This window comes from Hakea prostrata, chromosome 1 (assembly GCF_041222555.1).
Source record: "Hakea prostrata isolate BN-2017 chromosome 1, UWA_Hpros_2, whole genome shotgun sequence".
In the NCBI taxonomy this organism is placed as follows: Eukaryota; Viridiplantae; Streptophyta; class Magnoliopsida; order Proteales; family Proteaceae; genus Hakea; species Hakea prostrata.
Genome location: NC_142600.1, coordinates 66,261,837 through 66,333,925, shown reverse-complemented (window position 1 = coordinate 66,333,925; position 72,089 = coordinate 66,261,837). Strand labels below are relative to the sequence as shown.

Here is a 72,089-nt window from a genome sequence, read left to right as displayed (position 1 = left end):
CCAAACATCATTAAATGATCGAATGTTTGGTAGTAAATCTATAGCAATGCTAACAATCCTTCCGATTGCGGCATCCTGCTCCAAGCAGCGAACGCCAGGATGAATGTTTAATGTTGATTAAACCACCGGGATTATCAGCAGTGCAACAAACAGCCAGTGGACGACTCGGTTAATGGCCGGACCGGGACAACCGCTTCAAACCAAAAAACCAAAAATTAAAACCTCGGTCCCCTCAACGAAGCGGGAAGACGAAAAGCACCCACAGCCGAATGGTAAAAACCTTGGAAGAACCCAGATTTGTACAGATTAAAAGCTACCGACACCTCCCATCAGCTCACGGGAGTAAATGCTGGTTCTAGCGAAATGTATTGGGTTATAGATGAGATTTGAGTTGTCCTAGAAATCTGTTTGGAATCATAATGGCGGAAGGATATAGCCATCCCACCATCACTTGAATGGAGTTGGACGTTCACAGTATGTTGACCCAAGTGCTGACCCATAATGGACGGGAACCACCACGATCCACGACCACCAGGAGATACTTGTCTATCTCTCCACCAGCTGACTGCTGCTCCTTACTCGCCAAGGATCCCATGAATTACGATTGAAAGGAAGAAGAAAGGGATGCTCAATTGGTCATGGTAAGATCTGAGTCTGAGGTAACGGAGAAGTTGAAATTCACAACATATCTCCTCGAATTATGATAGAGAGAAAGAACTCAAGGCCTTGATGATCCAAAGCTGGGCAAAGGGCTCATTGATGCCGGAGAAGCAAAGATTCCCCGATGTCATCAGACCCCTGATGAGCTTGATGAGCGATGAGCTCAGCCATAAGAGTGGGAACAAGTTGATTTCTGAATTCGCGGAAACTGGGGTCAGCAGGCCAGATTCTCAGATCGATTGAGATCCCTGCAACGGCAGGGAGAAGATGAACCCGCCGGAGACCTGGGGCTCAGGTTGTCAACATGGCACCCCCAAGGTCAGAGAAAATTTTGAAGCAACAAGGAGGTCAGAGCAACCAACGGAAGGAATATGAAAATTACCCCATGAGCGATGAGGAAGGCAAGACCGCATCCCTCCCGCTACACGATATTTGGTTTATTTGGTTTGAAACGAGTTGATACATGGTCCGAGTTAAAGCCATTAAACCGAGTCCGTACCACTTAAAAGGACTTTTGGTGCACATGCTGATAATCCACGGTGAGGATTTAATCAAACATTAAACATTCAATCCTGAACGTTCGCTACTTGGAGCAGTGCCACGTAGGCACTGCTCCCAAGCAAAATCCTCAGGGTATATGTTAGAATCAGAACTTAGAGGCACAATATGGACAAATCAATATCAAACAATGAGAAACAGAATACAAAGTAGTATAATCTTATGTCAGAATCACTTACCCAAATGAAATAGAAGCAGCGAAATTAAAACAGCATGAACTTGAACAGGGTGAGTTAAGGCATATGTACAACTTTTCCTTAAGGTGTTTAAATGCCCCCCTTAAGTACATTTTTGTGTTTGACCTCGGCATCCTCACCTCAAGATACAACAACTTTTAAAATTTGAAGGCTAAGTACTCCAACAGATTCTACTTGCAAAGGAAATACAAAGATAGTATACAGCATAGAAAGGAAGAAAGTAAAATTGAAATTTTCTAACTTTTCAGAACACCAATTTTTTCTTGCTAAAAACCAGAGAGAGAACTCTTTTCTTAATTTCTCATATATTTCTAAACTCGTATGGATACCTATATCAGTGAGTGACATCTGTATGTAAGATCACCTCTAAAAAAAAATTCCATCAGTGGGACCCACAGGTTTTTGTGGTCAAGAAGCCATGGGGGAGCACTCTGTGCTCCCTCGACGGGGAGAAGATCCGAATTCAGGGCCCGGAACCCATGTCCTGTGCCTTCAGACTGACTCAGTGGCAATTCCCTTGCCCATGGCTATATAACCTCCCTAGTCTAGACTAGGCACTAGGATGCTAGGCCTGTTGAATGAAAATTTAATTATACATGAATAATAAATAAATAAATATTTGATAGGTAATAGAACGTTAATTTTTTTTTTTTTTTTACCCTATTATTTCGTTTTTGATGGTAAAGAAACATATCTCTCTTAAAAAATTAATATTCTTATGTGACGTGTTGTGTCCTTTTTCTTTTTCCTGTGAGATGTCTTACATCCTTTTATGTCAATTCATAAATGGATTACTATGGTATAGGTGGATAATATTACGAATTGTTTTTGGTTAGGTGTTAATGATATTTATTGAAACTTATTACACAAGAAAAAAAGTACTGAAAATTTTAGTGAATGTTGGATTAAAAATTATTGTATTTTGTATTTTGTAAGAGGATATTTAATTTATGCAACCAGAAAAATTAATGTGACTAAACTAGATATATTGTATCAATTTGTAGAAGACAATGTCAATTTGTTTTTTCAATTAATTTTCTTTTTCAATGTAAAAAAAAAAAAAAAAGAAGGAATGGTTGATTTCAAACTCTCTTATACCTTACTCTAACATTTCACTAATTCATTTTATCCTTTGGAAAGAAAATTGCCTTTTAAGTTGGAATTTATTCCATAAAACCGAACCTTAAATTAAAAAATTAAAAAAATAAAGTATAAAACTTACCACAATTATAAAAATGGAATCCAACTACCTCTCAATTGGGTGTAAGTTCTCGGATTCACATCCTTTGTAATTCCCTGCAATTCCCTCATAGGATTATGCCATGTGGCATTTAAGTAATCCCAAAAGTTACCCAACTAACTAGAGTTTAAATAAAATTCAAATTTATGGGTGAGTTTAAATAAAATTCAAATTTAGTTTAAATTGGATAACCGTTGGATTACTTGAATGCCACATGGTACAATCTTATGAGGAAATTACAAGGAATTGTAGGAAAGGGAATTACAGAGGATGTGGAATCCAAGTCCCCAACTATCTCATCAAAAAACCTACCCTGGTTTTGATTTGAAAGACAGCTATGTTAATGAAATGATGCACAATAAATCATAATCAAACTAAAATGGTAAATTGAAGTAGTTTTTGGAGGAACCACCATTTATTTGTGTAGACAATATAAGTTCGCTCTGACAGGGCTAATACTATTCTTTGGCTTTCCAAAAGTTGTTAGATCATTTAGCCTCCATAGACCACTTGGATTGGTGCCTAATTTATTAAATTCTTACTTCACTTTAATTAAATTAGAAAAATCTTTCGGGTTAGGGCGAAGTCTCCCTATATTAATTATATAAAAATTCCCTTAATGATGTAATCAAGGTATGTAGAAACTGACTTAAGGGCCTATTTGGTTACATGAATCTAAGATTTATACCCGTTTAATTGTGAAAATCTCTGGATTCATGAAATCTAGAGATTCATCTTTTTACACTAAAAACGTGAATCTGTAGATTTATGGGTATTGGGTGAAATTTAAAGATTTCAGTAAAACTATAAAAATGCTAAACATTTGCGCATTTACAAAAATTACGTAGACCAAATAATTTTGAAGATGAATCCACATATTTTATTCCACAACCAAATAATTAATTTTATGAATTATTACTCCATTGATTTGAAATCTCTAGACTCATGTAACCAAACATACCTAAATGAACCTCACATCTCAAAAAAAAAAAAAACATTAAAAAAAAATTTAATCACTCACATCCCTTGAAATATAGCTTTCCTGTAAATTAAATATTTTGAAAAGCAACAACAAAAATAAAAATGAAGAAAAATCAAAAGAAAAAGATGTAGAGAAGTATCTCATGAAACACTGAGCGGAGATCTCAGAATTGGAAGGATTATTTATTAGAGACCAATCAGTTTCTGGGTTCCATTCAACTCTCTTGCTCTTCATATCATGTCCTACAATCACAACTGATAGTATTTTCAGATCCAACGGCTGTGATAATTCCCTACCTATGTAATTTTAGTCATTCCAAGAACTACGTGGGAAATACATGCACATAACAGTAACAAAGACTTGAACTTGATGAAGGAAAACTTTCTCCAACTGTGTTTGGAAACACAGAAAGCCAGCCTTGCACTATATCACAGAGTAAGGTGACGTCAGGATTAACATTGAAGCTTAATTGGTTTGTGGACCTTCTTTGGGCCTGGATCTTGTGAAGCCAAACCCACCCTGGCCCAGGCCCACCTATTGATTTTCTTAACAGGCTGCCCTCGTCTTTTGATAGTTGAAACTTGACAGGAACAACTAAAAATGTTTCATCTCTTTCCATCTTTGGGTGCAAATTTGGGCCCAAACCCCCTTCCATACTAAGCCCAAATAGGATCTCGGCTCAAACTTGAGTGTTTGATTTAGACTAGTCAAATCCATTCCCTTTAGCTCTCTTGTATTCTATGTAATTGGTATGGTGCAGAAGACCTAGATCACCTTTTCTTCACTTGGCCTTTCCCCTGTTCCCTTCCTTCGGCTGAAAGCCATGGTCTCTGTTGGCCCCGCTTCCGACATTCCTTTGGCATGGGATTGGTTGTACATCCTAAGTCCTTCCTAGGCACATCCATTTGTGGTTTGATAGGTAAGTTAGCCTTTGTCGCAAACATCCACCATCTTTGGTGGGAGAGGACCTTTAGAAGATGGAGTCCGGATTTACGACCCCGACACTTCCTGACCACAAAAACCAGTGGGGCCCACGGTGAAAAACACTTTTTGGAAAAAACAAAAACAAAAAAAACTTTTTCACAGTGGGACCCACTGGTTTTTGTGGTTAGGAAGCCATGGGGGAGTGCTCCGAATTCTAGAAGATGGCCCTCAAAATCTAAATCTTTAGATATAATTTATATAAGCTATCCGTTTTGATGTTTTTCCGTCAAACTGCAATTACTTCTCATCCCCCTGTTGTAGATATCCCAAGAAACAAATTGATTGTTGTTACTAGGACTTTAGGTTCTACTTTAGTGTTTTCTCCTTATAGATTTTTATTTTTATTTTTATTTTTGGTATCTGAGGTTCATCTGGGCCAGCTTGCACACACCTTGATTACATCCTCAAGGGGATGCTTGTCATCTGCAAGGGTCCAACCCATGACCTCTCCATTGAGAAGTATGGATCTTACCACTTTACCAACCCTAGATTGACAAAAATTTGAACTATTTCTCGATTTGTGCGTGTCATCCTTATACATTTGTTCTCTCCCTTTGTCTCTTGAGTTGTACATTCTCCATATTAAATTTTAAAAAAAATGAATAATAATAATTAAAAGACCATATTGGAGTTCACAAAAATGAAAGATACGTATTGAATTGCACCAAAATGTATTCACTACTAAAATATTACTCGATATGAGAGGATATCTCTTAGAATCTCCCAACAGATACAATCCCCGAGACTTATACCTATATCATCATTTTTTTTAAAAGCCACTCTCGAGATCTATACTTTAACCCCTCTTAATAAATTCAATTTACCAGTAAGAAAAAAGAAATTAAAATCTATTAATTAAGCAATAAAAGTATAACTAAATTTTAGACGTGGCGGAAAAGAACGAATCCGGATCTTCTCCCTGTCGAGGGAGCACAGAGTGCTCCCCCATGGCTTCCTTACCACAAATATCAGTGGGTCCCACTGGTGAAAAATTTTTTTTTTTTTTTTTCAAAAAATGTTTTTTACCGTGGGCCCCACTGATATTTGTGGTCACAAAGCGTAGGGGGAACACAGAGTGCTCCCCCGAGCCCGTCGGGGGAGCTGATCCGGACTCGAAAAGAATTTCGAACAAAGGGGTCGTATCGGTTCGTACGTTGAATTTATTATTTGTAATTTAATTCAGGAAAGGAGGGAGTTCTCCGTTTTTGGGTCCCAGGCGAAGGCTTACGTGGCAATCCGGCAGAAGAAAATAAGAAATACAAAAGGCTGACACAGATGTTGACAGCATCGTGCGGATTGTTTGCAGACAGTATTTAGTAGGAGAGAGACAGATGAACGTCAACGTGACCGTTGGTTCCACGTGGACCACTTTATAACCGATGTTTTGCAACACACTCATTCTCTCTCCTTTTTTCGCCTCCACTTTCACTTTTTCATTTTGGCGTGTTCTGGAAGAGCACAAAATAGATCCCACGGTCCCACCCAAGAAAAATTACAAAAATAAAAAGAAAGCGCAACATAGTAAATGGGGGAGTTTGGACTGATGCCAGTATAATAAGACCAAGGGCTTGAGACGTCAACCCTGACTCGACCAGACCAGGACCTCTGACCCAAAAAATGAAACTTTAATTTTCCTTAACATTGAAAAATCTAAGAGTGTTTTTTTGGGACGCCTACTTAATTGTAGACTTGTAAATAGACCGCTTTAATCCGCCCTAGGTACGGAATGTCGCCCGGTTCGGCGGATTGCTACCCAACGAATCGGGCAATATGGCAAAATCTCGTTGATATTTTTGCAAATAAAGTGAAAAGTATAGATCTTGAGGTGAAAAGTATTTTTCCATTGCAGATTAAGCGAATAACATCCGATTAGAAGAACCTTGAGAAGAATGAAAAAAAATAATTAATATTTACAAGTATACCCCTGTCATTTGGTTATCAACCGTTCGATCATATTATGTATACATGGCGCAATCATCATCGTCAGCAACAGCCAGCAGTGGCTGTTGCAAATAAAAATCCAAGATATCGGTATGCTGTCTCAAACATAGCAGTTGTCTCCGAGCCAAATGGAGGCATAAGTGGGACTATGATGATGATGACCCCAACCATTATAATCCCCATACGTCTTGCCATCCTACGAACCCAAGCTCATGGAAGATCCATCATTATACCCATGTTAGTGCGAACTCCTAAAAGACAGATATGTATCATCGTGTCCATAAGCGAAAGGGGCACCATAGCCATAAGCAGGTGTGGAGCCTACAAACTCCTTCAAGCTCATGGACCCCATCACTCTCGACAACCTGTCCATCGGATCAAAATGGCCTTATGGGCCATACGCTCAAGTATTGTCACTAGAACCATAGCCATACGTGTTAACAACCCCCGTAATTTTAACTCGGAATCCGTATTGCCGGTCAGATAACTCGAAGGTCAAACCGGATTAAGTCGTGGAGTGTTCGGATAAAAGTCCATGATCCATACCCTGAACCCATGGATCTTGATTCTCTTGATGAAGAACTTGCCTTACTGGGAAGTTGGACCTTTGGTGGAAGGCAAGTGGTGTTTGGAGATGTCCAGAATGAAGGTAAGACCTCCCCCATGTGTTGATTAGGGTTAGGTTGTGTTTGGGTTTCAACCCCTTAAGCAAAGTACCCTTGTATAGCAATATGCTAGGGGGCGGTTGATTGAACCAAGCGACCGCCCCAAGTGACCGCTTGGTCCTGGTTGCGGGGTTTTACCCTAATTTTGCCCCCAAACTTCTATAAATAGCAACCCTCACCCAATTAATGAATATTATATTTGGAATTGCTGTTTTTGGTGGTTAGGAGACAGTGGAGACATGTTGGAAAGTGGGCAAAGTGTTGTTGGTGATCTGGAACCTCTTCCCTCCTATTCTTACTGATTTGGTTAAGGTAAGTGAATCCCCATTCACTTAGTCTCTTTCTTCAGCTATTGAATAGTGTAGTGTAGTACCCTCTTTGGTTGTTCATGATCCTCTTATTGCGGTATCCCCTTTTTAATGTTCTTGATGAGATCATGTTCGAAAACGAAACCCTGCTTTCGTGAAAAGGATGGATCTAACCAAGGGGAGGATTTTGGGTGATAGATCTGCGTTAATTTTAGGGTTTCGTGTTACCCCTTGATTATGGATGTGTTAGGTTCGAAATTCGGATTGAGATCATCCCAAAATTGGGTTGAAATCGGATGATCAAAAGCCTAAGTTTCGGATTGAAAACACTATTTTTGGGGCGGTTGCTCAAGGCGGTCGCTTGAGCCAAGTGACCGGCTGGGTCATAGTGACTATGTAGGTTTGAGTATTGCTCTGATTTGACTCTTGACTCTTATATGATCTTGTAACCTTGTTTATAGGTGTCCTCTGTTTCTACTGAAAGTCTTATAATTATTTGTGGATTGCATTTTAAAGAGCTTTTACGTAATTCAGGTAAGGATATACATTCTTATCTTTATGCAATGACTTGAACATGCTAGATCAATGTCTTTCTTTACTATTCAATAATTGTATATATTGTTGTAACTGTAATAAGCATGTTGATCTTATTGTATAGTTGTTGTTTGTAATATTCTTGTATGTACTTTATCAATTGTGATTGTGGTATGATGATGATTGGTGTATTATGGTTCTGATGGAAAGGGTATTCCATTAGGAAATCTTGGCTTGAGATATCAGAGGGTTGTGGTATAGGACACATGCTCACTGATGCCTCCAGCACTATCATAACTACTGGATGACATTGCATGGCTAGGTACCCCACATGCTACTACCCTTTCGGTAGGAGAATTGAAACCGGATGACCCGTGACGATGGTGATTTGACTCTGTTTCATCCTATAGCAGTAACCAGTCCGTGTGAAGATTCAGTGGTCCACTATTGGTCATGCAATGGTAGGGTTGCATATGTTAGGGTTGGGCTCATGGACGTCCAAGGAGCGGACCGGGTGTCGTGAGGAGTCGTGAGAGCATCTGCCCCAATAATATGTGGATGACCATAGGGTTAAGGAATGGAGTCCAACAGCGCAGAGCCCGGTCCGTGAGGGTTATCATTCTTAGGTTACGAAGGATACTGAACTGAGTTGGTTGGTGCCATAGGGGAAGTATCTGGACTTCATATAGTATGTTACCAGTATGACTTGTATTGGATTAGAGACCCCGACATGCGCTAGTACTCATGCCAATGGTTGTGGTAAGAGAGTGTTGACCTAAAGCCCAGCCATGGTTTGAGAGCCAAGTGTGGACTTACCCCTTTACCCAGGATCCCATAGAGATAGCCAGTCCGTGAGGGATTAGAGTGATTGGACCTACCCAGAGGAGGGCTGGTGTATATCTTAAAGCATGTCAACTATTAGAGACTTGCATAGTTAGATCTTAGTAGCATTCATATTTCTGCATACCATCCATATCATTTCATATGTGCATTCGTGGATTGTATTGACATATATATGAGAATTGTCTGTTCCTTACTGAGTTCATCAGAACTCATTCCTTTCATTGTATATATTATATGAGCTGTACAGATGGTGGCACAACGTCGGAAGTTGGAGATGATTCGTATGAAAGAGCCTTCTCGTATGAAGCTGATGTGACATAGACAGTGGTACATGAACTTACAGAGCATGAAGCTTCCTGTGGATGCTTGGAGTGGGCTTATAGCACCCATTGACGGATGAAGGAGGTAGATTGCCAGGATATTTGAGGACCGCATTGATAAGGACTGAAGGACCCCCCCCTTCCTTATTATTCATGAGAAATATCATTTAGATATGGAGAAAGAAACCGAAAGAAACTTACTTAGTCTTTTTTTGAATTGCTTCCGCTGAACTCATTTTTCTTTTTTATCATTGATTCTTTCCATTATTATTTTATTGGAGTATTTGGACTTCTGTAATCTTTCTATTAATTATTGCACTTATTCTTGCTAATGATTATCTATTACTTGCATTTATTATTATTGATGGTAAGACTGTGGATCGTGTGACAGTTCACTCCCACGGGTTGTCGGGCGGGTAACCAAGACCGGCGGGTGGGGTGTGACAATACGGCCCATACCCATGCATGTGCTGCTGCTCCCCCCATGAGCCTCCCCCCTCCCTGGCCGAGTGTAGCTCATAGGACAACCACGATAAAGCTCACCACCATGATTGTCATCCTGGGTGGCATGCGTGTGCTGAGTCTCTTCAGTGTATCTCTTGGGGGATGATGTGTCTCTGATAATGCAACATGTAATCGCTCATGTACTCCTCCACCACCACCACTGAGTATGATTGGGATTGGGAGCAAGGGTATCATCTGGATCATCCTCGTGCGTGCCAAGCTACACCATCCAATCCTCATCTGCAGTGGCGGCAGCCCCCTGTACATGTACCTGCCCCTCTCAAGATGCCATGTACTCATCTACATCAACTCCCGCAGCTTGAGCAATGATTGGGTTTGGCCTACCTTTAGGTTGGTCTAACACTGGCTCACCCATGTCCAACAACCAATCAGTGAGGGGATGCTACTCATCTATAGTGACCTCAAAGATATCATCAAGTTGGATGTCCCTGTCCGTCTCACATTTACCATTTAAATTGGCATGCTCTAACTTCAGCCTCATGTTTTAGTGGCAATACACAAGGTCATTCAAAGCGTTGACTTCCCAAACTATTCCTCCTCTGGGAGTGAATCATGCCAAATGTACTCCAATTCCTCTCGCACCCAGAGGCAGAGCAAGTCTGGGAGAGGATCTTCACTACCACTCTCCGGAGGTTCTCTGCATCGCCCCCATACAGAATCCACCACTCAGCTGCATTATCACAAATAAATTAACTTAATACTTTAATGCTTAACAAAAATCCTACTTATATAATAATATACTTATATGTAAAATGTAATAATAATAGTAGTAATCATGCATCTAACCTAGATCATAATTTTTTCGGTTATGTGGAGTAGCAACTGAACCAAAGGCCCCTAGTGCATCCCTAAACAATTTTATCTGCAATAATTTGTATTTATGGTTAGCTAAATTCTTTCACAAATAAAAAGCATGTACTAAGTACTAACTTTTAGCATCCATGTGGCAATTTGACTGGACCACTGGGTTTGAACCTAACTTTGTGATAACCTCCATCACGATACCGAGCAGGTCTAATCGCAACCCCAAACTTTCACTGTATTGATATTTTGGATTGAGATAATAAGCTGCACAATTCACAAACTCAAAGTTAGAGACTTAATATTTACTACAATTTACAAATTAATAATAATAACCCACACTAATTACTTACTCCTATGCATCGGATGCATTAGATGAGCCGTCCATCTAGCATGCACAATGTTCAGGTAAGCAGTGCAACCTCTGGCGTTAGCTCTTTGGATTGATGCCTTCATTCACTCAAGGGCTACATAAATGTGGGGCATAGTGGGCCCCCTCAGGGAGGAATCAACCATTTGTAAGATCTTTATTATGGGATCTAAGGTCTCCAGCGCAATTGTTACATTCCTCCAAAACTCATCAGACAAGATTGTCATCTGTGCGGTGCACCCACTACTAGTACTAAATTATCACAAACACATTAAGTTAATAATAAATACTACATACTAGATATTCATAGTAAAAATGTATAAGAAGTTAAGAACTTGTTAAATCAAATAGTAGAGAGGAACAAAAATATTTACTTTGATCCAACCCATGAGAACCACTCCTTTGATGCAAACATGGATCTCAAGCCCGCCTTCCTTTCCTGAATACTGCTGAGGGCAACGAAATTCGTGGCGAATCTCATAGGACCAGGTCACACTAGCTCACCCTCGCATGCTCGCCTCATCATATCCAAAGCAGTAGTATGATTATAGATGAAATTTGTTAATTGCCTGGCCCTCTCCACTGTTCTCTAGATGATACTGATCGTATCGATATCCTTTAACATGACGTCGATACAGTGAGCTGCGCAGGGTGTCCAATATAGGTTATATCCAGGTGTATTCATCAGCACCTCACCTGCCTTCTTAAGTTGGAGACATTGTCGGTGACAATCTGCACCACATTATTCTTCATAATCTCATCAATAACATTCTACAGGAGTCCAAGAATATACCTGTGGTCTTTTGTATGCCCAATAGCATCCACTGATTTTAAAAAAAGGGTCCTCCGATCACAATACACCATAAAATTGATAATAGACTTTCTTGTCAGACCGGTCCATCCATCACACATAATGGTGCATCCATATGATCCCCACATCTGTCTCAAACCACTGATATACTGCTGCAGCTCTTTCTTCTCCTCAATCATTAAGGTGGTCATCACCTCTTTAGGGGTGGGACCACGATATCCAAGACCTACCTCTGCAATAGTCTCAACCATATTCTTGTAATATGGACCTTGTGTCGTATTTTCTAGAACCGAATTGTAGTACATCCACTTCGACACTGCCCTCTTCACTTTCTTAGCCATCCCTCTCCATGCACCTGTAATCTTAAGCTTCTTGCCCCCTTCTTTATGAAAATATTAGGAACCTGCTCTAGGATAGGATCCCTCCTCTGTGGATAGTCATGTGGTCCCCGTACATTGGCCATAGAAGTGACCCTCTGGACTCGTGATTAGCTAAACATACCATGTATACCACCCCCCCTGTCCCTTGTTCCAGATGCTCCAACCCCTGATCCAAATCCTCTAGCCCCTACAGGCTTAGAGGGACCAGCTCCTGTAAATCTAGCTTTGACCCTCTCCTCCTCCTAGTACTACATCTCCCTACTCTCAGCCATCGCCCGTCTAATGTCCCTCTCCTCCTGCTCTCTGATATCAATGGGATCAACATCCCGATCAGAATCTAAATCAACTCTGTAAGATGATGGAGCCCGCATTGCTTCATCCAATGCATCATTCACCCTCCTCTTCTTCCCCTTTTCTTTCTCCATCTCTCTAACTGCCTTCACGATATCAGCATTTGCCTTAGTGCACGTGGTCACATCCTTTGAACTACCAGTGCTGTGAACCTTAAACCTGGTTATGCCACATGAGTTCAACTCCTTAACACAAAAATTGCATTTTGTTTTACTTTTGTTGCCATCAATAGCAACACAATACTGCAATGCAAGATCAACCCTCCCCCTCGCTGCAGGCCCTGCTCCCTGTAGTTGTGGCTATGGCTTCCCTGGCCCTGTTGTACTCCCTGTGAACCTGCTCCTCTCCCATTGCTAGACATGACAACTGTTGCAACAAAAATGATTGCATACACAATTAAACAATACCAATATAATATTTTAAACAATATTTAAATTTTTTTGGACAAAAGAAAATGCTACCATATCAAAACAGACAATGAAATCACATGACGCAGCACTTGAAAATAATTGTATAGGTATTCCATAGTTTTCTCTTATTTTCAAAATCATTTCCCTTATTTGTTCCTAATTTTTCCTCTTTTTTTTTTTCATAATTATTTATATTTTAAATATTATAATAAATTTTTTAAAAATAAAATAATTATTTATTGGGTCAAAAAATATTCCAACTACATGATTCTGTAATCGGCCCATGAAGATCCACATATATTTTTTCAATCATGATACAACACATATATTATGCAAAAAACAAGCATTTGAAATGTAGAAAAATACAATTTTTGAGGCCCGAAAATAAATAAATAAATTACTTAGCGAAGAAAAATTTCGACTCCGTGAATTTGTAGATCAACCTACTGTATTTAACATATATTAATTTCATACCCATCCAACAACATTATGGCATGCATTTAAAAAAAAAATCAGTTTAGAGAAAAACAATTTACCTCTCAGATGAAAAACTCCACAAAACACTCAAATCTGTGTGAAATCTCGTTTGATCGTCACAAATAATGCTATACTTGTCAATAATGAAGTGAGAACTAAGGTTTTATGTTAAAAATCAGACTAAAATATGGCAAAAATGCCAAGAACTAGGAGAGAGAAGCTCGGGGGAGGAGAGAGAAAATCCAGGAAAATAATGAGGATAATTCACCAAAATTCAGTGAATTACCATATATATCGCCAAAATTCTTGCGCCTATATACAAGTTCATGTTTCTTTAACGTCGACCTCAATCAAATCCTAAAGCGCCTATAATAGGTAGACCAAAGTCAAAGTACATCCACTTCCAATCTTGCCTAAGCAGGTATATCCACTCAGTCTTATGCTTCGGATTCCTGGATTGTAGACCCTGGGGCATCTGACAATATGAGAAGTATTTCATCCTTATTTTCAAAATTTTTTCCAAGTTTCCTAACACTACTCCCATTGTTATGGTTAATGGTGAAAAGTCTACCACTGTCTGTAAGGTAGTGTGTTTCTTTTACCAAATTTGAACATATCCTCTGTCTTATTTGTTCCAAAATTTTCTAGTAAATCTTATTTTTGTCAGTCATATTTTTAAAACCTTACATTGTGTTGATATATTGTTATTTCCGTCTCTTCTCTCCCCCCCCCAATTTTAGGGTCTTCGGACAAAGAGGATTGGGGGAGGAATTTAGAAAGATGGATGGTACTATCTGATGGATTTTGATGTTTCTGCTGCGAAGGTGTACAGCGTGTTACCATTGGTTCCTGATTGCTAGGATGTTAAGCCAATAAAGTGTGAGGCATGTGAGTTAGGTAAACATCATAGGACAAGTTTTCTTGCTAAAACTGAACCTAGAAGCATAAGTTTATTTTCTTTAGTGCATTCTAATGTTTAGGGCCCTATCATTTACCTAATCATTTTGGTTTTTAGTACTTTATCAATTTTATAAATGACTTTTTCAGATTTACCTAGTTATTTTTAATGAAGAATTGGAATGCACTTTTAAAAATTACAGTTTTTTTTTTGCTGAAATTTCTTGTACTCAATTTAATACATCTATTAAAATTTTCTCATATGGATTTTTTTTGGAATAATTATTGTTGCCCCCTTGTACTCTGATTTTATTACCACTTTATCCCCTCTACTTTTTAAAATTGCTAATCCAACCTTTAACTTTGTCTAAAATTACTAATGCCCCCTTCCATTAAGCTCAGTTAGTTTACTGATGATGTGGCATCTATATATTTTTTCAAAAACCCAAAAATAACCCTACAATTGTCTCTTTACTTATTTACTCTTTTGCAAGTTATAATACTATCCTTAATTAACTATGGAGAGAAATTAACTTTAAATTAAATTTTCTTTTCTAAAAAGAAACTACCGAATAAGGAAAATACTTGATTTTTCTTCTCTAAAAAGAATTCGCCAAATAAAGGAAATATGTGATTAAATAAAACTTAAAATTGAAACTAAAATATTAGGAAATATTAAATGTAATTCAAAGTTGAAAATTGAAAATCTCCTAATATATGCTAACCATTGTACAAAGTGTGTGGTCCCACCAAAGCTAAAATTTATTGTAGAATATAAGATTTTAAGGATATAATTGACATTCAATATAGTTTCTAAAAATGAGGGTAATGTCATATTTTTTAACTTCTTAATTTTAATAAAGGGCAAAATAGACACATATTTGATGTTAACAACCACTTAACACCGTTAGAAGTGAGGGGGGCAACAGTAATTTCATAAAGAAAGATGTTAGATTAGTAATAAAACCAAAGTACAAGGGGGCAATAGTAATTATCCTTTTTTTTTTTTTTTTTTTTTTTGTTGAAAACAGATGATGCTTTGGAGTATATGCAAAATGTAATTTATGATCTATGTTCTACTAAAGGCATTCTTCATCAATCTAGTTGCTCATACACACCACAACAAAATGGTGTAGCTAAGTAGAAACATAAGCATTTGTTGGAAGTAGATGGGTCCCTTATGTTCCACATGAGAGTACCTAAGCTATATTGGTGTGATGCAATCCTTATAGTTTGTATCTTGATAAATCGAATGTCGTTCTTAGTCTTGCAAAATGAAATATCATATCGAATTATTTATCCAAACTCACCCCTGTTTTATGTCTCACATAAAGTTCTTGGCTATGTATCACGTTATGCACATTTTTACCTCAACCAAAAGATAAATTTTTAGTCAAGACTCATAAGTGCATTTTTTTAGGATATTATTAATACCAAAAGGGATACAAAGTTCTTGACCCTCTGACTAAACGTCAATTTATCACAATGGATATTATGTTATTTGAGGATACACCATATTGTGTTCCTAATAAGTTGTCTGAAGATTATAGGTTTGATCCCCCTTTACTTGTGGTTGTAGTGTATTTAGATTGGAGGAATGGCCTAAGGGAGAACCAGACTATGGAACTCCTAAAGAATCTCTTATACTTCCTGGTCTAGATGAGGTGCTAGTTCAATTTTCACCAATACAAGTCTATAATCATGGAAGAAATAAAAATAGTCAGATGATACAACAGTTGATATCACTTCTTCTATAAATCCTCCTCCAATGTCTTATAGTCCTAAAGATCTTACCATTGCCTTAGGAAAGCTTGTTCCCATTATTCCAATGTTATGTATCTTATTTCTAATTATGTTACTACCCTTCACTTGCCACCAATTCATTATGATACCCTTACAATGTCTCTTTCTTTTATCATTGTTCCATCTACATACTTTGAGGCGCTCTCTAAATTGAGTTGGAAAGCTGCTATGGAGTCTGAGATTAAGGATTTGCATTCTAGGAATGCTTGGACTCCATGGACTTCCTCCAAGGAAGGACCTTGTTAGATGTTGTCGGGTATTTGTAATTAAACATAAGTCTGATGGATCTATGGAGCACCTTAAAGCTCGACTGGTTGCAAAGGGATATACTCAGACTTACGATGTAGACTTTTTTTTTTTTTTTGAAACTTCTCCCAGAGCTTGTAGGAATTTTATGTGTATTTTATTGTCATTCTAGGCTAACTTAGATGGCCTCTTCATTAGTTAGATGTCAAAAAAAATGCTTTTTTATGGGGACTTGGCTGAAGAAGTGTATATGGAGCAACTTCCTGGATTTGTTACTCTAGGGGGGAGGGGAGGATTTACTAAAGTGTGTCAACTTCACAAGTCAATCTATGGATTGAAATAGTTGCCAAGAGCATGGTTTGAAAAGTTTAGTTCGATACTGTTTGAAGTGAGATTCTTCAAGTGTTATTTGAATCATCATGTCTTTGTAAGAAAGACAAAATCTAGAAATGTGATACTTAATTGGTTGTATGGAAGACATAATTGTTACTAGGAGTGATAATGTGGGCATTGATGAAGTAAATAATTTTTTGAGTACCTAGTTCTAAATAAAGGACTTGGGCATTTGTAGTATTTATTGGGATTGAAATTCTTCGAAGCATTCACGGGGTTAGCCTTTCTCAGCACAATTATGTGCTAGACTTGTTGATTGAAACTAGTATGCTTGGGTGTAAGCCTATTGGCACACTAATGGACCCTTATCTCAGACTCACCTAGGATGAAGGAGAATTGTCACATGTTGTAGGTGTTGTTAACCAATTCACGCACTCACCTAAGAAGCCTCACTAAGATGCCATGATGCATATTTTGTAGTATTTGAAGAAGGCTCCAAGAAAAGGTCTTGTGTACAAAAGAAATGCTCATCTAAAGTTGTGTGCTTATTCAAATGCAGATTAGGCAAGATCAAGAGATGATCAAAAGATCAACTTCTAGTAATTGTACTTTTCCTTGGAGGGAATTTAGTCACTTGGAATAGTAAATAGCAAATGATAGTGGCTTGGTCTAGTGCTAAGGTAGAGTATCATGATATGGCTCACACAATGTCTGAAAATTTTTGAGTCAAGTCCTTGAAAGAAGTTGGGATTGAAGTTGAAGAGTCAATTTAGATGTTTTGAGATAATCAGGCATCAATCATCATTGCCCATAATCCAACATTTCATAAGAGGATCAAACATATTGAGGTGGATTTGCATTTTGTGCAAGATGTAGTCATGAGAGGATTTATAGCTACAACATATGTTGCTTCTATTGAACAAGTTGGAGACATCTTCATTAAGTCCTTACACAGTCCAGCCTTTGTGGAAGGATGCCGCAAGCTGGGAGTTGATGATCAATACTCTTTGGCTTGAGGGGGGTGTTGTGATAGTTGGGTGGAGTCTTGGAGAGCAAGCTATTACATAATTAGAAAGTGCTGCCTCAGAGAACATGTTGTTTCAAAATTAGAAAGTCTGAGTGCTTTACAAAATTAGAAAGTTACTAATTTTCTAGTTGATTTAGTTTCATATTATCCTTCTTTTTCGGGGATAGTTTTAGAGTCTTATAAAGTTAGTAATTATTTCTTGGAATGTACTCATATTAGTAAGTTGGTTTTGGGACTGATGTAGTGTTGTACCTTTCAAAACAACTATAAATAAAAAGTCAAAGGGAAAAGACTATTGTTACTCTAGAATCGTCTCTACCCTTTCTTTCTTCTTCTTCTTCTTCTTCGTTAGCTCTCTAACTTCATCTTCTAACCTAGAGGTTTTTGTTTGTTATAAGGTTTTTAATTAAAAAAAGATTATTAAAGCTATATGTTGTTGATAAGAGACGAGTCACAACTAAAAGGAAAAAAAACTTTTTTTTTGGGGGTACAAATATGGCAATGGTTGGAGAATACATGCTTTTTAGAATGGCAATGAGGATGGGGGATTCTTTTCACATTTTTTTAATTTTGTCTTGAGATTGGTAAAAATGTTATGAATTACCCAAAGGAAGTATCAATATGATAGTTTTTTCAACTCAAAAAGAGGCTTGCTATTCTAGCACATTCTTATGTCTTCACTCTCTTATCTCTCCTATGACATATAGGGGTAGAGTCAAGATTTAACATGGGGAGGGGGGGGGGGGGGGAGGCAGAATAGTGGGAAATGATGCACCTTGATTTATATGGATTTGTCAAATACCCTAAAGCTAATTACTGACAATGACATTTCTACCCCTTATCTTTATCATTAAAGATATTCTCCAATAAAGGGAGCCATGTGCTACTATTTTGCACATGGGAAGAAGGCCAAAGGGTTTCTCTAGGGAAATTTCAAAAAATTGGGAGGGGCCAAGTGCTGGTATTTCACTCATGGAAAGAGGGTTAGAGGGGTATCTATAAAGAAATTTCAAAAAATTGGGTGGGGTGATGGCCTCCATGGCCTTGGGGAAGCTCCACCCCAAATGAAATATCTACCCCTTATTAAGGGATGAGGAAAATCTACCCTACTCTTTGCTTCTCCCTCCGCCATCCTACCTTCAACCTTTATTCCGATGAAGAATGCCCTCTTCTTTCACAATGTAACGCTATCTTTGCCTCTGTGACGTGAAAGTCCCCCATCTAATTCTTGTGTTTTCCTTGCCCTTGTGGAGTGTGTTTTTTTCCCTTTTATTTTTAGTGATTTCTAGGTCCTCACACAACCTCCATGATTTAGAACTTCGATCTGCCATGGGGTAGGTTTTTATACGGTTATATGCCTTTACCACTGCCATCCCCTTAATCCTCAACAATTTGACGCATGTGATCGAACTGCAACCCGTAAGAACAAGAATGCATCTTACCTAACTTGAACTGTTCTTGGTCCATATGTTCATTGTCTCTTCACACAACTCTTCACTTATCATTGGCCAAAAATGCCAAAAAAAGTTAGGTGATATGAAGGCTGCACAGAAGGCGTTTGATGAACTGGCTGAAGGAAGTTGTTTAACATATTTGGTGCATTGTGTTTTTGTCATTGGAAGTTGTATTTGTAGCCCTATGGTTGATATGGAATGCTATGTTTACAACAACGTCTATAGGGTCATCTTGGTTTTAGTCATCCCTTACTTTGGAAAGCATCATTCCCATTGACATGTAAGATAGTTTTACCATATTTTATTCCGTGGTATTTTGTATACTATATCCACCCATTTATAATCTATATCATCTATTTGAATGATAATTTTTTTCATAAGATAAAAAGACATATCTATCCCTTATCCTAGGAGGAATAAAATAGATAAGGGCACATATCAACAAGGTCAATTCCGATTGAAAATTTATTTTCTTCTTTGAATTAGGTAAAAATTGAAAACAAATAATTTTAAACAAAATAAACAAAATTCGTGTAAATTTGCAAGTATCCACTTCTCATAGCATCCCTAAGCACCCTTGTTTCTTCTACCAAATACAACTTCCACAAATAATCCCTCTAACCTGCTACCAAGTATACCCAATGACCTAGTGATGTGTCTCAGTTTTGATCTTGGTTCCAACTAAGCCGCACAAATACTTGAGTGTCTTCCTGTGCCTAGAGACGATAAATCCTGCAAGAAAGGTCAGATGCGGGCCGGCTAGGATGCCGAGTAACTGCCTCTGATGGCTAAGTCAGACAGTAATCAGGTTATCTCGTGCAAGAGCTACACAGGAGTTTGCTAAGAATGAGTTCATGTCTTTCTGAAGGGGTGAGTCTTTGTTTAAATAGTATGTGGGTTACCTTTTTCGATTGCAGGCAGGCTCCCATGACAGTGGCCGCCCAATCAGCCCAGGACAGGCTCCCCCGTCGGTTGTCCCGCCTAATCATCTCCGGAGTTGACCTTCCGCTTATGATGATGTTGCCATACAGGTCCAACGTAAATGGAACCTTCCATTAGTGTGATCGGCTAAGATCCTGACTGGATAACTGGTTTAGCCCCAGTCGGGTATACGTCCAGTCGGGTACAATTTTCTCGTATCAATGCCATTCGGTTAAAAGAACGCCGGCGCAACCCACTAGAGGGCCGTCAACAAAATTTTCAAAGATCAGATCGGGAAAAACATGGAGGTATACGTCGATGACATGCTCGTGAAAAGTTTGGTTCGGGCTAAACACTTGGCAGATTTGGAGGAAGCATTTGATGTGCTATGAATATAATGGATGCTTCTGAACCTAGAAAAATGTCTTTGGGGTATCATCAGAGAAGTTTCTCGAGTTCATGATATCTTAAAGAGGGATCGAGGCAAATCCCGAGAAGATTCATGCCATAATTGATATGCAACCTACTAGAACCATAAAGGATATCCAATGCTTAATCGGAAGAGTGGCCACACTAAATCGGTTTATTCTTGAGTGGGGGAAAATGCAACTCTTTTTTCAAAGTACTTAAGGCCACACCAAATTCGGGAGAGATCGCTTGGATAAAAGAATGCCAACAAGTGTTCGAGGAACTCAAAAAGTCACTCGAGACAACTCCTATGTTAGCACGGCCTATAACCGGGGAGAATTTATCCATCTATCTAGTTGTATCACCGATCGTGGTAAGCGTAGTACTGGTCAAGGGAGAAACCACACAGAATCCAGTATACTATGTGAGCCATGTGGTCATTGATGCAGAAACAAGGTACCCAGATGTTGACAAACAAGCACTGGCCCTGTTGGTAGCCTCACGAAAGTTAAGGCCCTAATTCCAGGCACATCCAATTACCATCCCGACTAACTTCTTGCTTACAAAAATCCTGCATAGACCAGATGTAGCCAGGAGAATGGTCGGATGGGGGGTCGAGCTCAATGAGTATCAGATCAAGTTTAAGCCAAGAACAACAATCAAAGCCCAAATTCTGGCTGACTTTATTGTGGAGAATGGTGTCCCACAGGTAGGAAATTTGGATTTTACTTTACCCAACAATGCCGAGGACCTCTGGCTATTGCATGTGGACGGATCGAGTAGTAGCACGAGTTCAGGAGCAGGCTTAACTCTTAAAATCCCGGGAGGTTTTCCAATAAGTTATGCGCTAAGTTTCAACTTCCCAGCCTCTAACAATGAGGCCGAGTACGAAGCTGTACTTGCTAGTTTACGAGTTGCCTGAGCCCTTAGAGCACGGGACTTAGAAGTCAGAAGTGATTCCCAATTGGTTGTCAATCAAATCAAAGGGGAGTGTAAGGCAAAGGATGATCGAATGGCAAAGTACCTTGCAGAGGTCAAGCAACTTCAGAAAGTTTTTGATCAGATAATTTTTAAACAAATACCCAAAAAAGAAAATGAAGAAGCAAACGAACTTTCACTACTCTCCATGGCCAACTACAAAAACTTAGATTCAGCAGTCTACATAGAGGAATTGGACTCCCCAAGCATACATGAGACCAAAATCACGGAGATCAGGCAAGAACCCGACTAGACGACCCCACTCATATCTTACCTAATGGATGATAAACTCCCGATTGATCCAAAGGAAGCCCAATAGGTCAGAAACCAGGCAGCAAGATTCATTATCTTGGATGGACAATTATATAAAAGGTCTTTCTTCGAGCCACTTTTGAGGTGTGTTGGACCATCCCGAGCAAAGTACGCACTAGTTGAAGTCCATGAAGGCATATGCGGCGCTCACATGGGCGCGAAGGCACTGGCACAAAAAATTATGCGGTTGGGAATTTACTGGCCGATCATGCAATAGAACACCATCGAGAACAAGGATGAACCTCTTGATCAGCTATCTTTACTTTGATGATGATGGCATCATCATGAGGTGCAACTATCCCATTCAAGTCCTCATCTGTGAATGTAATGGGTTCAAGGTAGGTAGTGTTTTTTTCTCTTTTTGCGTAGGTGCACTGCTCCCATGAACCGGGCCTTCTGTTTTGCTTTTATGATTGATTCCACGGTCGAGTTGCCCATAATCACGTAGATGGGAGACTCCTCCCTCTCCACCTGTTCTTTTCCTTTGTCGGCCTTCTTTGTGGCTTCTCCATAACTAAAGGATCGGGCCCTCTTCTTTGGTTCAGGCAACCTTTCTTGGGGACGTCCCATGCCCCAGACATATTGGCCAAACTTGTCATCTTGAATCAATTTTTCAAATTTTGATTTGAGACTACGGCAATTGTCAATGTTGTGGCCATAGTCTTTGTGGAAAAGGCAATACTTACTCATGTCCCAATCTTCAGGGTGGGAATGTATTTTTTTGGGCCACTTTAGAGACTTTTTATCCTATATTTGCATTAGGATTTCTGATGGTTTAGCATTGAGCAGGGTGTAACTCTCCCGACCTTGGTCCTGTTTGCACTTGCCGTTTGATCCTCTATCCCGATCATTAGGATGACTCCTTTCATTTTTTGGCCAACACTCCCAATCAGTCTTTACCTGAGCATTTATTACCTCGTATGCACTGGCTTGCTTTTGGCACTTGCGAACTTGCTAGTAAGGTCCCATAAGTTTTGGGATTATCTGACAGTAAGACCTCCAGAAGCCTATGGTGTGTGATGCCACTCCACAAAGTGTTGCATGCGACCTGGTCATCCAATTCCTCGATCTCAATGGCCACTTCATCAAAACATTTCAAATAATCCCAAATTGACTTGTCCAGCCTTGTCTGATAGCAAATAAGCTTTCGGATGTTTTCTTGCTCCCGATCGCACTCCGAAATCAGGCTATGAATTTTCAGGCAAGTTCTCTGAAATTGTGAATTGATCCCGATTGTAAACTGCTAAACCATTTTATGGCCGGTCCTTTCAAAGAAGCTGGGAATGTACAACAAAGCAACTCATCCTCCCGACTTAGAACAGTCATTACTGATTTGAAGTAGCTGATATGCTCCTTCGGGTTTGTTTTTCCTTCAAACGAGGTGAAGGTTGGCATGATGAAATTCAAAGGGAGAGGCATGTTCATGATTTCATCTGAGAATGGCTCTTGATCCACCACATTGAAATCTTTGTCATGATCTCGATCCTACAACCTTCGTTCTACTTCAACCACCCTCTTTGGAGTCAATTTTGCCTCAATCCACTGCCCGACTCTGCAGTGCTAGCTCGTCTTAATTACATTCGAGCGACTGATATTTAGAAACGAGTTCCTTAGGGTTGGCTTTCAACCTCCTAGTCGCTCTTGATCCGACGGCTTCTTTAAGGAAGATCTCCAGTCTGTGCTGGTTCTGAGATATGATTGAATGCAATGACTCTTGTTCCATTTTGTTGTCTTTGGTTGGCCTCAAGACCTAGCTGGGTTGTCCGATGACCATTGGTTCGACCTCTTCTAAGGTTCCCACCTTGTGGTCGGGTTCCTCTTACTGTTTGAGCAGCTCTGTGAAACTTTCCCGCTTGGGTATTGGGTGTGGGTCCTTGTTGGATTCCAACTAGATGGACCAAACCCCGCAATACCCCTTGCATCTTGAGCATCCCTCTCTCGATTTCATTTATATCAGCAATAGCGGCAGGCCCTTGGGGTCTTGCAGACGTGCCTTCTCCATGTGGGCCTTGAGGTATGCGATTTTCCTTGGGAAAATTTTCCTCAACACGCGTTGAATGATCAGCCCCATTATCCTGAAGAGTCTAATCATCCAAGTTCAGATCACTTGTTGCGATATCCTGCCGGGTTCATCTATTGTTACCCAGTCGCCTTCCCATGACTTAAAGATTGTTTTTGTTGTTCCCACAAATGGCGCCAAACTGATGTGTCTCAATTTTGATCTTGGTTCTAACTAAGCCGCACCAATACTTGAGTGTCTTCTCATGCCCAGAGATGATGAGTCCAACAAGAAAGGTCAGATGCGGGCCGGCTAGGATGCCGAGTAACCGCCTCCGATGGCTAAGTCAGACAGTGATCAGGTAAAGATCCCATGCAAAAGCTACACAGGAGTTTGCTAAGAATGAGTTTGTGTTTTACCGGAGGGGTGATTCTTTGTTTAAATAGTATGCGGGTTACCCTTTTCGATTGTAGGTAGGCTCCCATGACAGTGGCTGCCCAAGACAGGCTCCCCCGTTGGTTGTCCCGCCTAATCATCTTTGGAGTTGACCTTGCGCTTATGATGATGTTGCCATATAGGTCTAGTGTAAATGGAGCCTTCCATTAATGCGATCGGCTAAGATCCCGACTGGATAACTGGTTTAGCCCCAGTTGGTATAGGTTTAGTTAGGTACAATCTTCCCATATCACCTAGGTACCCACTCTCCATCCTACCAGCTTCTTAACCAAACCTAAGGCCTGAACTCGATCTTAGAGACTTCTATGAAAACTGGTCGACCTTCTTCTACCTCAAACCCTCTTGTCCCCATGTACCTTGTCAACTTGCATTAAGGAAAGCTGCAAAGAAATGGCCACCCTCTAGGAATAGGAAGCTGCTCACTATAGCTAAACCCTCTAGAAGAACTACTAAGGCTAAGAAACAAAAACTTTCAAAATAGAGGATGGAACTGTGATTGAAGCTAAAGATGGTCATTTTTTATTTGTTGGTCCCATGGGAACTAGGGTTCAATCCCACAAGAAGCCATGGAACTCTTTTGATTTTATTGTTGAGGGTTGGGGAGCCCTCAGGTAGTTTGAGCATTGAGCACTTCTCTTCAGAGAAAATCTAGACTTGTTCTTAATTAAGACCAAATTAGATAGGTAGAGAATGAAGCGGATTGGAAGAAAGTTAAAATATTAGAATGTGTTTGCTATTGGTGACAAGTGGCAATCATGGGGCTTGATGAGCACATTTATGTGTGAAATCTTAGGGCATAAAACATGCCTTTTACACATTTAGAGTGAAGCTACCTTGGGTTTTATTTGTTTTTTTGCAGATTTTAGGATTTTTCAGAATTTGAGCAAATATTTGGAGTTTTGGGTATGAAACTTGCAATTTTACATGTCAAGCAGTCCATTCAAATTCTCAAGTGCGAAAAAGACCTGATTTGGAGCATGATGGGCTAGAGATGTGATTATGGGCCAACTCCAAAATATTTTAGAAATAAACAAACCTTTAAACCACTAGGTTACCCCTAGAGGATGAGTTTAGTCTCCTGGATATTTGCAAAGAGTATACATCCAAAATTCCAATTCAGCTCAAAATAAAACATTGCAAATTCCAACTCTAACAATTGGTAAGTACTCTTACAGGATCAATAGCTATGACAATTTTCCTCATCATTGATTTAAGATCCCCACACTTGAACTTTATTACCCCATATTAATTCTTGAGACTAAGCATATATCTCAATCAAAGACTCACCTTATATCTTTCAAGTACACCTCTCCATTAAGCAAAACCACTCATAGAATAAGGGAACCAAGGACTAAGGTTTTGAAGTATTTTTGATCAGACATTTCTACCAAGGCATTGATGACACTTGCGTTTATTTATCTCTCTCTTTTTTTTTTTTTTTTCTTTTTAGTGAACTCTACTTTACTCCACTACGGTTGGCTTGAATGACATGGTGGAGCAAACACCAGAAACCCAAGTTACTTTTATAGCTATGCTTTGCATATGCCTAGATAGACAGTGATGTGAGAGTTCTTTTCAATAATCTCATTCCTAAGAGTTTCGATCAAGTCACCTTGATTCCTGCGAGCCGCCGGGTAGGGTCTCCCTAGGAGACCTACACCCACGAGTTGTTGGGATAGATTTGATACCTACAGGTAGGGTGTGACGAGATATCCCTCCAAAAACTTTGAACCTAATATGGAATGCAAAGTTAACCAACTTTGCGTAGTTCCCCTAACAGGAGAAAACTTTAGGAAGCTAATGATTTAGGTTGAACCGTACCATTATCTGTGTATAGAGGAGAGGAATCAATGTTGCACCAAGGTCGGGCAGCCGGGGGAGTAGGCATGTGGAAAGGGAATTTCCTGTATCGTCCGAGATTACGGTCTCAGGTGCTAGGTGAGGCTGCCGCTTCACCTTCACAAGGTGTTATCTGTGTATAGAGGAGAGAAATCAATGTTGCACATCATCCTTGACTGCTCCTTCACCAAAGCTGCTTGGTTCGACAGTAATCTCTCTCTCTCTACTCAATTCAAGGGGCAGATTCCAAAGTCTCCATGTTGTGATCGAGCATCTTAGCCAGCTCCCTAGTCTTTTGAAGATGGATAAGCAAGAGTCAATCAGTTTCATTCTCTATATAGTGTGGCTCCTATGGTTAGCTAGAAAAACCATAATCTTCACTCAATGGTTGAGTTCTCTAAAGGAGGTTATTCTCCAAGCACAACGAACTTCCTTGGAATTTATTTCAGCCCAAGGCGGTCCAACACTGGAGGTGACTCTTCCTAAGCAGTGGTCTCCTCTCCTCCACTTAGCCTTATAAACTGTATGTTTATTCTCTTGGTGAGTCTTTCTATGAGAATAATGCTTCCCTCCTTTAATAAAGGGATTAATTAAAATATTATTAATAAAATAATATAAATTTTATTTAATATAGTATTACTCAAGCACACCCCACATCCCAACAAAATTTGATATTTATTTTGATAATATAATTTATTATAAATCAGCCATTCTTACGGTTTTGGGGATTTGGACACTCTCCATTATGGTACATATGTATTATTATTGAAAGGAATTATTCTTCGGTTAGACTTTGTCGTCTATATCTTGAGCTGTATACAGTCAACGATCTAGATATGTATGATTCAGTCCGCCCAACGGTTGCCTCACAATTCTCCAATTAGTTAGAGAATATATGACATTGTATTTTTACATCAACAACACTATATCCAAAATAATACTGAATTTTATGTGAATAAGTGTGAATTTTGGAATTAGTCCATCTCAACTTTCTACTATACTAATACACTATCATTTTTTTGGGGTAAAGTACTAATACACTGTCATATTATCATATTATATGCTGTATTATACTATTTATTAAAAAAAAAATTATATATATATATATTATTATAAAGCACGAACTTAAGGAAGATTGTTCCATTTTTTTTTATTACAATTATTCAACCATTCACTAAAAGGATATAAACAATTACGTCCAAAATTATAATTACCATTTATCCTCTTCACTCACCCCAATGTAATCTTGATATTCATGCATAGATCTCAATTGTCTCAATTCTCATTAATTAAATAAAATTATTAAAAACAACCTCATTCAAGAAAAAAACCTTAAGGGAGAAAGAAAGGAAAAAAAACCCCAATAAATCCAATCTTTTATTTGCATTCAAAAAAAAACCTAACATTTACAATTTAAGTGCTTCTTCATATTCAATCGTCTCAATTCTGATTACAATTAATCTATTATAAATACCATCACCCAATAAAAGAACCCAAAAAAAAAGAAAAAAAACCTAATCGTTTTCAATTTAGTATTAATTATAATTATTCCATTCCAGTATAACGCAAATTCAATGGATTGTGGATCAGTTTTCAATTTAGTATTAATTATAATTATTCCATTCCAGTATAACGCAAATTCAATGGATTGTGGATCACTTTTTTTTTTTTTTTTTGGATCTGAGGTTCATTGGGCTAGCTTGTGCTAGCCACAATCAAGGTTTAAAGTATCGGTATCGAGTATCGTATCGGTCAGGTGATTTTAAGAGACGTATTGTCCTGTATCAAGTATTGTATCTGATGCGTCCAAAATCTGCTCAGCCCTTGGATCTCCACGTAGTGTCCTGCAAAACAAAAGCGTCAGATGTGGCCCGACCACTGGGGTCGGGAGTCCACCTCCGAAGGCTAAGTCAGTTGATGAACTTAATCACAAACTGCTCTGCTAGAAGCACAGAGCTAATGAATGAAGAAACGGGAAAGGTGATCTAGATAGCGGCGAAGTGACGCGGCGATAGTTGAGGTCTATCGCGAAGTTGAGGTGTATCGTGCCGAACCTGAGTCTCATATAGTATTCTCCTTGATCAATCGATCCGTCCCTCACCTTGTATGGTAGTGAGGTTTATATAGAGTGTACCTTCGAATCTCCTTCGTTGGATGCACTCGAGCCTTCTTCGGGTAGTCGTTGGATCTTATCAATAAGATCCGTTGAGTGATAGACTTCTACTAGTTTGGGCTAGTAGAGGACTCCTGAGATAACCGTTAGGTTATGCGATAGTTATCCCTTTGATGATGATTATCCGCAGCCGTCAGTTTGAGTCTGCTGTCATCAGGGTGATTACCCTAATCCATAAGTAAGATTAGGGCACGCTTGCAGCAGAATAATCTTTCTTCTTCAGCAAGCCATCTTCTGGATCCGGTTCGCTCGGGAGCGATTCGGTTTTCTCCATCTCGACTGGGGTCGGGGGTCGGACCATGTATGAACCCGGTCTGATCATAAACTCTCCATATCAGGATCGCTTTGGCTAATGTATTTTAATGTAATTCAATGGAGACACGTATCAAGATGTATCGTATCGGTTGGGTGAAATATGGATACGTATTGGCTAGTATCGTATGGTATCGTGGGATACTTTAAACCTTGGCCACGATTACATCCTCAGGGTAGCTTTTTATATATTAATGCAGAAATTAAAATGTTTACTTATATATGTCGCATTCCCTAGGTGTGCTCCATGATGTTACAACCACAAATTATATAAGCTCACAAAATAAAAAATAAATAAATTCACGACTCTAACCCCATGGGATCCAGACTAAATTAAATACCTTTTATGCCCAAAATTATATACTTAAATTAACATTAATTGTAAACAATTAATCCTCTCCACTAACCCAAGTTAAGTGCTTATTGATATTTATGCAAAGATCCCAACCGACTCAATTCTCATTAGAATTAAACCTATTAAAAACAATCCTCACTCAATAAAATAACCATAAAAAAAAACCTCTACCCTAAATTCAATCGTTTATTTTTACATAAAAAAGAAAGAAAATAAAACCTAAACATTTCTAATTTAGTATTAATTATACTTAATCCTTTCCACTAAAACCCAAATCAATGCCTATGTCCAAAAATGTATTCTTAAATCAACATTATTTGTAATTAGTCCTCTTCACTAAGCCCAAATTAATTGCCTCTTAATATTCATACATAGATCCCAATTGTCTAAATTCTTATTAGAATTATTAAATCTATAAAAATAATCCTCACCCAAGAAAAGAAAGAAAGAAAAAAAATATAAACATTTACAATTTAATGTTAACTATAATTAATCTTTTCCACTAAATTCCAAATTAAATGCCTTTTATGTCTAAAATTGTATTCTTAAATTAATATTAATTATTCTTCCCAAAAAAAATTAACATTAATTATAATTAATCTTCTTCTCTAAAAATTCAAATTAAATACTTATTTGATATTCATGGTCAAAATAGTTATTTAAGAAAACCAACAAACACCATCGTGCATTGCACGTAATATTTATTAGTTGAAGCAAAAACAAATACAAGTATCTTCCCTCTCATGTAATTGACCCACACAAGTACCTTGTGCCCTTTAAATCAAGCTACCTACCATTGTACTAAAATCATATATCTTTCTCCTTGAATCGGTATGGCAAGAATTAAAGGCACCTGTCCCACAATTCTCATGTTCCATAGCTCTCTCATTAAAGTTTGATTTCATTCTGAGACCAATTAGGGTTAGACTGAAAAAATTGTGGTTCTTGAACCCAAAATCTTTTTGAATGGATATTGAGTTCGACTAATTTGACGAATAGAATACGAACCAGATGTAATCGATGTGCCTAATTGGATACTTAAAAGTAAGGTTTAAAATATCAGTATCATCGAGTATCGTATCGGTTGGGTCAAATATGGATACGTATCGTATAGTAAGTATCGTAGAATACTTTAAACGTTGCTTAAAAGGAATCAACCGGATATCATTGTGGATCGGGTCTAGATTTTGCTCCAGATTCTCTTTTGAGTTTAGACCCGAATACTAAGATCCGAATACAAATTTATTGGTTATCCGTATCATCATCACCTTTCCCGAAACGTCCCTTTTAGGGAGAACAGTCCTTTATTCCTTTTCTCGCGGGTGCGTTAAATGCGCTACAATCCCTTTCACGAATACCGTGAATGGGGTGCGCACTTTACCCGATAACTACCGATTCAATTAAAATACCATTTCTACCCCTTATTTTATTTATATTTCCGCACGAACTTATTATTAGTCATCAGCGATTCAGCGGTGCTAACGAACCGTGAAAGGAAAATATCTCCGTCAAAACCCCCGTATCTCTCCGCATTTTTTTTGGGGTAGAATTTTATTAATTTTCCAATTGTGGACTAATATTAAATTTGAAAAGAAAGATCCATCTCCCTCCCCAAAAGCTTTCATGGCTCTAGTTAGTATTTAAGAGGAATGGACCTTCTACAGTTCTCTGTTCTGTCACTCTGTATTTAAGTATTTAAGAGTAATGGACCTTCTACTGTGCTGTGCTCTGCCACACTCTGTGGAGTGGTAGGTTGAGTTTCTGAAATGGAGAATGAGCTCAGCAGCTAGTTTGTGACCATTCGCAAGCAAGAATATCTACTCTTTAGTAACTTAAGAGCTGGTACTCCATTTCAATGGCATCTGAGCATTTCTGTATCAGATGACAGAGCTTGTTTGTTGGTTCGAGAAAACAGAGGCTTTTAATTTGGTTTGGGATTTAGTGCTGAGATTTGCGGTGGTTTTCATGTACTTGTTACAAAATTGAGGTTAAAGCTCAATGGGCGTGCGAAAAGTGAGGAAATTAGAAGCTAATCTTGTTGTGTTGCATTGGGAGAAGCACTCATACTGGAGATCGCGGAGGAAACTGATCCCTTGGGGACTGTTGGTTTTCCTGGGTCTAATTTCCCTTTTCAATATACATGTTGTGTCGCAGCTTGTTTCTCAACGTTTAACTAAGCAAAGTTCAACCGAGCAAAGTTCGATTAAACTGGTATGATTCCTCGCCTCCTTGTTTTTCCCGCTCCGAGTGTTATTTCAGGAGTATAATGTGGTATGGATTGTATTTTTTTCTTTCTTTTCTTCAGTTTGATGAAATGGATGGTGAATTGATTGATACGGCCATGGTTGTAGATATTAATGAGGAAAGACTTTCTATGCATCATTGGTAATGCGATTGCTGTTTGGCCATTATTTGACAGTCCCAAATGTTTACATCTTTTCAGAAATCATTCATGCGTCTCCCATGGAGGAACATTATATCATGACATGACAAATTATGTATTATGCAGTAAAGTAAATTTTTTTTATCCCTGGTTCTCCCATGATTGTAAACATGGGCTGTTTAAAATAGAAAAAGAAAAAGGATTGCTTACTTGTTCTGGTATTATTAATAGAAATCTAGACACATCTAGATAGATTTGTAGCTGCTGACTTGGAGAGGTAGACCACACGGAACCATAGTTCATAAGCTGTTCTCGACCAGGTTGAGGATGACAGAGTTCTTGGGGAGTTGGTGGGGTTTTTCTTTCTCTTTTTGGTTGCCTCTACTGACTCTGAAGTTTAAGGGAAGCTCTTCCCCCCCCCCCTTTTCTGGGCTTAATGACATTTTCAGATCTTCAGATTAAAAGAACAAAGTACCCTATCTAGTCTTTTGGTTTGCCACCCTCGGTTGGCAATAAACATTGATGTAATATTGCCACTTCTACACATTGTTTGAGTGATATGAGTCATAATCGACAAGTAAAACAGGTACATTATGACTATTTGATTGCAGACTGATATGAATCATGACATGCTGAATTGAGTGCACTAAATCAGTCTCTTGGTTAGTGATGTAACTGCCGGTAGTAGTGTATTCTGGTAGTATTGAGTAATGATGTGGATGAAAAGTTGAGTGCTGAGGTTTTTCCCCCCAAGAAAAAAAACACCCTCCTCTGTTGAGTTATTACGGAATTTTCAACTCTGGCTTGTATTGGTGCTTTTTTATATTGTGCAATGAATCAATTTTCCAAAATCTGAGGGTGATGATACAAAGTGTGGTTTCTCAAATGTGATTTTGTCTTGAAGAGCTTGAAATATTTGAGTATAGATATCTGCTAGATTTAGAACGATGCATGTATCACTTGCTTAACTCAAATCATGGCAAGATTTAGAACAGTGCATGGGATACTGTTTGCTTAACTCAAGTAAACTAAGTTTATCAACTAAACTAGCTTGACCACATGATCTTGTTTCACCACTCAACCTGATAAAACGTCATACTGTATGATATCTCACTGGAGGATAAAGAAATAAAGAAAAACTGAGTGGAAGAATGAACATTACTATTAAGCTATTAAAGTATAATCTACTATTTTTTATATTTGAGGTTTGGATCATTGGTGTTATTGTTTCATTGAAGTTCATAATTGCAGTATTTTTACATCTTTTTTTCTTGGTTGAATAAATAACTAGATTAAAATTGATAATGTACAAAGGATTGGGGGGGGGGGGGACCAACCTCTAAACATGAGACCAGAAAGAAGAACTAAGACCCCAAGAGACAACAATGAGCCTGTTCTTTGGGGTATCATCAACTGGGGAGTATGGGACAGAAAGGAGCCTAATAGAAACATAAAAAACAGATGGCACTCCAAATAATGTGAGGAGAGCGGGGTTTGGAAGTCCATCTCTTAAAATTGTGTTCCCACCACAAGTGATGGACAATGGCACAAAAGACTAGCTTACCAATCCGGTCTCATATGGATGAACCTGAAAAGTTTCTCAAAAACCAAGACCAATCTTGAGCAAAGCCAAAGGAGCATCTTGATCAGGGCCAAATGGAAGCAAGGGTTTTTCACCAAAGGGGACGGGAGAATGATCAAGTAAAGAAAATGTGGTCTAGGTCCTCTGAACCATTCCAACAAAGGATTTAGATGGGGCTAACCGGGATATGGAGGCCAATGAGAAAGGATTGGGTGGGGAGGGCAAGGGTTAAGGGCTCTCCAAAGGTGAGGGAGTTTTTTTTTTTTTTTTTTTTTTTGGGGGGGGGTGATGTGACCTTTAAAGCAGACCAGGGGGCATGATAAGATCTCTCTATTTTGTCCAGTTTAGTGTCACTTATCCAAATCTCCATATCATATGTCTTATCTTGTGGATTGTATTGAGGACCACATGGGTGAGCATTGGTTCCTTTTAGTTTTCTTTTGATGAATTGTTCCTATTAATTTTTCATCTAGACTTTTTAGCTTTTTCCTTAATTGGTCGTTGGGTAGATTAAATCTGCATTTTCTGCTGATAATGACAATTACAAGTTGGTTTTACCAATTCATTTGTTTGGGCTTAATAGTTGTGTTTTAATACCTCCCATTTGAAGTATTGCAGGACAAGAGTGACAATGCAAGTATCAGTTTATGGAAATCAAGATCTTCAAATGCCTACTACGGATGTAGCAAAAAAGGCCATGATTTCCGTTGTAAGCTATTTTATTGACGTTTATAGTTTTTTTAAAATATTTATATGCTCCTCATGATTCATGAGCTCAATGCATTTATAATTACTTGAAATAGTTAACAAGCCTATTACGATTGATGAACACTGTAAATGTTCTTTTTTACTTTGCCTTTTGCTCAAGCTGACATTCATCTCCTGACTTAGCACAAATTAAAACCAAAATGTTACTAAAACTAATTGCATCTTTTAACAATTGTAAGTGTGTGTATGGATTATTGTGAGAATCTGGATTGTTTATCATGAGAAAGAGTCAAATGATTATTTTCATACACACCGTCTTTCAAATGGTCTTCTGTCCTGGTTGATTGTCTTAGCCATTGGGGATAATTATGATCCTCAAGTCTTAAAAACCTTTTATTATTCTTATATCTCATTTTTGTTGGGGACTACTGAATCACTATCTTATTAAGTGAGATGTACTGGACTGCAAAGCAACAAGTGCTTGATCAGTTCCCCTACTAATTTCTCATTTTTAAAGTTACTTTAATTGAATACTCATTGAGGACCATGGCTTTAACTTCTCTGTTTGCTTTAATCTTATTCTAGCTGCTGTTCCTGAGCACCTGTCAAATGGTTATTTGCTAATTGAGACAAGTGGAGGGCTAAATCAGCAACGAACAGGGGTAAGTCAGAATTGGAAATACTCTTTATACCATTTTGGAAGAATATCTTGAAGTTTGGTTTTGTCAAAAAAAACCATATTTATCTCGGATTTGATTGCATTTGCTTAGTACTATAAAAGAATACTTCTTGTCTTTGTAGAACCAGTAAAAATATAATAATAGCTAAATATCCTCATCTTGCCAGGCTGATTTACTTAATCCATTTTGGAAATTGATATCTGCTTTTATGTGCCTGAACAATCTCCAGGGGGGGAATGAATTCCTATAGTAACATATGTGATGCATAAAAAAATGAGAAGCCTATATAGTGGAGCAAGGTTTTGGGTGGTATTTTGTCATGCTCAAAATGAGGATGAATTATGATACTGATTTTTTGTGGATTCTAATTATCGCCAGAATGAAGAAAGTGGTGCTGGTTGTTGTTGGTGAAAAATGTTGGTTGCTCTGCCATTGGCTCATGATGGGCAGCAAAATGGGATGGGACCTTGAAGTGAGAAAAAAAATGTACTGTTTGTTCCACTCAAACTCTTAGTTGAAGTTTGTGATTGCTAGGAGCAAGTCCTAGCACCAACTGCATGGGAAGTCACGGGAATGCCTCTTAGTTGTTAGATCAGGTTTTATTTCAAGTTTAGCTTGTAATTCTGCCATCACTTAAGTAGGGGAAGATTTGGTTTTCTTTATGTATTTCAAATCTATTATAAATCTTGCACTTGCAATTAGAGGAATGACTCTCTCTATCTCAGGCTTTCCTTCATAAAAACTTGCAAGCTGGTTTTTAGTGCCTTGGTCTCTCACTTATGGTGGGAATGGAACGTTAGGAGATGGACCTCCAACTCCAGATCTTTGGCCTCCATTTGTAAAGTCATCCACTTTGATGTCTCTGCTAGGCTACAGTTGCTTCCCCACCCCCTCTTTTGGATACCGTAAGGAACAGGCTTATTGTTGTTACCTAGGGAGTTAGCTCTTTTATACTACTGCCTTCCTGTTTGTAACCCTTGCCCTCAAGGTCTGGCTACCCCAAGGTGCAAGCTTTCCATTGTTATCTAGGGTCTTGGGTTTCGATTTTTGTTCCTTTGTCGCATGTAGCCCTCCTCCCCCTCCTCTTGTAAATTCTCATCTTTTCCAAAATAAAAAAAAAAAAAAAAAAAAAAATATATATATATATATATATATATATATATATATATATATATATATATATAAAATAAAATTGAAAGCGTAGTTAAAAGCAAGAAGAAGACCAATGAGAATCAATGTGTTTGTGTAACCTTGGGATCTCCATGAAGTGGTGGAGCTTTCACTCCATTCAACATATATAATGATTGCATTGACAGAAGGGTAATAAGAAACAGGCAAATAAATTGTAATACCTAAAGTACTCTGGATTAGAACCGAAACACTAAAGTGTCTACTATAACACCTTCCCATGTTTGTTGTCTCCAATTGTTCAACTCAAAAATCATTAGATTACTGGTTTGGAAGTGAGTTCATTCTCTAATTTTTCTACTTCTAATTATGAAAGTGTAATACCTAAACTACCCTTGATTAGAACCGAAACACTAAAATGTCTACCATAACACCTTCCCATCTTTGATGTCTCCAATTGTTCAACTTGAAAATCATTACTTTAGGGGTTTGGAAGTGAGTTCATACTCTATTTTTCTATTTCTAATCAAGTTGATTAAATTAGACACTCCTACTCATTTGATTTCTATTTTTCACCCCTGTTTTCAATTTCAAACTCTGTCAATTATTTAATAGAGTCCTTTTCCAAACAGGAGTTCTTTCCTGGGTTTATTATTGAATTCATTTTTTTCCATTCTGATGGTTGGTCTGTTCTGCTAGTTATTCCGCATATTGACATTTTGCTGGTTGTCCTAGTTCTGTGTCATCCAGCAGAATTATATCTTGATTGATTTGCCCTTTGCGCATTCTTACTGGGATTAGCTATTAGATTCTGATCCAACCACTGGATCTTGCTATAACTTTCAGTGAGGTTTTCATTCGTGAATAGGAGATCTTGTCTTCAATATCAGTTTCATTTGATTGCTGGTTTCTTTCTATCATAATTTCACTAAAAGTGTACTTGCGTATCCCTATGTTTTCAGTACTGTTTCAGCACTGATTTAGTCCTTAAAACATTATTAAATTACAATCTCTTCTAGTTTATTACCAAATATGTGAACGTTTCTCCTAGTATTGTTATTCTTGAATTTATGAAATCATCTTTTCAATTGTTTCTTGGAGTTGCCTTTCTAATAGATCTGTGCATCACCTAAACTTCAGGTGGCATATGTCCATTTTATCAATGCTTCCCTAGGTTCTGAATTCTTGTTTTTCCTTGTGTTTGAATGGACTGCTAAAATATCTTTATGCCATGAAACTGAATTATATAGTATATACAATCCTTTTGTGCCAAATATTACAAAATCACCATTTCTTCAGCCAAATGTCAAATTTTACGTGATTTTCATAGCAAAGAAAATAAAGAAGTAAAACTTTTTCCCTCTCTATAATGGTTTCTGTCCACCTGAATTGTTTCTATGTATCACTCTTTTTGAAGCATTGCAGTTTACTATCCACTATAGCATTGTGATAAAGTGAATATTGCAATCTCATTTTGAACATGATAGTAGAATGTCTTATCTGTTTTTTATTTTTTTATCTGGTTACCATGGGACCCAGATAGTAGATGCAGTAATTGTTGCACGCATTTTGAATGCTACGCTAGTGATACCAGAGTTGGATCATTATTCTTTCTGGAAAGATGATAGGTGAGTTTAAACTTATTACCTGACGATTTATTCTTCGTCATAACCATTATAATTAGCATTTACTATGTTTATAAAATTATGATAGACGACACTCGCTTTGCATGCAGTGACTTCAGTGATATTTTTGATGTTGACTGGTTCATTGCCTCTCTTGCAAAGGATGTGCACATTGTAAAAAAAATCCCTGATAAAGTAATGAGATCATTGGAAAAACCTCTATACATGATGCGTGTACGAAGGAAGTCATCTCCTAAAGAGTATTTGAATGACGTGCTGCCTGTACTCTTGAAGAAGCGTGTAAGAAGTCCTGGAACTTGTTCTGGCATACTATTTTAGCTCATAGTCTGTGTATTATCTAAAAAATGTACTCAGTGCATGAGACTCCTGACATTGTGCAGCCTGGACGGTCATAATGCATGCAGTCTTAACTCTGGCTTCATTGAGAGGCTGTTTTCCAACTTGAGCCATCATGCGTTTTGTTTAATTCAATAAATTTTTTTTATGTTTTTTGAATTATATTGTATTACTTATAAGGGAGACGGTTCCCTGTGCTACTAGTGTGCAGAGGGATCTGCTTGCCGCACAAATGGGTATTTTGATGAAGGGGTCATTCAAATGAGACCCTCTTATGCAGAAAAGAAAAGAAAAGAAAATTATAAAATAATCCATATGAGAAGGAAATTGCACTCTGCCATCATGGGAAATTTTTCCTGGTGTATGTAAATATTACGTCTTCGAAGTTCCTTCACCTTAATTTTGTTCGTATGAATAGTCATGGCCTTAGTTGTCAAGGTGCCGCCTAGGCATCCAGGAGCTGCCTCATTGCCTTGGTTGGTGTTGCATTGATTCTTTACCCTCCCTTCTAGATGCCATGCTCATGTAGACACCATGACAACTATGGTCATGGCATTTCTGTTGGTGTTAAACTTTATCAAGCTTTGGTTATTGCAGTGGAGAGTCAGCTGATTTTCTTTTGATTTTTCTCAGTCCTTGTGTACAACTATATCTCTCTATTTACTCCCCACCCCCTTACCACCTCAGACCAAAAAATAAATAAATACAAAAAATAGAAAACAAATGGAAATCAGACACAGACACTTGCACACACACACACAAACACAAACACACAAAAAAAAAAAAAAAAAAAAAAAAAAAACTGAAGCTTATCATCTTCTCTGATTTGTGAACTGGTGCTTATTCCCTAAAAAAATCTCTAGTCCTGAAACATAAAAAAGGATGAAATCTCGTCAACGGTCTTTGCAAATTGTCATTTTGTATTGTTACTGTTTGTTTATTGTCCTTTGGGGTGTCCTCTACATATTTGATATTCTGATATGATTGGATTGTCACACCACTATACCAATCTTACTGCACCCTTGTGAACTTGGGTTTTGCTTTGTTTTAATAGTACATCTAGAAAGACATTTGACATGAGGAACATTTGCAGGCTGTTCAGTTGACAAAGTTTGATTATAGGCTGGCAAACAACCTTGACGATGAACTACAAAAGCTTCGTTGCCGAGTGAATTATCATGCTTTAAGATTTACAAAACCTATAGATGCACTTGGTAAAAAACTAGTGATGAAAATGCGGAAGATGGCCAAACATTTCATTGCAGTTCACTTGAGGTATGTGCTTATATGCTAAGGCTGTTGGAATGTTATGCGAGAATTCCTGGAAAGTGAAAATTGAGATTTCAAGTGCAAGTCATATGAATAATGGTTTCAGAGATTGGGCTTGGGGTTTAAACTGTCTCTTAGAGTGACCTTGCTTTATAGTTGGATTCTGTTTCTGCATCTACAGCAGCATTTTTTTTGGGGGGGGGGGTGTTGGGGCTTTCTTTTCTCTCTAATTTCAAAATGTGAGTATACTATAAGAGAATCACAAACATTGGGGAACAACAATAGGGACTGTTGCACCTGAATCTGATCCTTTGGTTGAAACCTGGTCAAACCCTTGCTGTTCAGGCTTGAAGTTGTTCACAGAGAGCACATGGCAGAGCAGGCTGACTAGCGTGGTTGGGTAGCTGCCTCTGAAGCTTAAGTAAGATTAAATTACAACACCACCCTGAGGATGGGGTTTTAGAGCTCTAAGCTGAGTAGCTAGAGAGACATGGGAGAGTGCTTGAGCATTGCCATTCAATGAGGTAGGTGAGGGGCATTTATAGTCGAACCTGACTGGTGAGAGTCATCGAATTGTCCAGCTGGTCCATATCTCCTATCTCGTCAATACTTGGCCAACACGTTGAATGTCAGGTTGACCAACCTGACATGTTGGACTTTGGCAGGCAGCAGTGCTCGTTTGATGTGACAGACTATGTCATGTGCAAGGTCCCGTAGACAGTACGACAGGTGCTCCACTCGAGGCACATATGTTGGCAGGTCAATATATCTTCCCCTGTCAGGCCTAGCACGGGGATCATCCCAAGTAATGGAGGAATATCCAAGCACTGTGGTGTGCCTGAACCAAGAAGTGGCTTGCTCATGTGGAGTCATTATCTTGGGTGATGATGCTAAAGAGGTCCGAACACACATTCACGAGCACATATCCTCTGTCTTGTCTGATGAGTATCCTGTGCTTTGTCCACTTTTACCTGAGCTGCTTTTCAAGCTCTTCTCTCCAGACCCTTCGGACTGGTGCCTCTCAAACATGACTTGGATGTCTTCATGAACATGCCCACCAGCCTGAGGTCAAGCATTCCAGTTCACTCGTGAGCCAATTGATCGAATGGTATTTGATCCGGTCCAACCACTGACTCGAGATGGAGCTCTTGTACTTGGTATAGTTTGGCATAACAGGGACTAAACAATATGAACTTCGCATCCAGATGTCTATGACATGCAATTCTTTACTTGCTTTTCAGATTTGAATTTATCATGAAGTATTGGTAATGAATCAAAAGCCACTTCCATTCATATCTTGATGGATGGTGTCTTTTGCCAATGTGGCCAATCCAACTGTTGGATTGTTATAATACCATTCGAATTGTCCACTTCTTATTTGACTACCAACCTCAAATATGTGGCCCACAATCTAATGAATTTCCCCCTTCATATTTTCAACTATATATAGGTGGCGGGCTAAGGTGGTAGTTCCAAGGTTGGTTAATCATGGAGGGGGCCATGTGAATTGGACATCTTTTAAATTTCAAGGTCATACTTGATCCATCAATGTGCCATATTTTAAATCTTTTTTCTAGCGATCTAAGTTTGATTATACTACATGTTGAGGTGACTTTATCACACAAGAGTTGAAAACTTGAAATTTATTATTCAAAAAATTTGAGGAATAATTAAGCCATTGGCAGATAGGATTTTAGAGTACCTGTGTGATGTAAGTATGCAACCAATCGGGCATTCCAGGAAGGCTCAAAAAAGAACCTAAGTCAGCTGCCATCTCGCGGCATATCCCTTGAGGGGGAGGGAGACCGAACTATATCAGGGGTATTTTGGTCATTTGCACCCCTATTTTGACTCAATCAGTGCTGCTTATTCTAGGAATATTGTGGAGAGTATTTATTTGTTTTTGTTCTATTAGTTGAATTATTAAAGAGTTTCAGTGCTAGTAGGAGTCCATTAGTTGTTAGTTGGGGACTCTAAAACTAAATTAAAAGTCTTATTAGTTGTTAGTTTGGAATTCTTAAATTGTTGAGCCCAAGTAGAATTCACTTTTAGTAGATAATTAATACAGATCTAGGCTTGTAACTCAAATCACTTGATTGATTAATAAAAGTTGAGAATGAGAGTTGCAGCCATGAGTTGCATGGAATTTCCAATCTTGAGGAAACCCTGCGGCACCTAGGAGGAGTGGTTTCTCCATCAATTTTTCAATCCCAGCAATGATGCAATGAATAAGCATCATGCCCTGGCCCCTCTTTACTTCTATTTCCCCTCTTCTACCTCTCCTTTTTTTCTCCAACAGCCTGTGGCACCTGGGATTTTCCCCAAACCCTAGAAATCCAATAATTCTCTGTTCCCTCACCAAACCCATCCCCTTCTAGGAGCACCATCGCACCTCTTACCCTTGACCTTAAGTAGAGCCCTAACCCTAAAGACCTAGCCCTGGTTTAATCTTTACCTATAATTACAGACCCTAAACCCTAGAATTCAGTCTGCCTTTTTTTTTTTTTTTTTTTTTTGGTTGCCAACCCTGGTTCCAAGGCTTTGCCCTGGCTAATCCGGTGTTCAACCTGGGTCGCACACCTGGCTGTGGTGGGTGAGTCTCTCAGCGGGGATTTTTTGCATCCACAAGGTTTCGATACCGGAACCTTGCTTAAGGCACCAAGTTGCTTACCACTTGGACCCCCACTTCAGTCTGCCTTTTAAAAACAGTAAAAACAGCATAGAAAACACTTCAAATTCAGCATTGCGAGAACCTATTAGAGCTCTACAGCAACCCTGAATCAATCCCTAAGCCTAGATTACCCAATCGTAGGGTCTAGGGACCATTCTCCCTTTGCTGCAGACCTCTAAAACCCTAAAACTGTTACTGCCTTGTTAAAGTTTCAACAAAAACCCTAACTGCAGAATTCTAGGAGACCTAAGTTGCTGCTGAAACCTAACTTAAGATCCTGAAGACTGGCCCAGTACTCCCGGTAACTTCACTGTGTATGTACAATGTTTTGACATATTCATCTAGGGAAAAAACTTTGTTTTTCTCGAAAGTATTTTGTACAAATAAAAATTTGTGCTGTCCATTTGTCAACTTGGGCAAGGTGTTCCACCATCCAAATTGCATAGTTTCCGGTGACACCTTGAACTCCGTGACTGCTGTCGAGGCAACCCCCCCCCTTATTTATAGGGTCTATAGCTCCAAGAACCCGCCAGTAAACCCTCCTAGACACCTCGGCGAAGGCATGAATTGTTTTGCCCCACTGGATGCATACGGTGACCTCTCAGAGCCCATTGACTATGACCTATCCCGTTCAGCCCATTCAGTCTCGTCTCTGTCTCTGTTCCCCTCAACGAGATTGAGCCCTGTGATGTTGCCAACTGTGACTTTCCTCTTCCGGATGCCTGCAACCTGCAAACCCCTGCCTGCAATTCCCAAGTCGGCCAGCCTTTCCATTTTTGGGCCTACGCCTTGCCTCCACATCCCACAACTCTCTTCCTCTTCTTTGGTCCTTCTGCCGAACCACCCCTTCCGCTCCTTCACTTTGCGACAATCGAGGCTCCAACCTGATTGAGGTGCCCTTTGCCTCCATTCCCCTCCTCTCTTCATTTTGCATCTCCTCAAACCCCTTTCGATTCTCTTTCCTGCACAGAACCCTCTCTCATTCTCTCGTCCACCCTTTCTCTTTCCTCCACAGTGGGGCCCTTTATTGTGGTGCCCATCACCCATCCTCCCCTAATTCCTCCCTCTTGTCAATCGAGTTCTCCTCTCCTCCTTTCTTTGGATTTGTCCTCAACTTTGGGCCTTCCCTCCTCCCTTCCAAGACTGTCCATCTTCCTCTTCTTATTCTAATTCCCCCCTCTCTAATGAGCCTCCATCCTGCTCCTTCCCTGAACTTGAGATCTCTAGCTTCATTAAAAGCTTGGTCAGTTGCTACTCCCCCTCCTGCCCATTGTCGAGGATCAAGTATTGGGCCCTTCCTTCACAGTTAGCTTGTGATGGGCTCATTGACTCGAGGTCCTTGTTGGGCTCGATTCTCCTATTGCATCCATGGGTGATTCGGCACTAATCTCTAACAACGACAGTGATTGTGTCAGCTATCGAAGAAGCAATCCCTCCACAAAAGGGTGTCACAATCTGGATGGAGATTTCGTACTGGAGTTAAAATTTCATAGGAAGAAAAAGAAAAAAATAGGGACAATAATTAATCCCTGTTCTTCTTTGGTTTTTAGTTAGTGGTTGGTATTTAATTTTGTTGTTTAGCTTGTTAGCCTAGTCGGCTTTGTTGGGCTTTGCCCTTGTGTTCGCTTGTATTTCCTTCCCCCTCCCTCTTTTCCTTTGGTAATTCTATATTCATCCCCCCCCCCCCACCCAAAAAAAAAAAAAAAAAACAAAGAAGAGGGCATTCTGAATCTTGCTTCCAATTTTAGAACATCTGAATCTACAACTGGTTTCATAATTTAAATCTTATAATGTCATCGAGGTTTGATTCTGTTCTTCCTGAAGGTAAAGCAAGAAGCCGTAAGGAGTTTTCTGATAATATAGGGCATTTTTTTTTCCATTTATTTTAGAGCAACTAAGGTTGTGTTATTCGATTCAAAGGAAGGGGTGGGGAACTTGTGAGGCTGGGTCTCAAATGTTGTGGGCTGGGTTGTCTAGTAAAGAAAACTGAATTAAGTGATGGAACATGCAGTTTGTATTGGGGCGGGTTCTCAAACGAATATGAAATAGAGATCGTATGGGGGGGGGGGGGGGGGACATTTAATGAGGTTGTTGGCAGTTTTGCACCCCCATTTAACCAAACAATCATGTTTTCATTTTCTTTTTCTTTTTTTAATTTGTGGGAAACAAGTGTCTCACCCCTTTTTAACCCTTTCACTTCTTCTCCATCAAAGAGACACCCTGCTTAATATATTAAATGCAGTGGTATTGAAACCTTTCTAACTGATATACCCATACTAATAAGATGACAAAAATATTACGATGTAATGTTGTGTTTTTTCACTGCTGTACCTAATTGAAAACTATCTTGGTTGATTTGGTAAACCTGAGAGGAGATAAACTGTGCTACCTTTATTTTGTGTACATCTCACCTCATAGGGGGATGGAACCCACCTCTGAGGTCTGGGGTCCATATCCTATGGAGGGTTCAGATGTGTCTTACCCCCCAGCTGTACCGGTGTGGTTCCTGAATCTGAACTCCCTGTATGATGCCTTGTCTTGCACCGCATTGTTTGTATGGTTTCATGTGTGGGGTACTGGGGTCACATAGGGACCAAAAAGTCTGAAGCTTGAGATTTTATTATTTGTTTAAATTTCTTTCTCCTCACTGGTAGGCCGTGTACCTTGCTGGCAGGTTTGAACCTGATATGCTGGCATTTTCTGGTTGTTACTACGGTGGAGGTGACAAGGAGCGAAATGAACTAGGTCAAATCAGGAAGCAGTGGCCCAACCTGAATGTGAGATTTCTTCCCTCTCTGTATCCTGTATATCTTGTATAATTCCTTTGAGCAGTCTGCTCGAGGCAAAGCATTAAATTGTTTTGATCTCATTCCTTTCTGAACATAAGTGATGGGCCATGGTGTAATGGTCAGTGGACCACAGTTGTATCCTGAGGTCAAAGCATCAAAACATCTTCTCGGCATAAATTGTTGGGTGAGGCTGCTTAGGAAAATTGCCCCCTCTGGACTCTGCTTGTGTGGAAGCTTTCGGCATTGGGTTCGCCTTTATTTATTTATTTTTAAATTATTGGTAATAGTTTCCAGTTGTTGAAACTTTGAAGTCTATTCCAGTAGCGAAATCTCAAATGGGAGACATACCTTATGAGCAATAAACTAAGAAGTGGATTTTTTTTCTTTCTCTTATGTCAGTATGAAGGTGTGGTAAGATGAGGTTGAGGTTAGTGCAATGATAAGGTTGCTCCATTCTCACCAGGCTGTCATGGGTTTGAGTTGGGAATAGCTTCTCTGTTGAAGCAGGTTAAGGCTGCATTTATGAAGTAGTGATGAACCTCCCTAGAACTTGCAGTTATGGGTACATCAGATCTTTTTTTTCCTCTCTCCTATTATGAAGGTATGATGCAGCAACTCTAGGTTGGCTGGACATAATGAGATGAACTTTGGAAGCTCAACAGATGGAACTGGTACAAGTGGATTTTATGTCCAAACAAGAGTTGGAAGTAGCCTAGTTTTATATCTTTTAATTTCTTGGACAGGCAATATGTTAGTTAATATTGTTTAAAGTAGGTAGTCTTAGGGTTGGTTTACGTTATGGAGTCTATATATGTTAGGGCATAATTGGTGGACGATTACTAGATGGCAAACAGTAGGTGATGTAAGACTGGTTTTGGGATAAGGAAGTATCTCAGACTGGGCATCTGCTTCCTGAAATCTGCTGCTCCCTTCCTCTCAGCTAACACCACTGCTCCTGTTTTTTCATGTTCCACTTCAAGTTCAACCAACAATGAAAAGATCCTTGTTATAAATAAAATCCATTTCTCCTACCTGTTTCATAGTTTAATTCTGTTTTTTATATCTTTATATTTAAAAACATTCTTGAAACAGTGATTAGAGAGGCCTCCGAGGATGAAATTAGAGATATTTAAATCTAGAAACTCATTCCAACGGCAGGTCTGGCAATCATCTTTCAACTAGACAGCTCCGTTCTTCTTGGTGAACAACTGCTCCTCTATTTTTTTTATTCCACTTTAAGATTGACTAGCAATAAAAGACACTTCTTTTCAACAAAATCAGTTCTGAAATCTGAGTTTAATCCTATGTTAGTATTACCTTATATATATTTATGGTTTGAAAAACGAAGGCTTTCAGAGGAAGAAATCAAACACAAGCATCTGTAGCGTGGATGGGGATTGCAGAAGGTAGAAATGGAGGTGGGACTACAATAGGACTAGGTGGAGTTGAGGGAAGGGATTGTAGCAGAATGAAAAACAACAAAAATCCGGTTAGGGTTTTGTTGGTTAGAGTTTGTAGGAAGAAGGAGAGAGGTAATTTCTTGTTTAGTTGAAAGAAGAAAGGTAATTTCATCAAGGGTAAAAGCGTTATGTCCTAAAAGATCAGATAAGTAGTATCAACCCTATCAAGGAGGTTGCGCAGATGAGGTCTGAAATGTAGGGAGGTTTGAGTGATTGCAGAAATATAGGGGATGTTCACTTAATTGTCAGATAAATCAGGGAATGCCAAAGTAATCTGCTCTTGATTTTAAGTTGTTTTCTTAATTTCCTATAGTATTTTATACACTAGGTGGATTTGTTTCTTTTGCTAAGTCAAGTTCTGTTTAATTTCTGTTTTTTGCCACCTCCTGTAGAAGCCATCTTTCTATTTATGATTTTGCAATTGGTACCTTGAATTGAGTGTCCTCTTGCTTCTGTGAGCCCATAGTGTTTCTGAACCCTAGGATGATTACCAAATTGAAAACGTTATCTACATTTTAACCATGTTGGCCACTAGTGAGATGCTCCAATAACTCAACAGCAATAATAGTGAGACAAGTTCCATAGTTGGCATTCTTTCTAAACATGGTGATATCCTCGAAACTACTAGCGGTTTCCTCCGTACTGTGATGCTATTTGCATGCAGGTTTTAATGAACCAACCTGTGGCTTCTAACAGAGGAAATAATCCCATATAATTGGAGGTTCTTCCTACTCTATTCAACCTAGGCCGTCTCATGGTACATTGCGACCAACGCAACCACATTGTACCCCATCTCCACAACATCATACACCATGATCGCGGACACACATTTTGGAAATCTTAAGATGGTATGGGTTTACTGAGGCCAAAAGGATCTTGTAGAGGTTAAATGGAAAGGCATGGCCTGATTCTGGTGGATCAAGAATCAACAACAGAATCACACTTGGAGCATTGGATATTCTCTACTTGGGCAGAAACAAGTGAAGGCATGAACTAGAAATTGTTTCCTACTGACTACATTCAGTGCACGTACCTCAGATTTGTGCAGTTGGAATAGCAAAAAAATCAATTGAAAACTAAATTGTAAGATTTTATAATTAGCCATTTGATCTGATTTTGAGTGGTATTAAGAGGTTTTAATGCCACAACTCCGCAATAGTGTGCATCCTCAGATCAGTGCTGTACTAGCATCCTGCTGGCTGACCATATTGGAGGATGTTGCACATGTGGGCATAGTTGTCAAAGCTTCCACCTAGGCGTGCCTAGGCAGCCGCCTTGCCGCCTAGGCGGCTAGGCCCACCTAGGCAACGCTTTGTTGCCTTGCTTGGTGTTGCCCTCTATTGCCTAGCCACGCCTTGTTTCCTTGACAACTATGCATGTGGGGCATATTAGGTAGGGGAAAGCCTGCAGTGCCTGTATGATTAAAGAACTTTAATAGATACTCTCTTGGGGTAAGAGTGCCAATTAGTAGAATTCTGACCTAGTAAAAGTCAATCAGTAAACCACAAGCTAGTAGCTCATCTACTTCATCTTTATGAGATGGCCAACCATATTCTCTGCCTTGACATGGTTCCAACAGGCCTTCATGATAATAAATGCTTCTATTCAATGTTTTATGTGCAACTGATATAGGCATAGTGGTGCTCAGTTTTCCAATTGTATGGTAGCTTATATTGGTAAGGGTCCTAATATAGGACAGAAATAAAGGCTCAGCCTGTCCCAAAGCAGTATCTGAAATCAGGGAAGGTTAAGGAATGCGACTGTTATATTCACTAGGTTTATAATAGGGGGCAGATTTAGGAAGATGAAAGTGGGATATGATTTAAGATGATAGAAGGGAATAGAGGCATGTAGAATTATACTGAAATGGGATGGGGACTATATTAGAGAAAGTAATGACAAAACTATACAACAGCGTATCATCTTGTATAGTAATGAGAAAACTATACAAGATGGATATATCAGATCAAACACTAAGTTACCTTGATCAAGCACAAGGGGATTCTATAGGAGTAAGCTTGCAAAGAGCAATTTCAGATTTCATTTTACGTGAGGTTTTGAACCCCTCTTACGTAAGTTCCTTTATATAGTCAACCTAAAGATATGAAAATTAAATACATCGACTAACAACTAGCTTGGAGTGCAAGTTTGGTCGTGATGGCCCAAATCTGCCTTGAGTCCAAATAGAGTTTTGGCTAAAAAAAATTGGCCCTGAGGGGGGGGGGTTGTCAAGGCTCCTAGTGATGGCCTTAATTAGGGTCAAGGCTGGGTTAACGCGTAGTGTTTGACTAGGGCTAGTTTGTTCTAGTTTGCCTTGACCCAATTACCTTATAGTTTATTTTTGGTAAAAGTAGGGAAACAATATGGAATTATGTATTATTTTTATCTTTTTTTTTGAGGGGGTTAGGATTAGGGCCTAGATTTTCAGTGTCTTATTGGTTTATAAGTTAGGGTTAGGGGCAAGGTTAGGTGGGGGTTAGGTTGTTATGCTATGTTGCTATTGTATTATGATGAGATGAACATATGGTTTTAAAAAAAAGATAATCTAGCATATTATGATCCTTTAATAGTTGCTTTTCTTATAATAGAATTATGTAAGTTTTAATATGCTAGGTTGTGTCACATAAAATGGTCATATAGAAAAATGTACGTTAGATGCTTTGTTCACTAAGGTGATGCCATGCGGCCGCTTACTCACTATGGTGCTTAGGGGAGCCCTTAAACTCCGTGGTCGCTTTGCCACTCAAATAAGTATAATGTAGGTAGACTTTGCATTTCATTCACAAGCAATATAGACAGCCCTCTGCTCTCTCCCGCCTTTCTTGGAAGATTCTTCTTCTCCTCCCTCTCTCTCCCATGCCTCCTCTCACCCTCCATCCTTCTCTCCTTGGTGCTCTTTGTGCTCCTACTTCCTTCCCCACCATTGTCGGTCTTCCCCTTGATCAGACTCCCTCCTCGCTAGTTGATGGCCGGAGAACAACCTTTTGCCTTGATGGTGTGCTGGATAATGAAATCTCTCGGTGGAGTCGTTGTTTGGTGGATCACTTCTTAGGTTTGCGTCCTCCCATCCCCAAATTGAAATCCTCTTTGCTGAAGCAATAGAAGACTTCTGGATCTTTAGAGATTTTTTTCTTGGATCGTGGTTTCTTCCTCTTTGATTTCACTAAAGAAGACGACAAGCGTTTGGTCCTTGAAAGTGGACCTTGGTTGGTAGGGAACCGGCCCCTTTTCCTTGGTCAATGGCATTGGCATTTGCAACTCAACCGGGAGGACCTCTCCTCTCTCCCTCTTTGGTTTTCCCTCCGGGGGCTTCCTCCATTATTGGTGCTTTGAGGGGCTGAGCATTGTGGGTTCAGCACTTAGGAAACCTCTCTACACCGATGCCATGACTATGAAATGAGACCGTTCCTCTTATGCCCGTATATGTGTTAAAGTCTTTGCTGATTCCCTATCACTGTCGCTGATCACCATCACCGAGGATTTTGATTTTTGCTTCTCCTAAGCAATGCAATTTGACTGGAGACCCCCCACTACCTTATTTGCAAATTGTATGGCCACTGCTCATCTAAGTTTGGTCAAGAAATTCCCACTACCATTCCTATCCTGCCTTCTCCTCCCCCTCTATCCCTGCTGGATCTCTTAGGAAGCCTCTGAGGGGTAGGATGATGCTCGCACATACTAGAGGAGTTGTCCCAGAGAGGTGCCTTCAAGATTTAAAGTATCAGTCCATTTAGTATCATATCGACCAATACGTATCAATATTGCAAGCCTGGGATACGATACAGGCCGATACGTATCTAAACTTTTGTTTTGTCAAATCATCTCTTGCGTCTCTCAATGTATCGGCCAATAAGTGCTGATACAATGCGATGTACATCTATATATAGCGATATAATATGATACACAATGATACATACCCATAAGTATAGATCCAACTTAAAAGAGGGAAAAAACTGGTCTTGTGACGAGTTGCAGATTCTTGCATTTCTTACTATTTGTGACTAGCTCACCCATTGACACTGAATCTTGTACATGGGGAGAAATTTCCTGTATTTGCACATCCCCAAAACTTAGGGGAACTTTATATTTGGATTGAAGAATGTGTTATGTTGAAGAGAACATCTCCCAAGCCCCTTAGGTCCCAATTTGAGCAAAGATGTGAGGTGAAACCTTAAATCTTTGAAGGCATGAACTGCTTTAGGGCAATCTACAAGCCATGTGTCTAGCAGTTGCAAGATAATGGGTTAGACATACGAGCCTCTTAATTAAAAGATGATTTTTTGTTCTTATGGCCATTTTCCTTCTTTCTCAAGATAGAGTCTACTGTTTTCTGTTTAAATTTGATTACTTTCATATGTATTTTGATAATTTATACTATATTATTCAACCATCGATACGTCTCTTAGATACGATACGAACCAAAACGTCTCTTAAAATCGCCCAACCAATACATTGCTGATACGCGATACTTTGAACCTTGGGCGCCTTGATGCTGGATCAACCCATAGCAGTTCATGTGCCCTCTATAAATGCTGCCTTTACCTCTGCCATGACCCTTGTTGGCTCCCCTTCGTCATCGCTGCAGTGCCCTCTGTCTCCACCATCGATTCCCCTGCTGTTCCTTCTGCTGAAACCTATTCCTTTGCTTGGCTGAAACTCTTCCTGTTGTATTTGATGCCCCCTGCACCGCTGCGACCACTCAACCTTGTTCCGCTCTTCTCACTGACCCTCCTCTTCCCTTGGTTGCAGCTCTGCCATCTTCCCTCTCTCCTTTTCCCCTTGCTTCTCTCCTCCTTTCTATCATTTTCAGAGTCACTGAAATACCTCCTTTCCATTGCATCTCCGAATCTCTTCCTGAAATACCCCCTAATCCTCCTTCTCTAGCTTGCGACCAATTAGAGTTACGCCATCCTCTACCCTCTTCCCTCCCATCTCTATCTCTGGCCTGCGGGCCCCTTGTTAGACCCCTCGGCCCCTTTACCTTCCTTGGATGGGTCAAAGCCATCTTTCTCCTTCTCGACTTAGCACCCTTGTCCCGCCCTCGCCCACGGCCCATCTTGCCCCTCTCCACCCCAGTCCTCTTCTTTGAATTTAACCCTTCCTCCCCTCTCTTCTAACTTGTTTTTCTCCCTTGGGCTAACCTCGAGGACTCTCCCTCTTCTGAAACTCGCTCTCCTCCTCTTCGGGATTGTAGGCTCAGCAGTTGGTCTAGCAGAGGTTGTCGTCACCTTGACAAAGATTTCTTCGTGGAGCTACACTCTTCAAAAAAGATGAACAATCGAAAACACTAAGTTCTCTCCTTGTGTTTGTCCCAACCTTTGGTCGTGGTTTCCTAGTTTTTTTTCTTATTGTCTTGTGTTGTGTTGTGTTTTTTAGTGCCATCGGGCGTCATTGGGTTTATCCCTTCCTTGTGTCCCCCCCCCCCTCCCCCCCCAAAAAAAAAAAAAAAAAAAAAAAAAAAAAAGAAAGAAAAAAAAAGGCTGTTGAGAGCCCTACTCTTTGCCTGAAAATCCTCAACAATGGCCACCACCAGCTAGTCTTTTACTCAGATTTTGTATCTGAAAATTCTGGAGCTCCTTTCAGTCCAAAGGTGTTGTATCAAGTATATCATTCCACAGAATGCCGGCTTTACTGCTATTTCAATTGTTATCCTGTCAAAAAAATGTTTCACCCACAGAGCATTCAATCGCCTTTCATTAGGCCTTGTTTCATTGGTGAGACGGATGAAAATGTTTCATAGGCCTTTTCATCTAATTTTCTTACAAAACCAAGATATTGGTAGTTTTCATTACTCTTGAACCATGCTTAGGTGACAAGGACATAATTTTATTCATGCTAAACATTTGCTTACGGGACAAGGACATAAATTTTATTTATGCTAAACATCTCTTGCTATTAAGCTCAAGAAGGTAGTGTGATTTTTCTTCCTACAACATATTGGCTTAAATGATTTGCTTGGTCCATAACCTCACTCGATGGAGTTGAATCACTTTCAGAAGATGCAAACTGATGCAATAGCACATGGTTGGTTGGACAAATATGACTTTACACTGAAGCTGGATTCCGAATGGAACCTGTCACACAGTGGTTGGAAGTAGTCTAGTTGTTTTATTTCCTTCATTTGCTTGGGTGGGTAATAAGTTAGTTATTTTGTTCTGACCTCTAGTTTGATGGTTCATATACAAGTTTTCAGTTGTAGAGGCTAGGAGGAGTCTTGTTATTTCACTTTATATATCTCTGTGTATCCCTCATTGAAAGGGAGAATGGGTTAGAAGGTATTTTGTTTTTTGCTTTGAGTAAGTGGTGATGGTAAGTTTCCTTCTTTCCCCATGATTCTTCTTTACCAACTGGGTCTGCAGCAAGGTGTTCCACGGAATTCTACTTTTGCCTGTTTTTAAGAAACTTGTAGAAATACAATGTTTGGCAGAATGGCTTATTGATCCATGATCTCAAGCCCTCTATTTATAATTAAGTGGAAAGTAGACTATTATAAGGAATAGAATTTTACATGAATGCAAACTCTAATTTAACTCCTATACAAACTCTTATTAGACTCCTAATAGAATCCAACACTCCCCCTCAAGTTGAGGCATGGATATCACACATGCCCAACTTGACCAAAAGAGTATAAAATATCTGTCCAGGTAAACATCTGCAATTTGATCTTCAAACTTATAGATTACTTTTGCCTTATAGACTTCCATTTGCTTTTCTCATCTTTACTACAACTTTATGTCTCCAAGGAAGAATGCCCAAGAAAAAAGATAGAATCTTCAAATGTTGAGAAGACTAAATTTCTGCGCAAATCTGAGGGAAAATATATTTTTGGGGTAACAATTGCTAGGGTAAAACAGCCAAAGTGAAACTTTTGATTTGTAGCAATGTTAGATCTTTAAAGGGAAAGTTTGCCAAGGGACATCTCCAATGGTAGGGGAAAATTTGTCAAGATAAGTGACAATCTCCAAAGGTGATAGAGATCAAGTTTTGCAAAGGTCAAACGACAAATCTTTTGCAAGGTTAGATCTCCGAAGGGAAGATGTCAAGTTAAGGGCCAAATCTCCAGGGTTAACAGAGATCAAGTTCTGCATAAGGAAGTCTACATGAAAGGCATTGAATTGTAGACATCTTCAATCTCCCCCTCACGTGTAGCTTTACATGTGGGAAAACAATAACAAAGGAAATGAAGAAATTGTAATGGTAAGATGAAAGTATCAGGAAAACAAATCTAGAGAAAAATGACAAAATTTGAAAGGGGGTTGACCGAGCCTACGGTGCCACTGATGAAGGTCTGATATTACCGAATGGACTGGATTAGAAGATGTAGTCAAAGCAGAAGTAGATCCTCCAATCAGCTCGAGCAAATAAAGTCCTTTTACCACGACCAATCTCCTTCCCCGTGACCAGATCCTGAAGTAGCAAGGTAGGAGTTGGTAGGGGTAGTAGAGGAAGTAGTGGTCGAGGCTGTACCGGAAGTAGAAGATTGCAGAATACGTCGCAGAGTAGCAAACTCCTGTGAAAAATCAATGTCTGCAGAGGGTGTGGTGGAAACTGTCTCAAAAAGATTAGTCTTTGGTGTTCCCTTTCTTTGTGCTCGTTTTTGCTCAAAATCAGTAGGCTTCCCATGCAGTTTCCAACAATTTTCCTTGGTATGATATGGTTTGTGACAATGCTCACACTTTACAATCTCCTTAGCCGGATCAGATTTAGTGTGAACAGACTGTAAAGCTGATTTCTCCATAATAGGAGTATGAAGCATGACTAATCGACGACTTTCCTCACACTGAACAAGAGCATAAGATTGTTCTAGTGTAGGAAAGGGAGAACGACTTAAGACTTGCACTCTGATCTAATCATACTCCACGTTCAAACCTGCCAAGAAGTCATATACTCGAATCTTATCAATGTACTTCTTATATGTCGCCACATCATCTGGATTAGTGGGGTGATAATCCCCATAATGATCCAACTCTTGCCAAAGAAATTGCAACTCAGCATAATAGTGGGCCACAGTTAGTTCCTTTTGGGTAGTCTCATGAAGCTTCTTTCGTAGTTCATAAACCTGTGCATCATTCCCCAACTGTCCATATGTTTCAGTAGTAGCCTTCCAGATTTGGGCTGCAGCATCAAGTAATAGGTAACCCCGGGTAATATTTGGATGCATGGAATTCGAAAGGAATGACATAATAAGAGAGTCATTTGATATCCATTTATCCTGTAAAACACTTGCTGTAGTGGGTTTGATAGTGGTGCCCGTAATGTATCCAACTAGTCCTCTTCCAGCAATAGTCAGGTAAGCAGATCGAGACCAGATCAAGTAATTTGTGCTGTCAAATCTTACCGAAAGAGAATGAAGAGTGAAAATATTCGGATCCAGTGGGAGCAGTAGTATCATTTGTGGAGTCCCTGGAAGCTAGAAGCAGATCGATTATTTCTCTTCCTTTTTTTTTTTTTTTTTGGGTCGATGGCGGAAGCAGCAATGAGAGCAGCACCAGTAGTAGCGATGGTAGCAGCAGGGGTCTTGACGATAGCAGCGGCTGTAGCAGCGGTGGTATCAGCAGGGTTCCTCTTCTCTTCTTCTTTCCTTTCCCTCCTTTTGGTTTTGGAGACCGATAAGTGCAGAAAATTTCTGAATTTGAGTTTCTGCGATAGTTGCAGAAAAAAAACCTGCGATGGTTGTAGAAAAAATTCTGCAATTGTTGCAGAAGAAAGAATGGTTGTAGAAAAAATTCTGCAATTGTTGCAGAAGAAAGAACTCTATGACGGTATTACAGTTGCAGAAAATTACTGCGATGGGTTTTACTGAAAAAAAAAATTGAAGAATATCAATCGAACTTAGGCTCTGATGCCATGTAGAAATACAATGTTTGGCAGAATGGCTTATTGATCCATGATCTCAAGCCCTCTATTTATAATTAAGTGGAAAGTAGACTATTACAAGGAATAGAATTTTACATGAATGCAAACTCTAATTTAACTCCTATAGAAACTCTTATTAGACTCCTAATAGAATCCAACAAAACTTTTGTTAAGACCCTTCGCATGGATGTTGGATCAATTGTTTGTTCAGAACCAGCTGGGGAAATTTATTGTTTTAGGCTGCTTCTATGTAATTACAATTCTTTTTGAGTAGTGAATGTTTTTCTCTTATGCCCTTACATCTTTTCATTCTGTTTCTTAATTGAATCTTCTTGTTGTTTATAAAGAATAAAAAATATGGTACCAATTTTAAAAGATGCAATCATGTTTTTCTTAAAATTTTCAGCTTTCGAGCGCTGATCAAGAACGTGAACGGGGGAAATGTCTGCTGACTCCTTATGAAGTGGGACTCATGCTAAGAGCATTAAGTTTTGGAAATGATACCTATCTCTATGTTGCTTCAGGAGAAATATATGGTGGAGAACGGTCTTTGCAGCCTCTCAAAGACATGTTCCCAGACTCCTACACCAAAGAAATACTTGCTGGTGAAGAGCTGAAGCCCTTTCTGCCCTATTCGTCTCGCCTTGCCGCCATTGACTATGTTGTAAGTGCAGACAGTGACATATTTTTCCCCAATAATAATGGCAATATGGCAAAGATGCTTGCTGGTGAACGGTAAAGACTTGAAACCCATGGTCTTAGTTACTTTTGTTTCTTTTGAAAAACTGCATTGTTGATCTTGGTCAAGATTCTTTATTCCCTGCAATGAGAAGATTGCATAAATTTACTTTGGACTTTCATATTCTGATTGGCCATGTTCTACTTTGATAAGCTAAATATTTCATAATGAGATAAAATTTACTTTAAACTTTCATATTCTAGTAGACCATGTCCTACTTCGGCTAAATACATCAGAATAATGGACAATATGTTTAGGTGGCAATGAACATGAAGCATATGCATACATGTGTAGGGGATAACCAAGTGACTATTCTAACCTTAAGTCACTAAAAAATGTGAAAGTGGGAATCATCCCAAGCAGCATAACATTTACATTAGATGACTGCCTATAAAGTTTGACACTTCTGCTTAAATACCTTTATATCAGCTTCAGATGTTTAGAAGTTCTGAGAAGCAGGGACAAGGACTATGAGAAGAGAAGAGAAGAGAAGCAGCAGCAGACGAAAGAGAGAAAGTTCCTATGTACTTTATTTATAATATAGAACCCAATCTCAGTTTAGAACTTTCCTAAATCTAAGTTGCAGCAAAAAGGAAAATTACATGGTGCACAAAATCTATTAACCCTACCAAAAAAAGGAAACTGGAGCATATTGAGTAACTGCATAGCTAAACTTTTAAAACCATGCTCGTGGAGATTGTTTAAGCCCCATATATTGCTTTGTGGAGCTCGCACACTTTCCTTGACGTCTCCCTTTGAGCAACATACCTAGGAGGTTGCTCCATGTACACTTCTTCCTAAAGATCATCATAAGAAAAGCATTCTTCATGTCCAACCTGTGTAGGGGCCACCCATATACAGCTAAAGAGATAATGATGCGGACATAATTAAGTCTGGCAACTGGAAAAAAGGCTCAAATAATCAACACCAGATATTTATGGCAACTAGTTGTGCTTTAAGGCACTCAATCGATCCATGGGAAAGGTACTTATAGGCTTATAGCGTATACCCATCAACAATAAACCACCTCTTTATCAGTGGGAATCCGCATGAGACCAGGTTTTTTCGTGATACCAAGGCATCCATCTTAGTGTCCATAGCAACTTTCCTCCTTTGGTAGAAAAAAGGCCTCATGATGAGATAATGGTAGCAGACTGTAAAGACACAAAGGAACCGTGCAAAGGAGGTAGATGGTCAAGAGAAACAAAGTTAGCAATGGAGTAATCAACGGAAGATGTTAAAGTACAAGAGCATTTACCTTTTTTGAATAGCGATTGGTAAGTTAGTAGGATCTGTAGAAGTAGAGGGTGGATCTGGAAGGGCCTAAGGTAAGATAGTTTAGTAGTAGCTGATGTCACTGAAGGATCTTGCGAGGGTACTTATCACTGCCACCCCCTGAGGTTTCCCATAAGATTAAGGCTACCCTCTAATGTATCCAAGTTATTAGTTAGACCCCCTATTATTAACACCTTTAGTCTTTAGTTAATTCTCAATTATAAATTTTCAATATTATCCCCACATTGAATCGTATAATGAACAAAATAACCCCCACCCGTGCCAGACCATCCGCCCTATCGGAAATCACCCACCACCAGCCCCACGCTGCCGGAAATCATCCAGCACCCAAAAAGAGAGAGAGAGAGAGAGAGAGAGAGAGAGAGAGAGAGAGAGAGAGAGAGAGAGAGAGGTGCCAGTGGGGGAGGACTCCACCTCAGTGAGGATGCAGGAGGGGCTGAGAAAGAAAGGCATGAAGGAGATGATCTACAGGAGTGGGATTTTGATAATTTTTCCCCCTATTGAAAGGCATGCAGGAGATGATTCCTACAAGTTCCAGAGAATTTTGAAATCATGCCTTTACTGCAACTCGCTTCTTCCATCTCTTGAATTATTCAAGTTTTTATCTGATTTAAACATATAGAACCATTTTGTCTTTTAGGTTTTTGAGTTTCATCAGATGATTAAGAAACAAAGATTCAAATTATTAGAATCTCAGCAACGTTTTATGTACACTTAAAAAGACTTCCAGGCCCTCTGTTTTCTTCTCCTCAAATAGTTCAGAAGTTCTCCTTCCAGTCCATGCATATGCCAATTATTTGGTTTGGGAACAACTTCTCTCCAAGGACCTCAAATGCAGTTTCCTTCTTTGTCGATTTGTGTCACACTTCCCCCCTCTCGATTTCCTTCTCTCACTTAAACACTTCCGGTGATTTCTTATTCATTCCCCCTACCCTGTATTCCAAATAAATTCCATGAGATATATTTTTTCGGTTTTTGTTTCAGTTAGTTGTTAGTGCCATGTCTATTAGTTGGCATGCAGTTGGCACAGATCTTCGACACTTTGGTGGGAATAACCTGTGAGTTGAGTTGTAACAACATCCCCATTCCCAATTTTGAATTTTTATTATTATAGCTGACTCGTTACCCTATCATTTGCTAGAAGTTGATAATCCATTTGCTTCTTCCTCTCCTGATCCATTTGTTTCAGTTTCAGTTTGTTGATTAACGCAGTGCCTGTTTCCAACAGGTTGAAGGTGGGGATGGTTTTTTTGTTTTTGTTTTGGGTGGTCGGTGATTTCCGGCAAGATGGAGCCAATGGTGGGTGATTTCCCAACAGGGTGGATGGGTGTGAGAGGCTGGTGTGGGTGGGGGGGGGGTTATTTTAATCATTATATGTGGGGGTAATGTTGGAAATCTATAAATAAAAATTAACTGAAGACTAACAATGTTAGTTAGAGGGGGTCTGACTGATAAATTGGATACTTCAGGGGGTGGCCTTAATTTCAGGGGAAATCTCTGGGAATGGCGCTAATAATTACCCATCTTGTTATTGGTTTCACCTTTGATACATGACTACTGGATAATCCTCAATGGGAATAATGGGAAGCACAAGAGTTGGAAGTATATTGTTAGGGAAAAGCATAATTAAATCATCATGAGAGGAGTAAAAAGGAGTATCCTTAAAGAAGGTAACATCAGCACTCATGAACATTCAATTCAAAATACATTTTGTTGCAAGTGGAGAAAGTTAATCTAAACTAGATGATGACATGTGATAAATCAAAAAACATGCTGTAAGAATTGTGTCACACAACTCACACCAAAAGTTCATTGGAACTTTCATATGAAACATAGTAGAGCATGTAATGTCCAAAAGATGCCTGTTCTTATGTTTAACTGCCCCATTTTTTTTTTTTTTTTTTTTGATGTATCGTGCACTTAGATGAACAACAATCAGATGTCTCAGTTATATTCAAGGGAATATTATGAGACCAGAAAATTTTAATAGAAGCGTCAACTTTGGTCTTTATTTTATTATAAAAACTTTGAAAAACATAAACAAATTCTGATCGATTATACATCCATGAAAACGAGACTGGTCATCCAAAAAACTCACAAATTGACGAAACCTAACCTAATTTTGGCTTGACATGGACCCCAAATTTAAGAATGTACTAAAAAAAAGATGGGCTACAGGGTGTACTACTGTTTGGAAATGTTGCCTTATGATGCTTTCTCAATTTGCATGCTTCACGTAGAATAGAGTGAGTAGACCGACGACCAAGAACTTTTGAGTTATAATTTGGACAAGCAGGGATGACTAAGATGGAAATCCCAATGAAGTGGTGTGATATGTGTTGAGGCAGCAGGTGCAGCAGAAGGTCCCACAGATACTAAGTATTGACCATGTTGTTCAAGCCCTCCACCAATTGTCATCATCTCCAGACCTTGAAAAACACAAATAGAGGGGAAAAAGGTGATGGAACAGATATGGGCTTTTGTAAGTTTGCTAACAGAAAGCAAGTTCAAAGGCTTTTAGGTACAAATAGAACAGAAGGTAAATGCATGCAAGTCTTAGGGGAGACTGCTCCACGTTTAAGTACTTAGATAGAGGAGCCATCAACCAAAATAATAGGAGATGAATTAGTACACTTGGTCAATGATAAAAATAAATGAGACTTACCAGTCATATGCATGAAGCACCAGAATCAAGGATCCTCGGATTGGATGTAGATGTGGTAGGCACAATATTACCTGTATGAAATTAGGTAGTAGTAGAGGTAGAGGCCAAATTGGTTTTAAGCTGCTGTACAGCTGTAGTCGCTTAAGAAGCATGTCATAATCCTCACGGAAAACAGTGAAACTAGTAGATTGTCCACCAGATTCAGAGTTAGTTAAGTTGCCAGTGGGGTCACAAGAGTTCTCCATAATTCCTGTTTTACCAATTCATAAGCCTAGTCTGGTTTTTCATTCTTTCCCCAGCATTTATCAATAGTGTGATTAGGTTTTCCACAAAAGGTACACTGGCGAGTGGACTCTCAAGCTACTGTCCTCTATGCTCAATGGAGCCTCGACCAATGGCCACAAATCCTTAGTGGAAGAATTTGAGGATTTGGAAGAGCTACAGACCAGCCGATTCAATCGAGAAAAGATTTCATTGAGTGAGGGCACCTTTTCTCCAGTAAGCAATTGACTCTTGATTGTCTGATAATCAGATGAAGTCTAGCAAAAAAATTGGCAAATAAAAGTCAAGTCCGTTGCTCCTTGATTTTTTCCAGGTCAGTGGTGATGGCTGATAAACTTGTAATTCCTCAAGATAGCCTTTAAAGGTAGTGAAGTAATCATTTAGAGATTTCTCCCCTTGAAAAAGCTGAAAAAAAATCTTTTCGTACAATTCAAAGGTATGAGAGATGTTCTTACCTTGAGAGTAGCTTTCATAGAAGTCTTCCCACACTCCCTTAGCTGAAGTATGAAACATTACATTTGGCAGCGATGGAGGGCTCAACATTATTCCACAACCAACTTTAACAACATAATTTTCTCTCATCCATTTATCATGAGCAGCCACAGATTTAGGATCCTAAGGTCAGGTGTAGGTGGGTTTTCCTTAATACACATAAGTTTGCCCTGACATGGGTATGAGGCCTCAACAGCTTGAGCCCATAACAATAGCCTATAGATTCAGGTGCTATCTCGCAAATAGTTAATTGGATTGTCATTCCTCACTAGGTTAGAAGTAGTCAATGGGGTGCTACTAAGGGGTTGAGGTCAACAGTTTATGAATATCAATGTTCTCTTTGACCCCCAAAATAAATAAATAAATAAAAAGAAAAAAACTATCAATGTTCTCCCTCTTCTGACAGGAACTTTAATTTGCTTTCTTAAAGTAAATTATGATAATTTTAAAATTGACAAATTAAGTAGGTATTGGTTGGATTTTTCCCCCCTAATGCCTTTTCTAGGTTTGGATTTTGGAAAACTAATGCATTTTGTATTATCCTTTACTCAAACCATTTAATATTCTGGAGAATTAGTTGCCTTGAATATTCTGGGGAACCAGCTGCTTAAAACATGCTGACTTCTTTTGATCCATCTTATGTTTAATGGATCCTAGAGAGGAAATGGTGCATACTTAAGATAGAAAATCATTCTAGTTGGGGAGTGTGGCACAAGGGAGGAATCGTACCTTGAAGGTATCCTTTAGTAAACTCATTGAAATTGCAAGTTTTTCGCAGTTTCAATCATGCATATTGTGTTCTAGTAGTTAATTAATTGACGATTTTCAGTGCTTGAAAGAACAGTGCCTTTTATGTGGACTGGTGAGTGAAATTATTGAAACTGGCCATGTAGACTGAAGTTTGCAAATTTATAATACATTTAATGGTGGAAGCTTTCTTTGATTGTTAGTTGATGCATCTTCCATATTGCTGCTGAATGTTAATTTTACTTATTCCCACATTGCAATTTTTTGTGCAATTTCTTGTATGTTATTTCTGTTTCTTCTGTTAGTTCAGTTACTAAGTCCTTTTGGTTTCACATTGGGAATTGAAGGTTGTACATGGGCTCGAAGAGGACAATCAAGCCAAATCTAAAGAAACTTAATGCATTGTTTAAGGCACGGGAACAGATGGATTGGCATAAATTTGCCAAAAAAGTGAGATCATGCCAAAAGGATTTGATGGGGGAGCCACAGGAGATGAGGACGGGACGAGTTGATTTCTATGAATTACCGTCTTCTTGCATCTGTCGGAAGCCACACAACATGAATATTGTTGGTAATAATAGTGATGTGGAGCCACCACCAGCATTTGATTTTTTGAGCTCAACTGGGGATGTTGACTTGGATAACAGTAGAGATCAGAGGCAGCGGTAGTTGTCAGCACATATTTAGCAAGAAAACCAGGTATTCACTGTAGATATTGAGGATAAGTTTTTGCCAAATTAGAGGTAAACTAAAGATGAGGAGGCAAGGTCTTGGATATACTCAGGGCGGCTGCACTGGATTCAACAGATTCATGATCTGCATTCTAATTTTTATTTTCAGCATAACCAATTCTAATTAGCTTGGACCTCCAACTTGGGACTAGAGTGTTCCAAGCTTTTGTTCAAAACTTCTGACCGACTCACTAGACAGTGTGATTGAGCAAGTGGCCGGTAGTGTGTATAAAGAGAGAAAGCGAAGGAAAGGAAATAGAAGTGTAACTAGGCTTCAAATTGTAACATACAAATTAGTTTTTTAGTGAAACATAGTGTCGAATAATGTTGGCTGGGCTGTCAAGAATTGGCAGCAATCCAGAAACTAAGGTTGACGAGCTATGCACTAGAGAAGTGATGAGTTTGTCAGTCACCTCCATTATCCTTCAATTCTATGCAGTATCGACTAGTTCATCATGTTTGAACCATTTGATGATTGGAGTGTTATATGTTCCATATTCTTTTACTTATTTATTCCCAATGAAATCATATTGGTTCGGTTATTCATGATACATTGTTAGAAGTTCCAGTCTTACTCTTACTGTGGGGACTGAAGGATGCAAAGACAGTGCTTGTGGTGAGGATTGGCAGGCTTGCATTGACCTGTTTCTCATTTTTTCTTTTTGGGGGAGAAAAATCTGATTTTCCCCCTTTTTCCTTGAGATATAAAATTACTGTTTCATACACATCCTGGATTTTGATAAGGTAAACTAAAAGTGGGCTTTCTTTCTAAATGTGTGATGAAAATGGGCAAAAAAAAAAAAAAAAAAAAAAAAAAAGAAAGAAAAGAAAAGAAAGTAGAGTCGGGGATGAAAATATTAATAATGCCTCAGCAAGAGTCGTATTCACTAAGAGGTGTTGGTTTCACCACTAGAACAAATCTGCGTTGAAGAATATTATTCTTACTTTTGCGGATAGAAAATCTCAACTTACTATTACTTTCATTTGACTTTTCTTTTAAACAAAAGGGTTGAAACTTGATAAAGGCAACTTAATTATATATAAATGGAAACTTTGTAAATCAAGAAACCAATCGAGAGGAATGAAGTGCGATTATAGTCAACCAACCCTAAACCGTAAAAAAAAAAAAAAAAAAAAAAAAAAACCTAAATCGTACTAAACCCTAAAAAGGCTTAAAAACAAGTTCTTAAATTTTAGTCTTGACTTTCTCTTCCACCTTCATCTTGACTCTCTCAACTTCTCTTCTGGAATTTTGCAATGGCTCTCATTTCCTTTTCCGTGCCATGCTTCTTCAAAAACCTATATGTAGTTCACTGTTTCAATTGAGGATTTATTGCATTAGGATGTATAATTGTTTAACCATGGTTATTGTGCATTATTCAGACCCTGAATATGTTTCATCAATATTTATTTCTATTATGACGTTTTCTATTATTCACTTCTAAGAAGATTGATTCACTTTTGGATTTATGACTCAAGAATACTCCACTACTGTGTTCTATGGTTGTGGGTGAATAATTGTGAATTTTGCAATGGCTCTCATTTCATTTTCTATACCATGCTTCTTCAAAAGCCAATATGCATGAGAGGTCCCAGCAGTCACATGTGTTGACAATTGACACATAGAGCCACTTAATATAGAAATTCGAATAGGAACATCTTAGTTACCAAAAAAATCCAACCATGATTAAACCGCTTCAACAGCAAACTGGGTGAATAAGTGTTTGGATTAAGAAGTTGATTCGTCATTAGCCTTCAATGAATTTTGCATAGACAAGCTGACTGAACTCAAAGAAGAAAGTTGCAGTTGTAGAAGTTGCTGGCAGTTGCCGTTCTCTCTCTCATTTTCTCTTTTCCAAATTGTTTGGAATTTATCTAGGCAGCTGCATTTTTTTTCCTTCAAATTATAGCCTATAGGCAGCTGTTGATGGGTGTTAATTGCTCTTCTTCTCTATAAATACTTCATGAATTGTACTTGAGCAAAACATCAATCAATTGATAACAAAATTAACACTTACCTTTTTTTTTTTTTTTTCACAATTTAGAAATGATAGAAGTTCGTTATTAAAGAACTCCACAAGTTTTGGTTGCAATCTCCTAAAAAGCATTGAAGTCCTCAATATGCTGAAATAGAGAAAATTCTATAGCAACCTAATTCTCATATTCATTTATATCATTCACTTGGCCCTAACATGCTGTGCATAACCCTTTGTGTATTCTCAAGGAAACATAAACAAATATATACAAATCAATTTGGTTCAATTTCGACCTGAGCACGCACTATGATCGCATTCAGGTCTAATAAGTGTTTGTCTTGTGGATTGAACACAAGATCAACGACCATGGGAACGTGGCACCCAAGAACAAAAAACATCGAGGTGGGTAGACCTTCAAAGTCAACAATGGTTGTCTGATACTAGCTTTTATTTGCGATAGCGGCTGCAGGCTGTAGTCGTTTGTCGCGATCTCAACATGTGTACAAAAAAGAATCAGACAGTGCCAATCAAAATAGCAGGGGTTGTTGTAAAGACTACTTTTTCATTTAACATTTTAGGGTTTAAAATTTCAAAAATTTACAAAAAGAAACCCTAACTTAGTAACCCAACTCTATTTGGCAAGCCCTAGCCGGAGATTAGCAGTTTTGAAGTTTAATTTTTCAGGAATCCGACGAGTCTTGAAGAAGATGAGTCCTCAAGGTCAAGGAGTAGGAGAAACCCTGGAGAGGGTGGCGCCGGGAAAGAAGAACTTGGATTTGTCCAGCATTTCCCAGTCGATATTCGAAAGGAGATGCATTTCTAGGGTGGAACCTTCTTCAGCAACAACGCTTAAACTCATCTTCGCCGCTTCCAAGATCAGATTAGGAAGAGAAGAAATATGAAAATTACAATAAAAAAGCGGAAGATCCTCACTCTTCTTCTACCTTTAGATCAAACATACTTCAAAATGAAAAACTAAACTATACAAAACAGGATAGATACAGCCAAGAAAAAGAAAACGAAACTTAAAAAGTTGAGAACCTAACCCTAAAACTTAACCTTCAAAGAAAACTAGTGAATCCTGCGATTGATGGAGGTCACAAATTCAAAAAAAAAAAAAAAAAAAAAAAAAAAAAAAATCAAGTAATGGAAACTATTATACGTTTTGATTTGGATACTAGAAAATCTTCTTCCTCCGAAAGCAAATTTAGAATTGAGTTCAGATGTGGATTAACAAGTACGGATCAAACATTTATGAGAATATACCTGAAATATTGCTACTTCTTACCAAGGAACGATAATTCGTTCATCTCGCCCGATTCGTCGCGCCCAGCGAACCGGGCGAAATGGCAAAATCTCGCTGATATCTCGGCGAGATTTCGCTAAGTTTTCGTTCAAATATCAAATTAAAAATTAAAATTAAAAATATTAAAAAGGTAAAACTCTTTTGACTTTTCTATACATGTTAACACAAATCCCATTTATGATTTATACCAGCTTTTACGCAGCCCAAAACGATCTATTAATGCCAATATACAATATACAGTAATAGTTAGTCTTCATCCAGCCATTCACGAAACCTATCTTCTCTTTGGGGTTGCGTGCATCACTTGTATTTTATTCTTTCTCTCTTTCTCTCTTCTTCTTCTTTCACTTTCCGGCGAAATTAGCAGCGGTCGTCTTCTCTTTTCTTTTTCTTTCTCTTTCTTTCTCTTTCTTTCTCTTTCTTTCTTCTTCTTCTTTTCCTTTCTGGCGAAAATAGCAGTGGTTGGTACCGCTCGTCTTTTGTTTTTTTCTTTCTCTTTCTTTCTTCTTCTTCTCCTTCTCCATTCTGGCGAAAATAGCAGCGGCTCCTTCAACAAACCGGCAATGATGAAGATAAATGGGTTTTGAATAAGATAAATAGGACTCCCACCTCAGACTCTCAGAGCACAAAGCAAAAAGCTAAGAAGATTGTCAACAGAAGAAAAAAGAAAAGAAAAGGGGTTTAGAAATTTCACCGGAAAATTGACAGTTTCGTCGGAAAATCGCAGTTTAGCTGGAAAATCGCAATTTCGCCGGAAAATCGACGAAACGTTGAACATTTCGGTTTCGATGGGTTTTTATTTCGTCCATTAGCGAAACTGGCGAATTTCGCCGAAATTACATTCCATGCTTCTTACCAGGAAAAAGACGAAGTCAATCATTAATGAGAGTAGAGAATTGTTGATTTGAATTGAACTTGAGAGATATCAATCTCCCTAGGACTTGCAAAATAGGGTCGGGCTGAGTTAGTTTTTTTTTTTTTTTGGAGATTTGTGAAATATTAAACCCTTCAATGTTAAACGAAAAAATAATATTTACAACACAATCTCTACTATTTTGATTGGACCGTTCAATTCTTTTTTCTATACACGTGTCAGGATCGCGACGGACGGCTGCAGGTTGCCAGTACCGTAAATGAAAATCCGTCTAATACAATCTTCTCGTGGAAACAGAAAACTTGAAGACCACGTATTGCCCAGCTTTTAAAATTTTCATTCTCTCCCCTGAATGTCTGAGTTTGGAGACGTGGCATCCAAGGACAGGAAACATTCGAGGTGGGTACACCTTCAAAGTCAACAATGGATGTGTGAATGTGATACAGCCTTCTGTGGGAACAGAAAACTTGAAGACCACGTATAGCCCAACTTTTATAATTTTCATTCTCTCCCCTGAATTTCTGAGTCCCTCTCTCTCTCTAACACACATCATCTTCATTCAAATCAATGAAGTGCCTGTGCAACATACTTATCGAGCCCACAGGTGAGTGAGCTTGCATATCATCAGTTCTTAATGTTCTGCCCTAACAAGTAAATCTTTCATTGATTAAGTACCCTCTCTAGGTTATTGTTGTTTCTTCTGTATAAAGCTAGCTGCAGCTAACGGGTATGAATTTGATAATTGGTTGCAGAAACTCAAATGCCAAAGCTTCGACGAAAGGAGAGAAAGGGACAGAAGAAAAGGGACTTTCAAATCGGTTGCATCAAGAAGGTTGATATTTACATTCAACCAAGGACAGATCTTCCTGAGAAAGTATCCACTGCAATTAACCACTACATGATAATAAACGACTACAATTGCCATATGGGCTGCGTATCCAAGATTTGGAGAGCTGCACCAAGAGACTGTAGCTCGGCCCAGCGATCTCCGTACTGGCTTGCTCTTCCTCATCAGGAACACCTCAGTAAAACCAAACCCAGAACTCCTAAAAGGTCGGGTTCAACAGTTCATCAAGGGAAATGCGGGGGATACTCGTGGGGTTATTGGCCTGTAGCCACATGGATTGAAGAAAACTGCACCATTACCATCCCAAATTCATTCTCTAGTGAAAAATTCAAATTTACAAATGCCATAAGATTTGGAAAAGAGACATATGCATTGAGTTTGCAGGGAACACTAGCAGTGGTCGATTCTCAACAGTCAACACTGAAAATGTCGATAGTACCAGGTGTAAAAAGAGCCATTCCTTCTTCTTCATCAAAGGGTTTCAGAGAATATCTGCTGGAATTAGACGGGGAGATCCTAGTATTGTTTCTTGTGTCCAGGGAGTCCATGAATGTAGTTGATGACATTGAGATGTTCCGGCTGGATCTTACCAGCAGAAATGGGTGGGTCAAGAAAGAAAGTATTGGAGATCGAATACTGATTGTAGAACACAACTGTTGTAGAGTATTCTTTCCCCCTCCAAGCGATCATTATTCGAGAACGATAAAGAGGGTTGTCTGAAAAACAATATGGTATTGAGTGTCCAAGGAACTGCATTTACTTCACCCTTGGTCCAGATGCCGAATGGTGGGTTTTTGATGTTGGAAGCAGAATAATGTCTGCTGCTTAATCAGGGCACAAATTCTTTACTTTTTTTCTTTCTGGGTAGACAAATTTTATACTTCGTTATTGAATTACTGTGTTGTTTGATGTATTAATGTGTGTTTAGTTATATTTGTATCAATCTAAGCATGTGTTTATGGAAACTGTGATTGATTTAGAGTTTCACTTTATGTTTCATGGTCTCCTTCCACAAAATTTCAGCTGGGGAAATCTCTGGGGGTGGCTCTAATAATTATCCAACTTGTAATTTGTTTCACCTTTGATACATGACTACTGGATAATCCTCAATGGGAATAATGGGAAGCACAAGAGTTGGAAGTACACTGTTAGGGAAAAGCATAATTAAATCATCATGAGAGGAGTAAAAAGGAGTATCCTTAAAGAAGGTAACAGCAGCACTCATGAACATTCAATTCGAAATACATTTTGTTGCAAGTGGAGAAAGTTAATCTGAACTAGATGATGACATGCAATAAATCAAAAAACATGCAGTAAGAATTGTGTTACACGGCTCACACCAATAGTTCATTGGGACTTTCATATAAAACATAGTAGAGCGTGTAATGTCCAAAAGATGCCTGTTTTTATGTTTAACTGCCTCATTCATTTATTTATTTATTTTTGATGTATCGTGCCCTTAGATGAACAACAATCAAATGTCTCAGTTATATTCAAGGGCATATTATGAGACCAGAAAATTTTAATAGAAGCATCAACTTTGGTCTTTATTTTATTATAAAAACTTTGAAAAACATAAACAAATTCTGATCGATTATACAAAAAACTTACAAATTAACGAAACGTAACCTAATTTTGGCTTGACATGGACCCCAAATTTCAGAATGTACTAAAAAAAGATGGGCTACAGGGTGTACTACTGTTTGGAAATGTTGCCTTATGATGCTTTCTCAATTCGCATGCTTCACATAGAATAGAGTGAGTAGATCAACCGACGACCAAGAACTGTAAGTTATAATTTGGACAAGCAGGGATGACTAAGATGGAAATCCCAATGAAGTGGTGTGATATGTGTTGAGGCAGCAGGTGCAGCAGAAGGTCCCACAGATGCTAAGTATTGACCATGTTGTTCAAGCCCTCCCACCAATCCCCATCGTCTCCAGTCCTTGAAAAACACAATAAGAGGAAAAAAAGGTGATGGAACAGATATGGGCTTTGGTAAGTTTGCTAACAGAAAGCAAGTTCAAAGGCTTTTAGGTACAAATAGAACAGAAGGTTTTGCATGCAAGTCTTAGGGGAGACTGCTCCATGTTTAAGTACTTAGATAGAGGAGCCGTCAACCAAAATAATAGGAGATGAATTAGTACACTTGGTCAATGATAAAAATAAATGAGACTTACCAGTCATATGCATGAAGCACCAGAATCAAGGATCCTCGGATTGGATGTAGATGTGGTAAGCACAGTATTACCTGTATGAGATTAGGTAGTAGTAGAGGTAGAGGCCAAATTGGTTTTAAGCTGCTGTACAGCTGTAGTCGCTTAAGAAGCATGTCATAATCCTCACGGAAAACAGTAAAACTAGTAGATTGTCCACCAGATTCAGAGTTAGTTAAGTTGCCAGTGGGGTCACAAGAGTTCTCTATAATTCCTGTTTTTGCCAATTCATAAGCCTAGTCTGGTTTATCATTCTTTCCCCAGCATTTATCAATAGTGTGATTAGGTTTTCCATAAAAGGTAATCTGGCGATTGGACTTCTCAAGCTACTGTCCTCCATGCTCAATGGAGCCTCGACCGATGACCACAAATCCGTCCACGACCTCATGGGAAAGTTTTCCACGACCAGCCACAGAGGCAGAATTCTCCTTAGCGGAAGAATTTGAGGATTTGGAAGAGCTACGGACCAGCCAATTCAATCGAGAAAAGATTTCATTGAAGTCTCCCCTTGAAAAAACTGAAAAATCTTTTAATACAATTCATAGGTATGAGAGATGTTCTTACCTTGAGAGTAGCTTTCGTAGAAGTCTTCCCACACTCCTTAGCTGAAGTATGAAACATTACATTGGCAGCGATGGAGGGCTCAACATTATTCCACAACCAACTTTAACAACATAATTTTCTCTCATCCATTTATCATGAGCAGCCACAGATTTAGGATCCTAAGGTCAGGTGTAGGTGGGTTTTCCTTGATATACATAAGTTTGCCCTGACATGGATATTAAGGCCTCAACAGCTTGAGCCCATAACAATAGCCTATAGATTCAGGCGCTATCTCGCTAATAGTTAATTGGACTGTCATTCCTCACTAGGTTAGAAGTAGTCAATGGGGTGCTACTAAGGGGTTGAGGTCAGCAGTTTATGAATATCAATGTTCTCTTTGACACCCCAAAAAAAAAAAAAATAAAAAAATAAAAAAAAATTATCAATGTTCTCCCTCTTCTGAGGGGAACTTTAATTTGCTTTCTTAAAGCAAATTATGATAATTTTAAAATTGACAAATTAAGCAGGTATTGGTTGGATTTTCCCCCCTAATGCCTTTCTAGGTTTGGATTTTGGAAAACTAATGCATTTTGTATTATCCCTTACTAAAACCATTTAATATTCTGGAGAATTAGTTGCCTTGAATATTCTGGGGAACCAGCTGCTTAAAACATGCTGACTTCTTTTGATCCATCTTATGTTTAATGGATCCTAGAGAGGAAATGGTGCATACTTAAGATAGAAAATCATTGTAGTTGGGGAGTGTGGCACAAGGGAGGAATCGTACCTTCAAGGTATCCTTTAGTAAACTCATTAAAACTGCAAGTTTTCCGCAGTTTCAATCATGCATATTGTGTTCTAGTAGTTAATTAATTGACGATTTTCAGTGCTTGAAAGAACAGTGCCTTTTATGTGGACTGGTGAGTGAAATTATTGAAACTGGCCATGTAGACTGAAGTTTGCAAATTTATAATGCATTTAAGGTCGAAGCTTTCTTTGATTGTTAGTTGATGCATATTTCCATATTGCTGCTGAATGTTAATTTTACTTATTCTCACACTGCAATTTTTTGTGCAATTTCCTGTACGTTATTTCTGTTTCTTCTGTTAGTTCAGTTACTCAGTCCTTTTGGTTTCACATTGGGAAATGAAGGTTGTACATGGGCTCGAAGAGGACAATCAAGCCAAATCTAAAGAAACTTAATGCATTGTTTAAGGCACGGGAACAGATGGATTGGCATAAATTTGCCAAAAAAGTGAGATCATGCCAAAAGGATTTCATGGGGGAGCCACAGGAGATGAGGGCGGGACGAGTTGATTTCTATGAATTACCATCTTCTTGCATCTGTCGGAAGAATATTGTTGGTAATAGTAGTGATGTGGAGCCACCAGCGGCATTTGATTTTTTGAGCTCAACTGGGGATGTTGACTTGGATAACAGTAGATATCAGAGGCAGCGGTAGTTATCAGCACATATTTAGCAAGAAAACCAGGTATTCACTGTAGATATTGAGGAGAAGTTTTTGCCAAATTAGAGGTAAACTAAAGATGAGGAGACAAGGTCTTGGGTATACTCAGGGCCGCTGTACTGGATTCAACAGATTCATGATCTGCATTCTAATTTTTGTTTCAGCATAACCAATTGTAATTAGCTTGGACCTCCAACTTGGGACTACAGTGTTCCAAGCTTTTGTTCAAAACTTCTGACCGACTCACTAGACAGTGTGATTGAGCAAGTGGCCGGTAGTGTGTATAAAGAGAGAAAGCGAAGGAAAGGAAATAGAAGTGTAACTAGGCTTCAAATTGTAACATACAAATTAGTTTTTTAGTGAAACACAGTGTCGAATAATGTTTCCTGGGTTGTAAAGAATTAGCAGCAATCCAGAAAATAAGGTTGGCGAGCTATGTACTAGAGAAGTGATGAGTTTTGGTTAGTCACCCCCATTATCCTTCAATTCTATGCAGTATCGACTAGTTCATCATGTTTGAACCATTTGATGATTGGAGTGTTATATGTTCCATATTCTTTTACTTCTTTATTCCCAATGAAATCATATAGGGTCGGTTATCCATGATTCATTGTTAGAATTTCCAGTCTTACTGTGGGGGCTGAAGGCTGCAAAGACGGTGCTTGTGGTGAGGATTGGCAGGTATTTTCTTTTTTGGTAAGAGAAACTTTATTAAAAAGCAAAGCCACGGTTACATCCTAGTTCCATAACATCAAAAAACAAAAGCCAACAAATATGAGGAGGGGAGTATGGGTGAATAAGAAAGCCTCCTGGGTGGTAGCGCTTTCCTTGGCCAGCACATCAGCCACCATATTGGCTTCCCTATGTACATGAGAAAATGAGACAAATTCAAAAGCTAATGCCATTCCGTGAATATCTGAAATGATGGGAAAGATTTTCCATGGCACCTCTGAGGCATGCTTCTGAAGGATGGTAATGAGGGCCAAATGGTCACTTTCCAAGGTTATATGGGATAAGGAAAAATCCTGAGCCCAGACCATCGCTTGTCTGAGAGCCAGGGCTTCCAAAGTGAGTACATCCTGACATGTCGAACCCTGACCAAAGCCAAACAACATATTGCCATAGTGATCATGGGCTATACCCCATTACCCAGCTCTATGTGTTTCTTTAAAGAGCGAACCATCCACATTAATCTTTTTGATTGGATAAGAAGGGGTCAACCATTTGATTAATCTATGGTTATTTGTTGGCAAGTGGAGGCTTCGAGAAGTTGAAGAATAAAATTGAAGACCTTTCCAAATCCCAAAACTACGTCCTGTGCCCGGCTGTGTCGCTCTAGGTTTCAGCTGAGATGTATACGATTTCCAGAGAAGCCAGAGAATAATAAGGATATCCATGCATTTATGACTAATACAGGAAAACCGAAGGGATATAAGATGCTGGACCCTGATGTAGATTGAATAACCTATAGTCATCTCAAGATAATGTAGAGCATTCCAGACTGAGATAGTAGAAGGACATAACCTGAG

At 38.9% G+C, this 72,089-nt stretch overlaps 1 protein-coding gene across 1 annotated transcript; it reads left to right on the top strand.

Moving 5' to 3' along the window:
* Positions 1-30,556: 30,556 nt before the first annotated feature.
* Positions 30,557-61,894, top strand: LOC149029470 (O-fucosyltransferase 29-like). Its single transcript, XM_089141885.1, has 9 exons — positions 30,557-31,081; positions 33,454-33,544; positions 34,129-34,205; positions 36,891-36,979; positions 37,087-37,276; positions 38,427-38,608; positions 43,948-44,050; positions 54,785-55,113; positions 60,947-61,894. Exons 1-9 carry the CDS (start codon positions 30,869-30,871, stop codon positions 61,266-61,268), a joined length of 1,596 nt encoding a protein of 531 aa, XP_088998011.1. The 5' UTR covers positions 30,557-30,868; the 3' UTR covers positions 61,269-61,894.
* The last annotated feature ends 10,195 nt before the right edge of the window (positions 61,895-72,089 follow it).

What these genes read in the sequence shown, in the direction of transcription:
- LOC149029470 (XM_089141885.1), top strand. Translation starts at nt 30,869, where the DNA reads ATGGGCGTGCGAAAAGTGAGGAAATTAGAAGCTAATCTTGTTGTGTTG. An exon ending in AGCAAAGTTCGATTAAACTG is followed by an intron (nt 31,082 to 33,453) that starts GTATGATTCCTC and finishes GAAGTATTGCAG; the next exon opens with GACAAGAGTGACAATGCAAG. An exon ending in TCTTTCTGGAAAGATGATAG is followed by an intron (nt 36,980 to 37,086) that starts GTGAGTTTAAAC and finishes CTTTGCATGCAG; the next exon opens with TGACTTCAGTGATATTTTTG.